The sequence below is a fragment of the Electrona antarctica genome (assembly GCF_951216825.1).
Source record: "Electrona antarctica genome assembly, chromosome: 11".
Taxonomy (NCBI): Eukaryota; Metazoa; Chordata; class Actinopteri; order Myctophiformes; family Myctophidae; genus Electrona; species Electrona antarctica.
The window spans coordinates 47,777,020-47,849,108 of NC_136792.1; the positions used below are offsets into that span (position 1 = coordinate 47,777,020).

The window sequence follows — 72,089 nt, forward strand, 5'->3', positions numbered from 1 at the left end:
TGACGTAAATTCTCCATTTATTGTCGATGGGAATTTAATCTTCGCGTAGGACGAAAATAGCCGATTTGCTCGTCTACATCTGATGTAAATTATAATTTCATTGTCAATGGCATTTAATGTTTGTGTTAGGACAAAATAGCCGATTTGCTCAGACACCTATGACGTAAATTCTCCATTCATTGTCAATGGCATTTAATGTCTGTGTTAGGACAAAAAATAAGCTGAATATAGGAGGGGCTAGCGCCCCTCAAAAATGGGGGGAAGAATGGAGAAAAAAAAGAAAGGAAGTGATGTATTTTGCATCACAGTACTTCCAGTTGCGCAATAACATAGTAGTTATGTTGCATAACACTTAGCAATATTTGTGTAAAATGTGGAGTCATTTGAGCTTGCGTGTGCTGCGAGACATGAGAACAAAGCTGTCTCGAACTCCATGGCCATCGTCTTGGATTAGTGTAGCTGGATGAGTCAGGGCAGTGCTCTGTGTGTTGCTAATTTAAAGTGAATTAGTTAGTTAGTTTTTAATTACTTATATGTGAGAATAAGATAACTGTGAACTAGAAAAAGTGCCCTTCTGGGCACAGGTCTCCACCAGGAGGATAGGAGTGTGTGTGATGTTTAGGAGTAAAATGTTGTTGTTGTTGTTGTTGTTGTTGTTGTTGGTGTTGGTGTGTGTGTGTGTGTGTGTGTGTGTGTGGCGACTTGGCCTGTTGTAGCACCACCATGAGGCTGATTTGAAAACTATCAAGTGGCATTTCGTCCTCAACCTGAACCTAGTGGGTATATGCATGCACAGTTTCACCGCAATCGGACGCTGTGTTGAGGAGTTGTGGCGATTTGTACAAAACGGGTACAAAGCGGGCTACTCCTGAAAAGTTTAGAAGCCAATCGTAGCCAATCAGGATGGATTATGAGAAATCTAACAAACCTGTCTTGATCACATGACTATGGAGAGCATGTGTACCGATTTGCGTGAAACTATTTTGTTTTTATTATTTTTTTTAACATATGTTTATTGATTTTTCTTTACAACAACAATAGTAATTTCAAAACAATCTGAAGGAGTAATATTAGAAAATGTGTTTTACATATATCGGCCTCCTGGTGGCGCCATAAAGAACAGATGTGAAAAATTCCAGGCAAAGGTTTTTCCTTGGCCTCTATGTTTGTCTAGTTTTGCACAGATCCGTGCAGTTAGAGGTAAAAACATGGCCAGTTATAGCGCCACCATGAGGCTGAGTTGAAAATGTTGAAGTGGCAATTCTTCCTCTGCCTAGTGTACATTCACAGAAATCACACAATGTGTTCATGATTTGCGGCATTTTGTTTGAAACTGAGCACTCCTGTGAACTTTGGAAGCCAATCTTAGCCAATCAGGATGGAGTCTGAAAAATATGAAAGACATGTTTCGTTGAATGGCTCTAGAGAGACTTTGTACCAAAATCTGTAGGTGTACTGTCCAAAGCCGGAGATTAGCTGTCCAAAGACGGACGGATGGACACACGGACGGACACACACACACACACACACACACACGCACACACACGGACGGACGGACAGAGTGCAAAACATACTCTCTCCCCATGCCTTCGGCCTGGTGGAGACAATAATGTTGTTATCAAATTAAGATGTTATGAAGTGAAATCCAAAGCTGAAAATAAACCGTGAAGGCCATTCGGCGTTCCACCCAAAGAAACAAAACATATTTCAAAAGGACACATTTCTTCCTCTAGTCTAGAATGTTCCCAGGTTGAATAAGGAGTTAAAGCAGTGTGTGGCAGCCACATAAAACCCTTCACTGTCCTAATAAGGGCAGGTTTGTCCATTCTGTGGCCTGACACTAATAAGGGCAGGTTTGTCCATTCTGTGGCCTGTCCTAATAAGGGCAGGTTTGTCCATTCTGTGGCCTGACACTAATAAGGGCAGGTTTGTCCATTCTGTGGCCTGTCCTAATAAGGGCAGGTTTGTCCATTCTGTGGCCTGACACTAATAAGGGCAGGTTTGTCCATTCTGTGGCCTGACACTAATAAGGGCAGGTTTGTCCATTCTGTGGCCTGACACTAATAAGGGCAGGTTTGTCCATTCTGTGGCCTGACACTAATAAGGGCAGGTTTGTCCATTCTGTGGCCTGACACAAGCCTGACTTTGAACGCTTTTATAATGACCAAGCCAAAAAAATAAACAAAATAAAATCCATCTAAAAATCAACTAGCGATGGTCTATTTAAGCAATATATTACACTCGAGGGTGTGGGTTAACGTGAATATTGCCACGACAGTGATGCGGTAAGGAACGAGACAAAGTCGAGTTCCGCAAGCATCACTGAAGTGGCAATAATCAGGTTAAACCACACCCTCGAGTGTAATATTGCAATTATACAACAGTTACCCTTAAAACTAAGAAAATTGCTGAAAAAATATATGTTTTTAATGACAGATGTAGTCACTACGACCACAAATGTCCCAAAAAACTAGCTAGCCTAGCCACCGAGTTTGCTAGCGCTCTGGGAAAACAGAGCAGCTGATTTTTTTCTTTTTTCTTTTTTCGTTTTGATTAGGTGGTGAATGGTGCTGGTTTGATCCACGGCTAGAAGCCGTTTCAACCAATCAGATTGCTTCCTCGAAACGACCTGTTGTATAATTCAGTATCAGTAATGCCTTTTGACTGTGTGTCTGATTGACTTGCCATATAAACACATCACATACACAGACACACAAACTGCCAATGCCAAAATCCAATGTAGTGCCACACTTACAGCTAAAGGCCTATGGGACATGTCATCCCAGATGGAGCACCCAGAAGAGAATGGCATGTCCTCAGAGGCAGCGCACACTGTCAGCGTCATGTCACAATGTTCCATCTACACGGTTAATATTTGAAAGGGAATTTGGAGGAAGGGTGGCATGTTCTCTCACCCCGTCTCGCCCATGTCAAAATTAATTAGCCTCCACCTTATCCGCCTCTCCATTATGCAGGGGGTACTAGCGTTCCATCCCTTAATCACCAGACACTTCTCCCTTCTGGCTCCAAAACTATGGAATGCACTTCCCATTGCATATTATGTAGACATAGCACTCACTCTATAGTGTATACTAGTTTCATTGTACAGATATTCTATTGTTAGCTTATGATGCTTGATGACTATTTCTATGTATTTGATGTATTACCACCATGTGTTGTTTTTGCTTACTGTAAATCGCTCTGGATTAAGAGCATCTGCCAAATGCCTGAATTGTAACATGGTTGAGAGAGAAAGCATTACTCAATGACAGAGAATGATTATAATTAGCAAACATGAAATAAAGGGGTTCGGTTAGAGATATATATACTGTACAATAAGTAAGGAAAGGGAACATACACTACATTATGGTCTATTGAACTATGTGAGGAGGAACATTTTGGAGGGTCTGGATCTGGGATTTACAGATGAATCAATTGGTCAATCTCTTGTTAGCCTCGCGTGGCCAGACTGTTGCCGCTCGCAATTTTCAAACGCTTCCGTCATACAGTCTGGAGCGGAAGCGGAAGCTCTGATCGCGCAAATTGATCCTAATATAAATAGAAATCATCTAAGCATATGTGACCAGATTTGACTGAGAGACTGCCATCACGCAAATTACAGCTTTTCACCAGAGGAGAAAACTTTTTTTCCCTTTTTTTTTAATGAGTTAATAGCACAGGCAGACTCTTCACATACTAGAGCATGTCTGAAATAAGTGTCAGAGCTGAAATCGACATGTAAATATGAAATAAATGCCCAAACATGTAGCTAGGTGTAATGTTAGAGACCACAGAAGTGAACCTTATAAGCCTGTTTTCTCAACTTGCTGTTTTCTGCAAGACATTAATCTATAAGCCATATCTCAAAAACTGGTGGGTCAAACTGAACAACCAATATGTCAAAAAGTCAAATTTAGTCAAGCTGGTTGCTTAGCAGAAATGAAAAAAAAAATAAGTAAATGTTTTCCGGCACGAGAAACTACAGCACGTGTAGTTCCAGACTCTATATAGCATTCAGAGATTGTGGAATAGTTGTGTGGCTACGCGAGACAAACCTCTTGTCTTTTCTCCAGACACCTATACCTCCAGCAGAAGACACACTTGTCCATTCTCCAGACACCTACCTCCAGCAGAAGACACACTTGTTGGCGCAGGCCAGGCTGGGAGTTGTCTCCATGCAGCGGTGAGACTCGATGCCGTAGAACGTGTGCTTGTAGCAGCCTCCTCTGCCTCGTAGCATAGACTATAGCATGAAGGGAAGAAAAAAAACACCTTGTTGGCTTTGTGGATTCCATTTAGGTCACAAAAGTCTATACAACAGTACAGCATGCTGCAAAGCGTTTGATACACTACTGTACGTACCTTGGTCCAGCGGCAAAGTTTCACACCTGAGTGACTTCCAATTAGTTTGTATCCTGCACAGATAAAGAGAAAAAAAGTCATGTAAGAAAAGAAAAACCTGCAGAAGCTACTGCTCAACAACTAAGAATCACATGATTACATTGTTAAATCATTTTGGGCAGGAACCCCTTTTGGTGTTTTAAACATTATGTTATAATTTAGCTATTGAAAAATAGAAGATCTACAAGCTCATAGCGCGCCACCGAGTGGCGCGCTACGAGCTTGTAGGTCTGCTATTTTTGAAAAATCGTGAAAATATTTATTTCAGAAAACTGGAGGATTTATTTTAAATTTCGAGGTCAGGCCTAAATGGGTTAAGTAAATGTGTAAATACACATCACACCTATGTGAACTGGGCAGTGCAGACTGCTCAACAACACCGCAGGCTGGCTGCCAGCCGTATTGCAGCTGTTGTGGCTATACTACAAACAGACATACCATACTCCAAACAGACAGAGACATACAAACGCGGCCAGTCATCGGTGCGGCTAGGCACCGCTCAAAAACCCACAGAACGTAGTGAATCAGGCTGGCTACGAAAAAAGCAGATGTACAAGCTAAGCTCGCAGGCCGGCATGAAGTGACACGCTGTGAGCATGTAGATCTGCTATTTCTTGAATAGCCAATGCTAAAATCTAAAATGACACAGATGCTTTAGCGGTTTAAAGAGTTAATAGAAGTCGCTGGTGCTGAATGGCTTTAAAAGCCATTAAGATCTGAGACCAGATTCTACAAATGTCTTCTGAATCATGACGGTTTTCTGAAAAACCCGTTTCTGTCTGTGGTTCTCCAACTATTTCATGTCAAGGACCCCAAAAATTATATGTAATTGGCCACCGACCCCCCCATCTGAAAATATGTTGTTCCAGGGAAACCCAGAAGCAAAGACATGAGTTAAAAACGTTTGTTGTGAAAGAATATATATTCAAAGATTTGCATTTTTCAACAGCCAAAGTTTAAAATAATGGTTAAAGTGGTTAAAAGCTAAGGAGACACAGATGCGTTCCAGGTCTTAATGGCTTAAGTGTGAGCTGATAGAAGGATGCTTACGGTTACAGAATAATGATTGTTACTGCTGAAAGAGATATCCCTTCATTTTAACACTTTAGGCACTTTCACTGATATGACTTCATTATGTTTCAAGTGTCTGCTCTAGGTTTATTACCCAATCAGGATAAATAAGTAATGAAGGCCAACAGCCAGCAACCATAAACCTTTGTCTGATGAAATATGTATAAGCAATATTATTGGAGTTCAAATTGTCAGAGGGAAATTTGTGTTACATAATACATTTACAACTTAGACATTAATACTCTCTTATCCAGAGCGATTTACAAGTGGAAGATAAGAATAAGCAGAGTAAAGAAGCGGAGAAGGATTTGAAAAGCTTTCCTTGGCACAAAAACCATAGATTATAGAAAATAATGTCCTGTGTGAACTGTGAAATGAGCGGTGCACCTATACGTACTAGCCCCCCTCCCTGGCCTCTGTGTGTGTGTGTGTGTGTGTGTGTGTGTGTGTGTGTGTGTGTGTGTGTGTGTGTGTGTGACGTGTAGGGATGGAGCTCGTTAAGGTTTTATTGATAACGATCACCTTATCAGCAGGCTTATTGAGCCGGGTCCTTATCGAGCCCACTATCGAGCATTTGCTATTATTTTGTAGAAAGAACAGAACCTTATTTTTATTGGCCAGTTGTGAGTTTGTATGCCAATAAACAGTTCTAAGGTGTGCACACACACACACACACACACACACACACACACACACACACACACACACACACACACACACACACACGCACACACACACACACACACACACACACACACACAATATATATATGCTTATTATATTTTAATAATCTTCTCTTTATTTTAACCAACCAAGACATCCCTTTGCACTACATTTTACTATAGGCCTTATACAGTACCTTTCTAACAGACAGAGGGAACTGTTCATTGTGTACCGTCACTTTAAAAGTGAAATGTATACATCATCGTACGGCGGTGTCGCGCACCAAACATAGCCAATCTACAAGCTCACAATGCGTCTGGTTGCACCGCGTTGTGAGCTTGTAGCTCTGCAGCAGGGAGATTTGAGTTTCCCAAACGTATTATTATGAATTGGATTAATAATTTATGGCAACGTCTTACCGTGTTGTTTCGACTCATGCAGACATGCAAAGGTATCGCATTTGGGTTTAATACAATGCATTATGGACAGATGTCTATGCATTGTCGAAATGCTCCCTTTCGTGCATGCAACAACTGTGGTAGGCTACATTATTGCATTTAGCTCCCCTCTTGTCTTTTTTTTTAATGTTACCAAACTTTTCACCCGTTCCACCATACTTCCACCACGGCAAACGATGACGAACCACGCAACCACCCGTCGCGTCCAACCTCCTTTATAGCGAGCGGCCCATGACGTCAGCCGCTGCGGCTATACCCGATAAGAGGCTCGACAAGCCAAATGCTTATTGATAATCGGGTCTCGATAAATGCCGAACCGGGTTTGTAATGGACCCGATTTTCTGGCTCCATCCCTAGTCGTGTTTGTGTGTGTGTGTCGCTGCTCAACAGTGCCATCCAGCGGTATTGGCGAGGTGTTGCAGCTGTCTGTGCTGTGACATACAGACACAGAGACAGACATACATACACACATAGCTGGGTAATGGATTGATAATAGGCACCACTCAAAAAGTAATTAAAATTGTTTGTCTACAAGTCCACATTCTCGCAGAAGTAAGACCCAGCTAATAAGAGGCAATGTATTGCCACGCCCTACAGTTAAGGTGTTTGCACGCATGTTTGAAACTGCGTTTCTCGGGATGAATATCGGAGCACAGAAAAAAAGAATTGATCACGTAACGTCCAGTGTTGTGCAAATTAAGCTACATTTTTGCTGTAACTTGCCGTAGCCGAGCTACATTCATATTTGTGTACCTCGTTAAGTAGCTCAGCTACTTTTTGGGTCTTTTTTGTAGCTTGTAACTAAAAGAAACCAAGCTACAATTAGGCTACAATTCTGGGGGAAATGAATAAGGTTTTTCAGGTTTGGCCATGTGTTTGAAAACAGCAAGTGTCTGTCTCATGGCAACTGCGAGCCACCCCATGTTCAAAAGGGAATACATCCCAAAGGAACGGAAGCAAGACGTGGCGATGCGGCTTGAGAGACGAGGTGGCTGTAAAAACACCATCATCTCCAACAACAGCCGACGAGGATGTAGAGGAACAAAGGTGTGGATGATGATGGCATATCGCTTCATTTTTCCCATCCCGTCATGGTCATACCAATAAAAATATAATTAGTTATTTTCATAGTTTTTTATTTTTTTATTTTTACCCCTCGATTTTGTAACCCATTTTTTTCACCCCTGTGCCAATTATCTAATGTGATCTTGGGCTCTCTAGACACCCTCCGCCAACCTAGTCCCCATATATGTGTCCAAGTTGCTCCCTTTACACGTGACAGGGGCGAGTTTCCCTGGTTGGACGTAGCGCGTGGAAGGAACACGGTATTCCAACCAGTTCCTTTCCCCTCCATCAGGTGCCGCGGCTGGTCAGGGGGAGGCAGTTTGTTTAGAGACCAGGATTACTGCATGTTTTGTGAGTTTTCATAGTTTTGAACAAGATTGTAGATATAGTATTGTTTGTTCCAATAATTAAGGTCAGTGGGATGTACGAGTTACGTGGTTTACAGACGTACACACGTACAGAGACTTGGTGCATTTACAGTTTTGTTATTCAATTAGACGGATGGATGGACAGGCACACATGTCTAGTTCCTGTCCATAGCTACGTAGAACAGACATGCCATGTCCTGTAGGGACAATTGCTCTGCGGTTATTCATTAAAAATGACATTGTTGCTGACGTATTAAAAATACTAGAATTTCGCCGCCCTTCGGGCGGCTCATCCTAGAGTTGCGTAGCAGCGCAATATGGGGAGAAGGAAATTGCACGAGTTGACAGACTCCACTTCATGTTTCAGCTGTGTGTTTATACCCAGTATTGTGTAGAAACGGATGGGTTATTATTTATTATTATGTGTTGTTGCGCGCCCACACACACACACGCACACGCACACGCACACGCACACGCACACACACACACTCACTGTAAATATGACAGTTGCATGGATGCAAAGTAGTGGTTGATGTCTGGACAGGCATGCTGTTGGTGTTGTGCATGGTGAGATGTGTGCAAACGGTGTGGTTTGGTAGGAGAAGGCGGACAAAGGATGGGGTGTTGCGCTGTCTATTAGGGTGGCAGGATATTCAGGAATCTGATCTCACAGCCTATATACAGCCTAGAGGTTAGCTGCAGACAGACAGACAGACATGCATGGCCGAATGCAATATCTCAGCTTGCCAGGCCGAGATAATATATGTGTTATTTCGACAAACTGCTGTTATCATGAATCACACAGCATGGCGTTGCATTCAAATCATTGTCCTGAGTCATCCATCCTCCTACGCAGTGTACGCAGAGCATTATTACAGGCTCCACAGCCCCCAAAGCGTGCATAAGTGCAGATCTTTGATAACCACTCGTCTTCCTGTGACAGCAGAGGAGGCTAAGTGTACCGACAGAACTTCAGCAGTTCAGTGCTGATGATGAGTTGTATAAAGTAAACTTAAGGACTGATATCACACAGTCCAGGCTACAGATAAGGACTTTAGCTTTGCACATTATTGCACGTAGCCCGAAAGGCACTTTCATGTGATAGCAAAATAAATGCATTTAATAGTCGTGTATGGTGTGTGTGGTTCAAGACTGCATTGAAAGTCCATGTATGCAGCAGCGTTGTTTTTCAATTGGCCTCGATCGGCGCATAAACGTGTCAAACACTTTCAAATAGTCAATTTGAATTAGAACTTAATTGTATTGTTTTTCCATTATTGTTGAACCTATTAATTTATTTGTGTATTAGGCAACTTATTCTTTTTTCAATTTACAATTTAGGCATTTAGCAGACGCTCTTAACACCCTTGACGCCAGCCATGGCCATAACCCGCGGCACCGCGGGTTATAATAATTACCCTTTGATGGCCAAACCCGCGGCGCTGCGGGTAATCGCTTTATATCAAAATCCACCATCAGAAGCAAAACACATACCTCTACTGTGCCCAGGTTGCTAGGCAGGTTGCTATGTTCCTCCAAGCACAAGGCAAAATGCGCACACACAAGGCAAAATGCGCGAACGTCCGGCGTTCAGATGAGTAGAGTGATTTTTCATCCCATTGCGGCCGACATACTATACCGTTTCTGGTGAAAGATAAACAACATGGCCAGCTGCTAGACTGCAAAGTGCTTTCGGTTTCGTCACATGTTTCTATGTCAGTCGTTATTCGATTTTTCAAAAATAGCAGACCTACAAGCTCGTAGTGCGCCACTCGGTGGCGCGCTATGAGCTTGTAGATCTGCTATTTTCCAATAGCTAAATCATAACGTAATGCTAACACCAAAAGGGGTTCCCGCCCCAAAATGGGTTAATGCTTCTAAAGAGAGATCGGACTTACTAGCGCGATGCCGTAATGATGAGATTTGGCTTCACGGTTTTGGGGGAAAGGGATTTTCAGAATAAAATCTCCCTCATCTGCTTGGCACTTGCAGCGCCTATATTCTGAAAGAACTTCACAACAATATAGAACTTTGGGGGAATGCCATAGCACGCCATCAGTCTCTCTCTACCAATTGGTGACATGTATAGCCTCTCAGAACCCAAAACGTGGAATGTTTCGTCGTCGTTGGATAAGATTTTGTCCACAATTCCATGCTGTATTGATGTTGGTACCGTTAGTACCAACAACATCAATACACCTGATGACGCCTGATGGAATTATAATTAAGATAAAACCAATTATAAGGCTCGAAGACCAATTTGATACAACTCGAAGTGTTGCCGCCTGAAAATCTAAAGTGAAGAAAAGTAATGTGACTGAGACATGTTCAGGGATTAAGTCCCAGACATGAATGTACGGCAATAAATTATAATAACAGTATAATCTAAGAAGGTTACAGAAAGACAAATTACTTAACTTCAGAAAGGCAAGCTGGGAGAATCACGTAGGCAGAGCGGTCCCAGACAGAGGGCACCGAAGCAGGAGAGGAACCGTCGTTCGGACAGACAACAGGAGGGGGAAGGGGGGGTGGATCTGTGGAGGACCGTTCAAACTTCATGCTTCGTCCGTTCGTCCACAGATCCGCGGCTTGTATGTTCCCAAAAATGGGGAGGATCGGTTCCAGAACTGAACATGCATCGACGAAACCACTGCTCCAAAAATATGACTATGGACTTTGTTCTTCCGGCAGAAAAAAAATAAAAATGAAAATGGGGATGGGGGCTGGTTCCTTTTGTCGGAGGAGCTAATTAAATAAATTAGACTTATACTCGGAAAAAGACGGTTCGAATAGGACCAATTTGATGGAATTATAATTAAGATAAAACCAATTATAAGGCTCGAAGACCAATTTGATACATTAATTGTCAAGATAACAGATAAGGGAAGGCCAATTAGTTGCATATAAAATGCAGAAGGGACAATTAATGATTCACAATTAGCTTTAACAGGATTACTTTAAGCAGGAAATACTCTTTTAGAAAAATACCTTTAAGTACCCAATAAAAAGATGAAACCACCAGGAAGAAGGATTGTCCAGTCAGCAGAATATGATTAATGTCTATTCATTTTCAGATCAGAGAGACAAACTGCACAGGGTTCTCTCGAACAATTCATTTCACAGGCATTAATACTGTAGAATACGTCAATTGTTGATACACATTCATTGGCTGAATAGACAGTTAATTTCCACTATGCCACGCTGGCACTGGTTGTCAAGCGCTCATTGGACCAGCACATGGATGATGAGACTGATATCGGGACAGCTTTCTTGGTTCCGTCATTGAGGGCCTGCATAAACCGGGAAAGCACAGAGGCTGGCGTTGCTATGGCAACCTGAAGATAACATTTCTTCCCGGCTAGCTGTGAACTCTTAACAGAGAGAAATGCTCTCTCTCACTAGGCCCCAAGGCCACACTGATATCGAAGCAGCTGCATGTAAACTAAAATCAAAACAGCACACTACAGTATGGTGACTTTTGTGGCTACAGGCAGACAGTATGGAGACTGACTAAGATATAAAATCTGAAGGTGGCGTCAGGAAATCCATAATATATATGATATAATAATATAAAGGATAATATAGGTCTGAGATGATTAGGCCTGTGGATGGTGACATGACATAAATAGGATAAGGAGAACAACCCAGAGTAAACAGGCAGTAGGCTAGGAGTACTGATGACAAAAGGGCAAGATGACAAAATATGAACACGGTCTGGGCCAAAGGGAAATTGACAATTCCATCCACCCAACTCCAAAATTATCTATCAACGCCCACCAGGAGTGATTGCATCAAGGGTTTGCAGCCGTGGGAGAAAGAAAGGCTCCTGGGACTGGACTGTGAGTAGCAGAGGAGGTAGCGGGGGGGGGGGGGGGGGGGGGGGAGGGGGTTGTAATTGGACTGTGCTGCATCATTAAGCCATTTAGACCTGAGGACGCATCTGTGTCACCTTATATAGCTTTAGTTTTAACAACTTCAACCATTATTTTAAACTTTAGCTGTTGAAAAATAGCAGATCTATACAAGCTCATAGCAGAGCACCGAGTGCTGCGCTATGAGCTTGTAGATCTGCTTTTTTTTAATTTTTTATGTGTGCAAATCTTTGACTATATATTCTTCCCCAGTGAACGTTTTTAACTCAAATCTTTACTTCTGGGAGGTCCCTGGAACAAAATATTTGAGATGGAGGTCAGTGGTCAAAATTAGACGAATAACAGTCTAAGTCCACACTATTGATCCATAATGTATAAATGATAGATAAGGGTTCAGGACAACGAGGCCTTTTCGTGGAGGGGTCAGTCTGAAATTTGGACTTAGATGTTTTTCGTCTGTGGTACTCAAATAGTGACAGAAAACTGTCATGATTTAGAAGACATTATTTTGTAGAATCAACCTCAGGTCATTTTGGGCGGGAACCCCTTTTGGTGTTAGCATTATGTTATGCGTTAGCCATTGAAAAATAGCAGATCTACAAGCTCATAGCGCGCCACCGAGTGGCGCGCTACGAGCTTGTAGGTCTGCTATTTTTGAAAAATCGAAGAACGACTGAAATAGAAACATAGCTTTTTCAGAAAAATGGCTCATTTTAGATCAAGGGCCGGACTGGATAAAATACGACTTAACCCATTTTGACCCGACCTCGACATTTTTTTAAAAATCTTCTAAATCCTCCAGTTTTCTGAAATAAATATTTTCACGATTTTTCAAAAATAGCAGACCTACAAGCTCGTAGCGCGCCACTCGGTGGCGTGCTATGAGCTTGTAGATCTGCTATTTTTCAATAGCTAAATTATAACATAATGTTTAAAACACCAAAAGGACGAGTTGTGCATTATGTGAAGGCATGTGCATGTTGCCTTAATTCTTGTGGTCTTGTGTGTCTCCGTTTCTGCACTTAATTCATTTTGTTTCTTATGAAGAAAATTGCTTAGCAAGTGTAACCCAGGTCATGGAAACTGGTTACTAATGAAGAAATGGAGCAAGTCTACCTAACTTGATTTCCCCCTGTCATGCTGCTGACAAATAGTCAGCCAAGGCCATGGAGACTGACAGGTGAATTTCACCCAATCAGACGACACACCTCAACTGCTTGCCCCGCCCTTCTCTTCTCCCCAGTCTCACACAGAAGCTGCACTGCACTGAAGAAGTCCCCCATGACAGAGAGAGAGAGGCACAGAGCCCAAACAGATCAATAATTAGAACAATAAATAAGCTTAAAGCTAGAAAAGACAGCACACACACCTTGCCCATCAACTGAGGGCTGAGAGTTTGTTCTGCTAAACATTGGTGAGTTGCTACAAACTTTGTTAGCTAAGCTAGTAGCCATGATGTTTAGCTAAGCCTGTAGCCATGATGGTTAGCCATGAGAGTTAGCAGCTAATTGGCTAGAGCCACCATGTTATTCCAATGCTTTTCATGTTTGGCTAGCAGTAACACATTGTTCCAAGCTAACCTACCTGGTTAATTATATGGAATATAGTTTGAACAGAACTACTTTCTGTCATCAATGTAGATGGCCGTGTGTTGCTTTTATTTAAGTTTTGTACATTTTGTTACATTTTAGCCTTTGATAAAATAGGCTGCTAAGTAAAGGATACTTTCCACACCTTTCATTTCCTAGCTGTGTGTGACTGTGTGCTGGGGGTAGCTGCAGCATCACCATTCCTGGTGATTGAGAGCACTTTATTTGCATACCATTGGTGAGAAAAGCACTTTTGTTACAATGCATTTTATTTAAATGAGAATGTATTTTATTTTCATACTGAAAGAAGTTTGTTGTATATTATTTTAATTAATTGAAACACACTGAACGGAAACACTGTAAAGAATTACTGTTAATTATAGTTCTTCATGCTGTCCTGTATGCATGCCATACAGGTCAGGTTTTTTGGATGAGGCCAGAGTTTAGGTCTACCAAGGATGGCGAGCGACTAACCCAGGAGGATTGCATGCGAAGACCATCTTTGATTTTCCTTGGAGACATACTCTGCATCAAGTCTGTGTGTTCTATCAGTGTGGTAGGACAGAACTGAGCACAATCACAGAACTTGAACACTACAAAGTGAACACTGCACAACATCCATTGCACATCACTACTACACCTCACAGTGTGGTTGGACTGTCATAGACTCACTCACATACAGTACACACCTGTGTGGTCCATATTGGGTTTATTGACTGAAGTGTGTGCATTGATGTATACTGTGTTTTGAATTGAAGGTAATTGTAATTTCATTCTGTATTGGGATTAAGAGTTCATGGATCCATAGTTCATATAAATACTTACCATACAGTTAAAAGGATATTTACAATTTAAAAAAGATATCTATAGTTAAAGGATACTAACTAAAAAGATACTTACCAGGGTGCACCCGAGGATAAAAACCAGTAGATCATAAAACTAGATTAAAACCCATAGGTTCAAACCCATAGGACCTGTAGAATAAATTAAAGGGTACTTCACCCAAAATATTTAAGGGTTTAACTTGAAAGATAATAGTGATCTAATCACTGACGTCAAGAGGTGACTACAAGTTACGCACTATCTGAGCTCATTATTGTTGTTTACTGTTGTCTATGTCTGTATGTGTGTTTTTGGTACCATTCAATTTATTTACTATTTTCTATAATACAAGCCGGCCGTTCTTTATTACATGCTACATACTGGTGTGGTCTCATTTCAATCATTTTACTCTTTTATGCTCCCAGAGCCGAACCTAACTGAATACTAGTCCAGATTTAATACTTTATTGTTCTTGGTCATACGTCCATTATACAAAGGTATTACCGGTACACTTGTTACATAAAATTTGGCGAGCTAGCCAGGAGCATTGTGGGTAATTTAAGGCCAAACAAGATAACCGGTATTGATAACAAAAATAAATAACAAAATAACTAGACTTATTTTGAAGCCCGGTCAAAATGGAAATAGTTATGAGTGAAATGGTCAAAATCCCTAACTCAGTCATAGTTAGTGAACTTAGTGGGCCCATCAGTGTAGAATTTGATCAGGAAGTCACTGAACACTTGCAAACTCATGGCAAAATTAACCGTATACTCCCCATTGAAGATAAAGCATCTCCATTTCATGGGCAGTTAATTTATGAGTTTGAGTCTGGCGCATCCATGGAGTCACTTCAGCCCTTGTTGCCCCTTGCTTATATTAGCCCCAGCAGAGAAGATGTCACATACGAAGTGAAGGCCTTAGCTTCTGTGTACACTCCTACAGCAAGCAGTAGTGCCACCAGTACTTACCTTGATGAGCTGCAAGAAATAGCCAAGCTAAGTGGGCAATCATTTGAAGAACTGCTCAGAGGAGAGCTTGCTAAACTTACCACATCTGCTGCTTCACCTAAGAGTAACAACAAGGACGGAGAAAGTGAATCCCCAAGGCCAGACCCAACACAGACCTCGGTTCATTTGACCTCCGCGCCGCTACAGGCTGCCACACTCCAACCCAGCCTTGAGTCTACGAGTTCAGTTGATCTAACTTCCACGACTGGTGCAAGTTCACAACCCAGTGTCACCGATCAGACATCAGTTCCATTCCCCACTATGAAACCTCAGCCACGTGCTGCACCGACTCAACTTCAAAACCTGACCAATGACAACGCATCACCTGTCCAAGCACAGGTTGACTCAAAGACAATTCAACACCTCAGTAAAACTGACATGAACCCTCCTGGCGTACAGAGGGTCATCGTTGAACACATAGTGAGAAGCCAAGAAGCTGCATCGCATCATCTTGCTCCTTCACGTCTCAGAGTTTTTTCAGGCAGATCTCCCCGTCCAACCAACGAGGTTGACTATGACACATGGCGTACCAACGTTGAACTGATGATGAATGACCCAGCTATTTCAGACCTGCATCGGTCTAGGAGAATACTCGACAGTCTGCTGCCGCCAGCTACTGAAGTCACCAAGCACTTGGGTCCACAAGCATCCCCCGCAGCTTATCTCGAGTTGCTAGATTCTGCTTATGGAACAGTAGAAGATGGAGATGAGCTCTTTGCCAAGTTCCTGACTACGTTCCAAGACCCAAATGAAAAGCCCTCAAGCTACTTACACAGGTTGCAGGTAGTCTTGAGTACAGCAGTGAGAAGAGGTGGCGTATCTGCCAGCGAAGTCAACAGACTTCTCCTTAACCAGTTCTGCAGAAATTGCTGGGATAATGCACTTCTAGCTGACCTCCAGCTGAAGCACAGAAAGAACAACCCCCCTTCCTTTGCAGAGTTGCTGTTGCTCCTTCGCACAGAAGAGGATAAGCATGCTGCAAAGGAAACTCGCATGAAGAAACACCTTGGTGCCTCCAAGCAACGTATCACGTCACATCTACAGAGTGCATGTGCCTATACGGATTCCAATGAGACTGAACAGTTGAAGAAGCAAGTTGCTGCTCTTCAAAGTCAACTCACAAACTTGAAGAAAGCAAAGACTGAAAAGAAGGACAAATCAGCTAATTCCAAAGTAGCTGCAGACAAAGAACGAACTACGAAAGGCAAGAGTCAAAGGCCTGAGAAGCAGCCAACCTTGAGCCGTAAGTCAATCAAGCCCCGGCCATGGTACTGCTTCCAGTGCGGTGAAGATGGGCACATTAAACCATCATGTGACAATGAGCCAAACCCTTCACTTGTCGCAACCAAGAGGAAGCTACTTCAAGACAGGCAACTTCAGTGGGAAGCTCAACCCGCTTCATCGGATGAGGATCAGTTAAACGACTAGCAGCCCCTGTTGAGGGACAAATAGGAGCTGCAGGTGATGAGACCCGTCCCACCGTAACCAAACAGAAAGCCTCACTGAAAAGTGCCCATACTAAATACAAACCCATGAAACTTCCCAGAGGTTTAGTTGGAACAAAGTATACTGCCCAAGTCACCATTGCAGACCAAGAAGTGAACTGTCTCTTAGACACAGGGTCTCAAGTTACAACAGTCCCCCTGTCGTTCTATGAGCAACACTTGTCGAGTCAAGCCATTAAGTCCCTGTACAACCTCCTCGGAGTTGAAGGAGCTAATGGACAAGATGTCCCTTACCTGGGATACGTTGAACTGAGCATAACCTTTCCTAAGGAGTTTGTAGGGGTTGATACAGAAGTGCCAACCTTAGCATTGGTTGTACCCAAACTCCGTGCTGAAGATCAAGTTCTAATTGGCACCAACACCCTTGATGTCCTCTACACTGATTATGCTCAGAAGACACCCGCCCCACCCCAGCCTACCTCATTTGGCTATCGTGCAGTTTTAAAACTTCTCCAGCTCAGACAACAACAAGCTGAAGATGGAAATTTGGGATTGGTGAGACTACAAGGAAAAATGCCAGAAGTTGTTCCAGCCGGCCAGCAAGTGGTTCTCAACGGATGTATCAGTGTTCGTGGCTCCCAGGCTGACAAATGGGCCATCCTTGAATCCCCCTCAATGTCCTCCTTGCCAGGCGGCCTACTTGTGTCCAGCTGCCTGTTCACCCTCCCAACTGCCAGACACCACACCCAGCTGCCTGTGGTGATAAAAAATGAGTCGGGGCATGACATTACCATTCCCCCAAAAACGGTGCTGGCTGAAGTGAATACTGTTCAGCAAGTAATTCAGAAAGGACCTGCAGCAGCTGACCCCAGCCCTGCAGATAAGCCAGACAGACCTGAATTGAAATTCGACTTTGAAGATTCTCCCATATCCACTGAGTGGAAAGAGCGAGTGACCAGCAAACTGAACTCAATGCCTGAAGTGTTTGCACACCATGACCTCGACTTCGGTCACACCGACAAGGTCAAACACCGCATAAAGCTCAGTGACGAGACTCCTTTCAAGCAGCGAGCAAGACCTATACACCCCCAAGACCTTGAGGCCGTTCGAAAACACCTTCAGGAGCTGTTGAGTTCTGGTGTCATTCAAGAGTCGGAGTCTCCCTTCTCATCGCCAATCGTCGTAGTGAGGAAGAAGAATGGTGACGTAAGACTCTGCATTGACTACCGCAAGCTCAACCTACAAACTATCAAGGATGCATATGCTCTGCCCCACCTAGAAGACGCCTTCTCCACCCTAAGTGGGTCGAAGTGGTTCACCGTGCTTGATCTCAAATCTGGTTACTACCAGATTGAGATGGAGGAAGAAGACAAGCAGAAAACCGCATTCGTCTGTCCCCTAGGCTTCTGGGAGTTTTGTAGGATGCCTCAAGGAATCACCAATGCGCCATCTACGTTTCAACGCTTGATGGAGCGTTGTATGGGTGACATCAATCTGAAAGAGGTCTTGGTCTTTATAGACGACCTAATTGTCTTTTCAGAGACATTGGAAGAGCATGAGAGCAGACTGCTTCGAGTACTGTCACGTCTGAAGGAATATGGCCTTAAGTTGTCACCAGAAAAATGCAAGTTTTTCCAGACTTCTGTTCGATATCTGGGCCACATCGTCTCCCGAGATGGAGTAGAGACGGACCCAGAGAAGATAAAAGCCCTTTCAACCTGGCCAGTTCCCTGTACCCTTAAGGAATTGAGGTCCTTTCTAGGCTTCTCCGGGTACTACAGGAGATATGTCCAGGATTACTCGAAAATAGTCAAACCTCTAAATGACTTGACCTCCGGTTATCCACCACTCCGGAAAGGTTCCAAACCAACAAAGGAGCAGACTGCCAAGTACCACAATCCTAAAGAGCCCTTCGGCAGTCGTTGGACAATCACCTGCCAGCAAGCTTTTCAAACCGTCATTGACAAGCTCACATCCGCTCCTGTACTGGGTTTTGCTGACCCCAAGCTGCATTACATCCTTCACACCGATGCAAGTACCACTGGGCTAGGAGCAGCCTTATACCAGGAACAAGAGGGGAGGATGCGAGTCATTGCGTTTGCCAGCAGAGGGTTGTCACGGAGCGAGTCCAGGTATCCAGCTCACAAGCTTGAATTCTTGGCGCTCAAATGGTCTGTTACCGAGAAATTAAAGGACTATCTGTATGGCTGTCCGTTCACTGTGGTCACTGACAGTAACCCTCTGACGTACCTTCTCACAACTGCGAAGCTTGATGCCACAAGTTACAGGTGGTTGGCAGCCCTGTCAACTTTCTCTTTCAAACTTCAGTATCGTGCTGGAAAGCAAAACCAAGATGCTGACGGTCTCTCAAGACGTCCCCATGGTGGGCTGTCAGACGACTTAACATCACAGAAGGAGCGAGAGCGCATACAGCAGTTCACACGACACCATCTAGCAGACCCCGAGATTGTACAAGCCATCTGCGAAAGGCATCTCATCTGCCAAAGAACAGACGATGATTCTGACGATATTGACCCCGGTATCACTCTGGTTGAGTCTCTTGCCATCTCTGCAGATGCCATACCAAGCAGCTTTGAACAAGAAAGTTCCTCTGTCATCCCTCATTTCTCAAGCGAGGAAATAAAGGAGAAGCAGAGAGCAGATCCCAGCATCAGAGAGATCATCTATCAGCTCGAGACTGGAGAGAAGCCCCCTCCTACTGCTAGAGCTGAGCTCCCCGAACTTCCACTCTTGTTGCGGGAGTGGAATCGTCTGGAGTTGAGGAGCGGAGTCTTGTATAGACGGAAGCAAGACGGAGCTCATCAATCTTACCAACTTGTCTTACCAGAGGAGCTGCGGCCCCTTGTGTTGACAAGTCTCCACAACGACATGAGCCACATGGGAATTGATCGTACTCTCGACCTTGTGAGATCCCGTTTCTATTGGCCCAAGATGGCATCCGCTGTGGAAACCAAGATCAAGACTTGCAACCGCTGTGTTCGACGTAAAACCCAGCCAGAGAGAGCCGCTCCCTTGGTCAACATCAAGACCAGCAGACCATTGGAGTTGGTCTGTATGGACTACCTTTCTCTGGAACCGGATAGGAGTAACACGAAAGACATACTCGTGATTACCGACCACTTTACGAAGTACGCAGTGGCAATACCAACTCCGAACCAGAAGGCAAGGACTGTTGCCAAGACCCTCTGGGACCATTTTATCATCCATTATGGTTTCCCAGAACGGCTCCACAGTGATCAAGGTCCGGACTTTGAGTCCAAAACCATCAAGGAACTGTGCGAGCTCGGAGGAATCAGAAAGGTCAGAACAACTCCCTATCATCCGAGAGGTAATCCTGTTGAGCGGTTCAACCGGACCCTCCTGCAGATGTTAGGAACTTTAGAGAGTGAAGACAAAACCCACTGGCGGGATTTCGTAAAGCCTCTGGTTCATGCGTATAATTGTACCAGGAACGATACTACTGGCTTTACCCCGTATGAGCTGATGTTTGGCAGACAGCCCAGACTACCAGTCGACCTAGCCTTTGGTCTGCCTGTCCACAAACAAAAGAAGTCACACTCACAGTATGTGAGAGATCTTAAAAGTAATCTGGAGGAGAGTTACAGAGTTGCCACTCGTAATGCCCTCAAGACAGCGGAGAGAAACAAGAAACGGTTCGACAAACGAGTTACCGAATCCACTCTTGAAGTTGGCGACCGAGTCCTGGTCCGAAGTGTTCGCCTACGTGGTAAACATAAGCTAGCGGACAAGTGGGAATCCGATGTCTACAAAGTTGTAAAGCGTGCCGGTGATCTGCCTGTATATACAGTCAAGCCTGAGACCAAAGACCGCCCACTGCGCACCTTACATCGTGACCTGCTACTGCCTTGTGGGTTCCTACCAGCAAGTGAACCTGAAAAACCTGTCGCACCGAAGCCTGTCCGTAAACCTCGTACACGGCAGACTCCTGGTTCTGATGATGCAGAAACGAGTAGTGTTGCAGATATGGAAACACCCTGTGTTATTGACGAGGATGAAGATATCCCTGTTCCTGTCCACCGGTTTACAGATCTGCGGATCCCAGAGCCAGTTACATTCACTAAGGTGTATGAAACTCGTGGATGGAAGTCAAAGCAAGCTCCTTGTGCTGATGCTGAAGAAGAGCAGCCAGGATCAGATCTAGACCCTACTACTTCATGTCCTTCTGTTGAACTGACTCCTGTGGATGAAGAGGCCCTTGATAATGTTCCAGTCGATGATGAAGTACACAACTTACCTGACGAAGACAACCTACCTGAATTAGACAACTTACCTGAAGAAGACATCTTGTCTGAGAGAGACTACTTACCAGAGGATCCACCTGGAGAAGAAACAACTGAAAATGACACACCACCTGATCTAGACTTGCCTGATTGTAACTCACCTGATACTGTTCCACAATCCATGGAGGAAGTCCCTACCATCATGGATGAAGTGTTACCTGTATTGTCTGACATGTCAGAGTTGAGTGAAGAGGAGACACCCGAAGAGGAGAAACCTGAAAAGGAAAGACCTGAAGAGGAGAACCCTGAAGAGGAAAATTCTGAAAGTGAAGAAGTGAGAACGAATGTACCTGACACAGTTACTGTTGAGTCCACTCCAGTTGATGCTGAAACTGCTGAAGCAGATGCAGTTACAGACACAGTGGAGAAAGCTGAATGTCCTGTCCGTCGTTCTGCTAGGATACAGCGAAGGCAAGAGAGAAATCAGATTAATAATTTCTCAGTGATTCAATCACTTTTTCAAGGCCTCAGTAATGCCTTTACAAGATTGTTGGATGGAGATGACCACATGTCCCTGACATCCCCCAACGTGTTGATCAGTCAGCCATTAAGATGTAACGGATGCAACGGGACGTGCACTAATTCAAGAGGGGAGGATGTAACCCAGGTCATGGAAACTGGTTACTAATGAAGAAATGGAGCAAGTCTACCTAACTTGATTTCCCCCTGTCATGCTGCTGACAAATAGTCAGCCAAGGCCATGGAGACTGACAGGTGAATTTCACCCAATCAGACGACACACCTCAACTGCTTGCCCCGCCCTTCTCTTCTCCCCAGTCTCACACAGAAGCTGCACTGCACTGAAGAAGTCCCCCATGACAGAGAGAGAGAGGCACAGAGCCCAAACAGATCAATAATTAGAACAATAAATAAGCTTAAAGCTAGAAAAGACAGCACACACACCTTGCCCATCAACTGAGGGCTGAGAGTTTGTTCTGCTAAACATTGGTGAGTTGCTACAAACTTTGTTAGCTAAGCTAGTAGCCATGATGTTTAGCTAAGCCTGTAGCCATGATGGTTAGCCGTGAGAGTTAGCAGCTAATTGGCTAGAGCCACCATGTTATTCCAATGCTTTTCATGTTTGGCTAGCAGTAACACATTGTTCCAAGCTAACCTACCTGGTTAATTATATGGAATATAGTTTGAACAGAACTACTTTCTGTCATCAATGTAGATGGCCGTGTGTTGCTTTTATTTAAGTTTTGTACATTTTGTTACATTTTAGCCTTTGATAAAATAGGCTGCTAAGTAAAGGATACTTTCCACACCTTTCATTTCCTAGCTGTGTGTGACTGTGTGCTGGGGGTAGCTGCAGCATCACCATTCCTGGTGATTGAGAGCACTTTATTTGCATACCATTGGTGAGAAAAGCACTTTTGTTACAATGCATTTTATTTAAATGAGAATGTATTTTATTTTCATACTGAAAGAAGTTTGTTGTATATTATTTTAATTAATTGAAACACACTGAACGGAAACACTGTAAAGAATTACTGTTAATTATAGTTCTTCATGCTGTCCTGTATGCATGCCATACAGGTCAGGTTTTTTGGATGAGGCCAGAGTTTAGGTCTACCAAGGATGGCGAGCGACTAACCCAGGAGGATTGCATGCGAAGACCATCTTTGATTTTCCTTGGAGACATACTCTGCATCAAGTCTGTGTGTTCTATCAGTGTGGTAGGACAGAACTGAGCACAATCACAGAACTTGAACACTACAAAGTGAACACTGCACAACATCCATTGCACATCACTACTACACCTCACAGTGTGGTTGGACTGTCATAGACTCACTCACATACAGTACACACCTGTGTGGTCCATATTGGGTTTATTGACTGAAGTGTGTGCATTGATGTATACTGTGTTTTGAATTGAAGGTAATTGTAATTTCATTCTGTATTGGGATTAAGAGTTCATGGATCCATAGTTCATATAAATACTTACCATACAGTTAAAAGGATATTTACAATTTAAAAAAGATATCTATAGTTAAAGGATACTAACTAAAAAGATACTTACCAGGGTGCACCCGAGGATAAAAACCAGTAGATCATAAAACTAGATTAAAACCCATAGGTTCAAACCCATAGGACCTGTAGAATAAATTAAAGGGTACTTCACCCAAAATATTTAAGGGTTTAACTTGAAAGATAATAGTGATCTAATCACTGACGTCAAGAGGTGACTACAAGTTACGCACTATCTGAGCTCATTATTGTTGTTTACTGTTGTCTATGTCTGTATGTGTGTTTTTGGTACCATTCAATTTATTTACTATTTTCTATAATACAAGCCGGCCGTTCTTTATTACATGCTACATACTGGTGTGGTCTCATTTCAATCATTTTACTCTTTTATGCTCCCAGAGCCGAACCTAACTGAATACTAGTCCAGATTTAATACTTTATTGTTCTTGGTCATACGTCCATTATACAAAGGTATTACCGGTACACTTGTTACACAAGCATACCTTTTATGATTGGTATTACTTGTAATTGGTATTACAGTGATAGACATGAAAGTTGTGATGGCACACAAAACATTAAACAATGCCCTATAGTTGTTTATGTTCGTAGCGCCAACCTTTCCATGAATAAATCATTTGAAATGGAACATTAGCAGACACTGATGTGGAAATAACAAATCAGTGTTCACTATATCAACGGGTTTCTGAAACTCTTCCCAGCAAAACGACTCCGAGCCTCATCTCCAAGCTCCTCTTGGATTCTGAATATCTGGTTGTACTTGGTCAAAAGCTCAATGGCTGTATTTATAGTAAGTAAGTTCTAAGTTCACAGTAGAGACAGACAGGAAACAGAGAGAGAGAGAGATAGATGGGGAGAGTTAAGCCCTAACCACACCAAAGGGTCACCACCATGCAACTCCTTGGTTCCAAACGGTTGCAAGGAGTTAACGCTAAAACTGTCTTGACCCTTTGGTGTGGTTTGGGCCATTGAATTCCATGCGTTGAATCACTAGGGTCTACGTGGGTCAACGTGCAACAAGACATATCACACCGCAGGGACAACGCTAAAACCGTATTGAACCTTTGGTGTGGTTAGGGCTTTACATGCAGCATTTGTACACTCTCAGAGATACAGACCCATAAGGGTAAATGGTAAAATGGTGTATTTATATAGCGCCTTTATCCAAGGCGCTTTACATAGATTGTGCATTACATTCACCCATTCACACACACATTCATACACCGATGGGGCGGAAGCCATGCAAGGTATCAACCAGCACATCGGGAGCAATTTGGGGTTCAGTGTCTTGCCCAAGGACACTTTGACATGAGGAGCCGGGATTCGAACCACCGCCCCATGGATCATTGGACGACCTGCTCTACCTCTTGAGCCACAGTCGCCCCGCAAGGGCCCATTAGGTTCCAAACTATCATTTAGCTGGGGACCCCCTGGAACTGACTCAAGGACCCCACTTTGGGAACCACTGCCATACAGGGTGTCAACAAATGCTACAAATATCGCCGTTTGTTATAACATCCATGTGTCATGAAAGCAACGTCCAATCATACACAAACTGGCATTGCATGTTCTGGGGCCTCTATACGGAGCACAGCTGCAAGACATCCCCTATGATTTATAGCTGCGCTCTGCAGTTCTATTCACACCACAAGGGTGAATAGTTGCAACATATGTCATACAAGCTTTACAATATTTCCCCTGCAGCTTCCTCATGTCCTAATGTCTACAACCCACGACCGACACACAGCCGTGTGGGTAGGCAAACCAGCCTAGTGGTGGAGATCCGCCAAACGTTTCTAGGTGTTGGATGCAGACATTCTCTCCCCTGCCACAAACTACATGATGTTTGAAACCCCATCTCTACAGGGATTAAGGTCAAGGTCAAGTTTATTTGCATGTCCCAAAACTATTCATGTTACAGAAGGTGAAACAAAAAACAAAGCTCTAAAAACACAGTAAACATAGAAAAAACAAGAACAGACACAATGGTCACAAGATCCAGAGAACACATTCAAAAAAGTGCAAACTACAACCATCCTCGCGCCAACCTCACCCCTGAAACAAAAACAGCGACCTCATCCTGCTTCCCCGATTAATGGCACGAATGGAAGTGGGAATGAATGAAAGTTTGTTTTTCGTTGCAGGGGTCAATAGGTACAAAATGTAATTAACCTATTTGGACCTGAGGACGCATCTGTGTCGTCTTATAGCTTTTAACCACTTTAACCATTATTTTAAACTTTAGCTGTTGAGAAATAGGAGATCTACAAGCTCGTAGCGCTGCACTCTGCTATTTTTGAAAAGTCGTGAAAATGCGTGCAATTCTTGCAATATATATTCTTTCACAGCACACGTTTTAAACTCATGACCTTGCTTCTGGGGTCGGCGGCCAATTACGTATAATTCTGGGGATCCTCGACATGAAGTATAGTTTGAGAACCACTGACATAGAAAGATAGGTTTTTCAGAAAACTGTCAGAATTTAGAAGACATTTGTAGAATCTAGTCTCAGGTCTACATGGGTTAAGCCCAAGCTGTTTTTTCAGGTTGGCCATGTCAGAGAAGTGTTGTCCACAATGATCACACCCATAGGGTTTCTCTCCAGTGTGAATTCTCTGGTGGGTTTTAAGGTTGCCCAATTGAGAGAAGTGTTGTCCACACTGATCACACCCATAGGGTTTCTCTCCAGTGTGAATTCTCTGGTGGCTTTTAAGGGTAGACATTTGAGAGAAGTGTTGTCCACACTGATCACACCCATAGGGTTTCTCTCCCTTGTGAATTATCTGGTGTCTTTTCAGGTTGGCCATGTCAGAGAAGTGTTGTCCACACTGATCACACCCATAGGGTTTCTCTCCAGTGTGAATTCTCTGGTGGCTTTTAAGGGTAGACATTTGAGAGAAGTGTTGTCCACACTGATCACACCCATAGGGTTTCTCTCCCTTGTGAATTCTCTGGTGTCTTTTCAGGTTGGCCATGTCAGAGAAGTGTTGTCCACACTGATCACACTCATAGGGTTTCTCTCCAGTGTGAATTCTCTGGTGGATTTTAAGGGTAGACATGTTAGAGAAGCGTTTTCCACACTGATCACAGCAGCAGTGTTTTTTCTCTGCCAAGCTTCTTTGTTCATTCACCTCTGGTAGGTCAGGGCAGCCAGACTGATGATGAGATACTGGATTGGAAACAAATACGAAGATTGTTGATAGGTAGAAAGACAGCACTTTGTGGACTTAAAAGTAGATGTTGCAAAACAAATCCCTGTCATGTAGCCAACTAATAATTGGTCTTAAAAACACACATTACATTGAAACACAATGTAATATTCAGAATTAATAAAATGACTATTGATAATATTGAGGAAAAATAAAACAGAACGTAGGGGTTGAAAGGGGAGGTAGAGTAACATACCAAGCTCTTTGGGTTCCTCCTGTTCAGCAGAAATGTCCTTGGTGGGGTCGAGAGAGTTCATCTTCAGCTGAAGTCTGGGCGGGGTCCAGTCCGATGCGATCAGAAATGATTGATATCCTGGAGAAGTTGCAGAGAATTAGAAATGACACAGACCAACCCTTCTTATACCAGAGTCTGGATGGTGGAGCCACTAACTGCTTTGATATGATTGGCCAAAGAGAACAATAGAACTACCTCTCCACCAATCACAGTCTAACATACTGTCCTCCACCCTCCCTCCTTCCCCAGATATGCTCAATTGATCCAAAGTGATAACATTTTATATATACACACAAAGGCAAACTACAATGTTGTCTTGTCCATACTGTGCTACAACAATGACAATTATATAAATTCAATTAAAAATAAAAATAAAGCATTTAAGTAGTGTCAACTTCAGTACAGCAAAATTAGGGCAAGGACATAAAGGTATCTACTAAAGGGCATGTCATGTTACTGACTGAAATTGCCATGAACAAAGGCATAGATAAAAAACAACTCTTGCCTTTGAATATTTATTAAAAATAAAGAAAAAACACAATGAATTTATAAAGTCATGCCATTTTTTTCAAGACACAAACTGCCACCCATCCCCTGAAAATTCTCCATAAACACTTCATAAATAGTACACCAACACCAGCTTTTGACATTTAATAGAATTTTGTAATTGTATTTGTATGTTTTATTTGGACCCCAGGAAGACTACTGCCATGGCACCAGCTAATGTGGATCCTAAAATTAAATCTAGACTTTGTACATAGCCTATTCCCTACTGTATGTATTACTTTTCCCTACTGTATGTATTACTTAACAGTGCAATTACAAAATAAAAAATAAAGTTGCAATGTACGTCCAATCGTTTATTCATTCATTTATTTCGCTTTTTGTACCTAGAAAACACTGGTCTGGTTCTGTAGTGTAGAGGACTGGTGTTGTTTTGTAGAGAACAGCCATCCGTCTTCATAGATCTGTCCAGACTTTGCATTTCAATACATCCTAGGTGTCGATGGGCCGGTTCACTATTTGCATCCTGGGTGATCAAAAGTGCCATATCATAATACAGGTGTAAATGTCCTCTAAGAGGACAATCATCTCCACCTCTAATAGGGGAAAGAAAGGATGTCCAATCTACTTAAACCTTTTGTTCTGTAAGCATGTCATTACTAAAACGTATAGACTAAAGTAGCTTCTGAAACACAGACTCCATCAACAAAGTGACACATTTATTTTGCAAACAGGAATTTCACTTTATGGACTTTGAAGTCTCATAAAGTAATGGGAAATCAATCTGACTTTGAAGTAAAACATGAACCACTATATATCATTGCTGTTCTGCAGGTCCTGCAGTTATTTACATGTAGAATGAAGCTTAAAGAGAAGTCCACGTAACAATGTTTAACACATGCAATACTGTTCAGATCACAGTACATCGCAGTACAGTATCTCACTGTGCCCCCATGTTGAAGATAGTGCTTTTGATTTTTTTAAATATACAACAATAAAGTTGCAATGTACGTCCAATCGTTACATTTATTTCACTTTTTGTACCTAGAAAACAGTGGTCTGGTTCTGTAGTGTAGAATGAATTCTCTGGTGGATTTTAAGGCTAGACATTTGAGAGAAGTGTTGTCCACAATGACCACACCCATAGGGTTTCTCTCCAGTATGAATTCTCTGGTGGATTTTAAGGCTAGACATTTGAGAGAAGTGTTGTCCACAATGACCACACCCATAGGGTTTCTCTCCAGTATGAATTCTCTGGTGGATTTTAAGGCTAGACATTTGAGAGAAGTGTTGTCCACACTGATCACACCCATAGGGTTTCTCTCTTACAGTGGAACAAGAATACGATTGAGAATAAGATTTGATATTGAGACTTGTTTATTTCTACAGCATAATGTTGATGTGGCATGTTCCACAAAGACAATACAGTAACAGAATCATAATAATAATGTAATGAAGCAGAAATAAATAATGTAAATAAAAGAAAAAAGTGTCTCTAACAGACACTTTTTTTCTGCTCTGAAAACTCTTGACCCAGTTAATAAGAAATACAACAAAAAGCAGACCATTTAAACAGAATGTTAAGTTTACTTGCAATTAATCAACACATTAATCAAAAATGGATAATCATACAACAATTTACGTGGATGTCCTGATGTCGTGGATGTCCTGCCTCTAAGTTTTTGTCATACTGTTCACACTAAACAGATCATGTGCACTCGTGACATTTTCTGTGGCTTATGGTATTTAAATCCAGTGTGTACAACCTTGTGAAATTCTACATAATTTGAGCGACTGAAAGCTTTTCCACACACATCACAATGACATGGTTTCTCTCAAGTGTGAATTCTCTGGTGGATTTGAAGGTTGCCCAATTGAGAGAAGTGTTGTCCACACTGATCACATCCATAGGGTTTCTCTCCAGTGTGAATTCTCTGGTGGCTTTTAAGGGTGACCAAATGAGAGAAGTGTTGTCCACAATGATCACACCCATAGGGTTTCTCTCCAGTGTGAATTCTCTGGTGGGTTTTAAGGTTGCCCAATTGAGAGAAGTGTTGTCCACACTGATCACACCCATAGGGTTTCTCTCCAGTGTGAATTCTCTGGTGGCTTTTAAGGGTAGACATTTGAGAGAAGTGTTGTCCACACTGATCACACCCATAGGGTTTCTCTCCCTTGTGAATTATCTGGTGTCTTTTCAGGTTGGCCATGTCAGAGAAGTGTTGTCCACACTGATCACACCCATAGGGTTTCTCTCCAGTGTGAATTCTCTGGTGGCTTTTAAGGGTAGACATTTGAGAGAAGTGTTGTCCACACTGATCACACCCATAGGGTTTCTCTCCCTTGTGAATTCTCTGGTGTCTTTTCAGGTTGGCCATGTCAGAGAAGTGTTGTCCACAATGATCACACCCATAGGGTTTCTCTCCAGTGTGAATTCTCTGGTGGGTTTTAAGGTTGCCCAATTGAGAGAAGTGTTGTCCACACTGATCACACCCATAGGGTTTCTCTCCAGTGTGAATTCTCTGGTGGCTTTTAAGGGTAGACATTTGAGAGAAGTGTTGTCCACACTGATCACACCCATAGGGTTTCTCTCCCTTGTGAATTAGCTGGTGTCTTTTCAGGTTGGCCATGTCAGAGAAGTGTTGTCCACACTGATCACACCCATAGGGTTTCTCTCCCTTGTGAATTCTCTGGTGTCTTTTCAGTTTGGCCATGTCAGAGAAGTGTTGTCCACACTGATCACACCCATAAGGTTTCTCTCCAGTATGAATTATCTGGTGGATTTTAAGGTTGGCCAAATGAGAGAATTGTTGTTCACACTGATCACATCCATAGGGGTTCTCTCCAGTGTGAATTCTCTGGTGGGTTTTAAGGGTAGACATTCTAGAGAAGTGTTGTCCACACTGATGACACCCATAGGGCTTCTCGCCAGTATGAATTCTCTGGTGGATTTTAAGGGTAGACATTTGAGAGAAGTGTTGTCCACACTGATCACATCCATAGGGTTTCTCTCCAGTGTGAATTCTCTGGTGGCTTTTAAGGCTAGACATTTCAGAGAAGTGTTGTCCACACTGATCACACCCATAGGGTTTCTCTCCAGTGTGAATTCTCTGGTGGCTTTTAAGGGTAGACATTTGAGAGAAGTGTTGTCCACACTGATCACACCCATAGGGTTTCTCTCCCTTGTGAATTCTCTGGTGTCTTTTCAGGTTGGCCATGTCAGAGAAGCGTTTTCCACACTGATCACAGCAGCAGTGTTTTTTCTCTGCCAAGCTTCTTTGTTCATTCACCTCTGGTAGGTCAGGGCAGCCAGACTGATGAGATACTGGATTGGAAACAAATACAAAGATTGTTGATAGGTAGAAAGACAGCACTTTGTGGACTTAAAACAAATCCCTGTCATGTAGCCAACTAATAATTGGTCTTAAAAACACACATTACATTGAAACACAATGTAATATTCAGAATTAATAAAATTACTATTGACAATATTGAGGGAAAAGAAAACAGAACGTAGGGGTTGAAAGGGGAGGTAGAGTAACATACCAAGCTCTTTGGGTTCCTCCTGTTCAGCAGAAATGTCCTTGGTGGGGTCGAGAGAGTTCATCTTCAGCTGAAGTCTGGGCGGGGTCAAGTCCGATGCGATCAGAAATGATTGATATCCTGGAGAAGTTGCAGAGAATTAGAAATGACACAGACCAACCCTTCTTATACCAGAGTCTGGATGGTGGAGCCACTAACTGCTTTGATATGATTGGCCAAAGAGAACAATAGAACTACCTCTCCACTAATCACAGTCTAACATACTGTCCTCCACCCTCCCTCCTTCCCCAGATATGCTCAATTGATCCAAAGTGATAACATTTTATATATACATACACACAAAGGCAAACTACAATGTTGTCTTGTCCATACTGTGCTACAACAACAATGACAATTATATAAATTAAATTAAAAACAAAAACAAAGCATTTAAGTAGTGTCAACTTCAGTACAGCAAAATTAGGGCAAGGACATAAGGTATCTACTAAAGGGCATGTCATGTTACTGACTGAAATTGCCATGAACAAAGGCATAGATAAAAAACAACTCTTGCCTTTGAATATATTCTCCATAAACACTTCATAAATAGTACACCAACAACCAGCTTTTGACATTTAATACAATTTTGTAATTGTATTTGTATGTTTTATTTGGACCCCAGGAAGACTACTGCCATGGCACCAGCTAATGTGGATCCTAAAATCAAATCAAATCTAGACTTTGTACATAGCCTATTCCCTACTGTATGTATTACTTAACAGTGCAATTACAAAATAAAAAATAAAGTTGCAATGTACGTCCAATCGTTTATTCATTCATTTATTTCACTTTTTGTACCTAGAAAACAGTGGTCTGGTTCTGTAGTGTAGAGCAGGGGTTCTCAACCCGTGGGTCGCGACCCCTCGGGGGGGTCGCCGAATTATAAAAAAAAAAAAAAAAGATTTAAAAATAAATAAAAATAAATCACGATTTTTAAAAAATAGCAGACCTACAAGCTCGTAGCGCGCCACTCGGTGGCGCGCTATGAGCTTGTAGATCTGCTATTTTTAAATAGCTAAATTATAACAATGCTTAAAACACCAAAAGGGGTTCCCGCCCAAAATGGTTTAAGGTTATTGTAGCAGTCCATTTATATTGGGGGTCGGGAGGGGGCGGGGCGGGGGTCCCGAGACGTTGCCAAAGCATTTTCGGGGGTCCCCGGCCAAAAACGTTGAGAACCCCTGGTGTAGAGGACTGGTGTTGTTTTGTACAGAACAGCCATCCGTCTTCATAGATCTGGCCAGACTTTGCATTTCAATACATCCTAGGTGTCGATGGGCCGGTTCACTATTTGCATCCTGGGTGATCAAAAGTGCCATATCATAATACAGGTGTAAATGTCCTCTAAGAGTAGGACAATCATCTCCACCTCTAATAGGGGAAAGAAAGGATGTCCAATCTACTTAAACCTTTTGTTCTGTAAGCATGTCATTACTAAAACGTATGTGACCAGATGGACACTGATGGTACTTTTGGAATAAGAACCAAGTTCATAGACTAAGACTACGCCACTCTCAATGGGTGAGAGACCCGTATTCAGTATTTACTCTTGTAACCAAAATCCCTGTGCAAGGTACTTTATAGACGGACAGAGGCTTTTCTGTGTACAATCACTAGATCAACTTTTATTCACAATTTCACATAATACAGATAGCAAAACCTTCATAAGTGTTGTATTTCAATTACTTGACCGGAGGGACAATATAGCACTTCTCATAATATAACACTGCAAACTGTTAAGATAAGATATAAATCACTGCAAACTGTTACGAGAATAAGATATAAATCACTGCAACTGTTATGAGAATAAGATATAAATCACTGCAACTATCATGGCACTGCGACTTATGTTGCGCACACAAAACACTTGCTGACTTTTAGTCAAAAAGGTAAAATCACACTAGAAGTGGGGAAGGGGGGTAACAACGGTCGTTCAGTAAAAGATACAGTAAAAGGGGGTTTCTTTCAATAATGTTATAAAATACTGGAGGCACTGTAGAGCATGGAAACAATTAAAAACAAAATAAAACTGAGGAAAAGAGCAATGGCTGTCTGCTGACCACTCTGTGTCACCAGTTCAGCCTGCAATATACAACAGAGCAACTAGACACTGAGCACCCATCATAAGAACCAATTATAATATAACCATTGATGTATCTGGAAATCACAATTCACATTAATATAGATAAAGAACCATGTTTTAAACTAAAGTGGATCTTTGTCTCTCAGGGCCTGAGAGAGTGACATGACGTGTTTAGACAGGATGTATGGGCAGCTGCAGGAGGGACCCTAAAGATCTGGCTTGCTGATAGTAAACGGCCAGGCCTGCAGGACACCTACTGTTCTGTGCTTGCTTCCTGGTGACCAACACCTTATTTAGACATGTTTGACCATTTGGTACAGGGGGGTTGGGACCACCTTTGCATTTCCTTTGTGTATAAGGTCTACTGAAAATGTTTGTTACAGTTAGTTCAGTGGCTCACACGCCGTGAGGCGGGTGGGCCAGGCCCATGGCTGTGAATGATGTCTTGTACTCTCTGAAAATAAATGGAACTCCGGAGCAACTTTCATTCTGCCTTTGTCTCTGCTGTTGGCTTCATTCTCCGTCCAGAGTGTTTTTTAGTCTAAGTATTTAACGTCTGTTTATGCTATATGGGGAGAGGAAAAGCACTCTCTCTCCTTTGTAGAACAGATTCTTCAAAGTGGTGCCGAGCTCGGTCGTGTTGATGCATTTTTGCGTCAGGCGAGAGAACCAGTGGACAATTGACAATTCAGTCTAATAGATGTTTCGGTCGGCAATTTTTTGGACGGAGGGGAACGGCGACGACGACGGCGCTATGCGCACTGCAGTCGAACCAGCGAGACGATGGCGACGGCCTGCCCGGCGCGGTGGGGGGGGTTTCATTCATCACCACCACGACGGAGGCGGCCTGCACCGAGGAGCGGCGATGGGCAACGGCTTGATGCTCTCGGCGATCGTGACCGGAGGGCGATGGACAGCGGCTGGACGGCGGGGAGAGGGGTGCTACGGAGCACAGCGTGCCCCGGCCCGAGGGCGTTCGTCGGCGGTCAGCGGTCCAAGGGAGGCGATCGCCGCGATGGCCGCTTCATTGACTCTTCACGGCGCGTCTCGACTCGACAGGCGCCGGCGGCGAGGCGTCGTGGCTTCGTTCCATTCAGCGGCTCGACAGAGCTGATCTACAAGCTCGCAACGCGGCACATCGCAAGTTTCCGCCTCGCGGAGGCCTACGGGCTCCTGTGATGACACTGATTCACTTTCTCGTTTTTTAGTCATGTTGTATTATCATGACTGAAAGGGAGGAGGTGATGAAAGTGAATTCGGATCAGAATGAAAGTTTCCGGACGGGACAAAGGGCAACTCGACAACAGAGCGGCCTACGCCATGCGGTGCATAAGTGTACTGCATCACAAACCTCGTTTGGCCCGTGTGCGCTGACTGATGACGAAGGTGAGACAAAAGGAGAAGAAACGTTACAGAAGATTCTATTATATCAGATGGATATCGTTCCATTCTGATTACAAATTGTGTGTCGCGTTTGTTTTCAACATGAATTAATAGGCATTATGTTGGTGTATGTTTTTGTCGTATAATTAGATAAGTTGAGTCATGAGTAGCCTACTTATGCAACAATGAGGTGATTTCCTCGACGTGTAGAGAATATTAGTTGAATATTGCTTAAACTCTGGCCTGTTAATGTATTTTTATCTTTTCTTATTACTGTTTAGCTGGTTAACAAGGGCCCAGCGTCATTTATTATGTACTACCCTAGTAGAGCAGAGTTTTATTTAAAGCATTATAAACGTATATGTTATTGCACGTCCTAAATTTCCTGAAAGCGGCAACGTCTGTTAAATGTCAGATATATGTTTACGGGTTATCATTTATGTCAATGATCATGTTTTGAGTTATGTAAAGGTTTAAAGTGAAGTTAATTACAGTACAGAGAAGTTAGGGTGTAAGAGAGAACACAGAAGGGAGTTCTATAAGCACACCGATGATAATACTGTAATGGAATGAGAACACTGGTAACGAGTTATGTGATTTGAATGCCTGGAAGTTTGTAAGCCATTTTTAATTCTACTGTAATTGTTTGATTTCTTTGTGTCATCTTGATGTTCCAGTCAGTGCCAAAGGGAGGACGAGGGTCAATAATTGTGTTTCCATATTCGTTTTTATGAGGCATGGTTGCCTCAAAGGGAGGTCTGATGTATCTGGAAATCACAATTCACATTAATATAGATAAAGAACCATGTTTTAAACTAAAGTGGATCTTTGTCTCTCAGGGCCTGAGAGAGTGACATGACGTGTTTAGACAGGATGTATGGGCAGCTGCAGGAGGGACCCTAAAGATCTGGCTTGCTGATAGTAAACGGCCAGGCCTGCAGGACACCTACTGTTCTGTGCTTGCTTCCTGGTGACCAACACCTTATTTAGACATGTTTGACCATTTGGTACAGGGGGGTTGGGACCACCTTTGCATTTCCTTTGTGTATAAGGTCTACTGAAAATGTTTGTTACAGTTAGTTCAGTGGCTCACACGCCGTGAGGCGGGTGGGCCAGGCCCATGGCTGTGAATGATGTCTTGTACTCTCTGAAAATAAATGGAACTCCGGAGCAACTTTCATTCTGCCTTTGTCTCTGCTGTTGGCTTCATTCTCCGTCCAGAGTGTTTTTTAGTCTAAGTATTTAACGTCTGTTTATGCTATATGGGGAGAGGAAAAGCACTCTCTCTCCTTTGTAGAACAGATTCTTCAAAGTGGTGCCGAGCTCGGTCGTGTTGATGCATTTTTGCGTCAGGCGAGAGAACCAGTGGACAATTGACAATTCAGTCTAATAGATGTTTCGGTCGGCAATTTTTTGGACGGAGGGGAACGGCGACGACGACGGCGCTATGCGCACTGCAGTCGAACCAGCGAGACGATGGCGACGGCCTGCCCGGCGCGGTGGGGGGGGTTTCATTCATCACCACCACGACGGAGGCGGCCTGCACCGAGGAGCGGCGATGGGCAACGGCTTGATGCTCTCGGCGATCGTGACCGGAGGGCGATGGACAGCGGCTGGACGGCGGGGAGAGGGGTGCTACGGAGCACAGCGTGCCCCGGCCCGAGGGCGTTCGTCGGCGGTCAGCGGTCCAAGGGAGGCGATCGCCGCGATGGCCGCTTCATTGACTCTTCACGGCGCGTCTCGACTCGACAGGCGCCGGCGGCGAGGCGTCGTGGCTTCGTTCCATTCAGCGGCTCGACAGAGCTGATCTACAAGCTCGCAACGCGGCACATCGCAAGTTTCCGCCTCGCGGAGGCCTACGGGCTCCTGTGATGACACTGATTCACTTTCTCGTTTTTTAGTCATGTTGTATTATCATGACTGAAAGGGAGGAGGTGATGAAAGTGAATTCGGATCAGAATGAAAGTTTCCGGACGGGACAAAGGGCAACTCGACAACAGAGCGGCCTACGCCATGCGGTGCATAAGTGTACTGCATCACAAACCTCGTTTGGCCCGTGTGCGCTGACTGATGACGAAGGTGAGACAAAAGGAGAAGAAACGTTACAGAAGATTCTATTATATCAGATGGATATCGTTCCATTCTGATTACAAATTGTGTGTCGCGTTTGTTTTCAACATGAATTAATAGGCATTATGTTGGTGTATGTTTTTGTCGTATAATTAGATAAGTTGAGTCATGAGTAGCCTACTTATGCAACAATGAGGTGATTTCCTCGACGTGTAGAGAATATTAGTTGAATATTGCTTAAACTCTGGCCTGTTAATGTATTTTTATCTTTTCTTATTACTGTTTAGCTGGTTAACAAGGGCCCAGCGTCATTTATTATGTACTACCCTAGTAGAGCAGAGTTTTATTTAAAGCATTATAAACGTATATGTTATTGCACGTCCTAAATTTCCTGAAAGCGGCAACGTCTGTTAAATGTCAGATATATGTTTACGGGTTATCATTTATGTCAATGATCATGTTTTGAGTTATGTAAAGGTTTAAAGTGAAGTTAATTACAGTACAGAGAAGTTAGGGTGTAAGAGAGAACACAGAAGGGAGTTCTATAAGCACACCGATGATAATACTGTAATGGAATGAGAACACTGGTAACGAGTTATGTGATTTGAATGCCTGGAAGTTTGTAAGCCATTTTTAATTCTACTGTAATTGTTTGATTTCTTTGTGTCATCTTGATGTTCCAGTCAGTGCCAAAGGGAGGACGAGGGTCAATAATTGTGTTTCCATATTCGTTTTTATGAGGCATGGTTGCCTCAAAGGGAGGTCTGATGTATCTGGAAATCACAATTCACATTAATATAGATAAAGAACCATGTTTTAAACTAAAGTGGATCTTTGTCTCTCAGGGCCTGAGAGAGTGACATGACGTGTTTAGACAGGATGTATGGGCAGCTGCAGGAGGGACCCTAAAGATCTGGCTTGCTGATAGTAAACGGCCAGGCCTGCAGGACACCTACTGTTCTGTGCTTGCTTCCTGGTGACCAACACCTTATTTAGACATGTTTGACCATTTGGTACAGGGGGGTTGGGACCACCTTTGCATTTCCTTTGTGTATAAGGTCTACTGAAAATGTTTGTTACAGTTAGTTCAGTGGCTCACACGCCGTGAGGCGGGTGGGCCAGGCCCATGGCTGTGAATGATGTCTTGTACTCTCTGAAAATAAATGGAACTCCGGAGCAACTTTCATTCTGCCTTTGTCTCTGCTGTTGGCTTCATTCTCCGTCCAGAGTGTTTTTTAGTCTAAGTATTTAACGTCTGTTTATGCTATATGGGGAGAGGAAAAGCACTCTCTCTCCTTTGTAGAACAGATTCTTCACCATATACTGGCAAGCCTAACTTCCTACCTCCTAGGCCCAAGGCACTTATACCCAGTAGGCAGGATTCAGGCTAGCCAGGTCTCGATCCGGTCTGACATTGTTCTACCATGAAATACAGAAACAATATTAATTCCCCCATCACAATACATATGTGAATTAAAAAGCATGACATAGGGTGGTTGCATGCCAAAGGGCTACCTTTGGCATGCCACCATAATCCATATTTGAGTGTGAGACTCATACCTGTGTTCTGTTAATGTGTGTGGACACTGGGTCCAAGTGGAGTCTGCTCTGCACAGCCTAGCCGCACAACAGCACCAACAGTTTCTAGAAGCACAACAACAATAAGTATCTACACCTCTAAATAACACTAAATGCAACAGACCACAATATGTAAGCCTTTGTTGTAACATACCTTGGTAAATTGATTGACACGGACACGACGGGTGCTGCTGGGCACTGACGCTACATGCACACGACAGAACGAGAACAAACGTGAGCTTCATTGATCTCACGGGAGTTTTAACAGAGGCTCTGTCAAGCTACCGCTCTGCTCTGCTCTGGGCAGGCGGCTCCCAGGTCCTAATGTCCCACCTGTCACACGTATATAGACTAAAGTAGTTTAGTTTCTGAAACACATAGACTCCATCAACAAAGTGACAAATGTATTTAGCAAACAGGGATTTCACTTTATGGTCTTTGAATTACTATCTTTTATTTACTAATTTACTTCATTTACATACAGTTATAAAATGCAACCTATAATTAAATAAATACATTTCCTAACTAAACAACCCCAACCCTTCTCCGACCCTTCCTAGTACAAGAAACTTTTGACCATGATCATCTGTGCTACAAACATAAATAATAAACATGAATGACACTTTGTGGACTTTGAAGTCTCATAAAGGAATGGGAGACCACTCTGACTTTGACAAGTAAAACATGAACCACCATATATCATTGCTGTTCTGAAGGTCCTGCAGTTATTTACATGTAGAATGAAGCTTAAAGAGAAGTCCACGTAACAATGTTTAACGCATGCAGCAGAAGATATCCTTCCCCTGCTGAACAGTTTGGGTTGTATCAAGCATGCTCTACTATAAAATTCAACGATGCATCAACCATCAATCCTCCAGCATGCTGCAATGGAGGCCACTTGGAGGAGAGAGACAAGGAGAATGTGGTCCAAAGGGGAGAAGTCAGAGAAGTAAAAGTCGATCCGTCAATAATATGGAGGTGGAGAGTCCACCATGAGGAATAAAGGGGCGGTCCGTAGAGAGAAATGGGTCAGGAGAATCCGAAAATAGATGAATATAGAGGGAGAGAATGGAAGAGATAGTGTGAGGCTCAATTCACTGTAAAACGTTTCATTTTGAGAAATGAGAACTTGACACACGGCAATCCACAATACATGCAATTGTTAAGCTGTATAAAGGATGGGCATTAAATACGATAACACTGTAATGACAGCATTTTCTACACACAAAATCACACACATTATGCTGGAATTGCCTTTGGTATCACTCTGGTTTGGGGTATGAGTTACGCTTCCCTGGATGCTTGGCTGGCACAATGAGCCTGATGGCCTCCATCCAAACCAAGCACGTTCAGGTCTTTCATGCAATAGGCTGCCATGTGATGTTCAGAAAGTTCTATTTTTAACGACAAACATTTCATAACCATTCATCCTCACTACTAATTGTTTTTTGTCACATTATCCAATTACTTCAACTGGTGTAATTAATTGCAACAGTGATGTTTTATTTTATATTGCTGTAATTATTTTTAAAAAAAAGTTTCTATATCAGTGGAGCTCAAATCCTTTCATGTCAAGGACCCCCAGAATGATCTGTATTTGGCCACATGTGAAAATATTTTGTTCCAGTGACCCCCCCTCCCCCCCTTAGAAGCAAATATTTTAGTTAAAAATAGCAGATCTACAAGCTTGTATAAAATGGTAAATGGTGCATTTAACCAAGGCGCTTTACATAGATTGTGCATTACATTCACCCATTCACACACACATTCATACACTGATTGCAGCAGAAGCCATGCAAGGTACCAACCAGCACATCAGGGACAATTTGGGGTTCAGTGTCTTGCCCAAGGACATGTAGCCAGGAGGAGCCGGGATTCGAACCGCCGACCCATGGATCATTGGACGACCTGCTCTACCTCTTGAGCCACAGTCGCCCTCATCTATATATATCTGCTATAATATAACAGTATAAAATAATTGTTAATCTTGTTAAACGCTAAGGTGACACAGATGCGTTCCAGGTCTTAATGGCTTAACTGTGATTTACCTTGAGATGCCAAGTCAAAACAACTCTTGTTGAGTGCTAATGAATTTGTCCATTGTTTTACCAACGCATTAGACAGGAGGTAACAAGCTCATTACATACATATGGCAATGAAATAAGCTACCTCTGAAAGGTTTTCACAGCCCACTCCTTTTTTTCAAGGTTGTTAAGCCCAGATGTGCCTGTGTGAGGTTTTTCACTCCCTTTGGCTTAGCTTTCGAGGAAATAGGATAACGTGGAGAATCGATTTACACGCGTTGCCTGTTGGGCAGAAAGCAGGCGGTGTTAATGCTCATACCTTCTGCCAACACATGGGATATATAATACCTTGGAGGTAAATGGCTGCAAAAAATAAAGTAGGATGAATTGAGGACACAGGTCACAGAATTAGATCCACTAACCAAATGGATTACTTGGTCTGAAGGAAAACGTCAAAATGATTACAGCTTGACGGACGAATGGACGGACAGACGAACGAACGTACATATTTATAACATTTGTGTCCTACAGACACTAACGAACGGACATATGTATCTTTATTATGTTAATGGCTCTGAGCTATGCGCCACAACAGTGTTGATTTTGTCAAACTATGACGAAAGATGTTTGTTGACTACCTTTTTTCACTGACTAAATGGAAAAACTATGGTGACTAAAACTAAGACTAAATATACTGACAATTTCGTCAACAAATAAAACTAGACTAAATGTTTAGGCTAGTGGACTAGTGGACAAGAGATCCAGTAGTAAGTAAAAGACACAAGTCATACATGCTGAAAATAGCAGATCTACAAGCTACGAGCATGTAGATCTGCTATTTTCAGAAAGTGTAAAATCAGTTATTACGACAGCATCAAGGCCCTACGTTTTAGTCGACTAAATAAACCGTATAATTAGTCGACTGTTATGATATTTAGTCGACTAAAACTAGACTAACACTAAAACATTCCAGGTGACTAAAATGTGACAAAAACTATTCAAGAGACTATGACTAAAAATAAAATCTAAAATGACTGCCCAAATCATCACTGCGCCACCAATAAGACAGATAAGACGGACACACCCAAGAGTGCACATATTGGGCACAATACATTTGGTACTAACAAAACAATACAATACATTTGGTACTAACAAAACAATACAATACATTTGGTTACTAACAAAACATGCAGTGCTGCTGGGCAAGACAATGACAACTGTGTTGTCACATGCAGCCCTCACCTTCACTTATTGTGGTCGGCAAATCAGTTACATTTCGAAACATGACTTTAATTACTTCAGGTAGCTGAATGACTGGTATTATAATTTTATTGTCCTCTTTAATGTCCAATGTATTTGCATTTAAGTTCATAAAGTTAACATAAGTATAACTAAATGCATTTGAAATAAAAGCAAAATAGCTCAAAACGTGCCGCAGTGTGATGCATTTTGAGCTTGTAGATATGCTATTTTTTGCTACGACAGAAATATGCATGTGGCCCTCTGGAGTGAGCGTGGAAATATAGTGGCCCTCTCCATCTTCAAAGTTGCCCACCCCTGTTCTAAATCATGACCGTTTAAAAAAAAATCTGTGGTTCTCAACTATTTCATGTGAAGGACCCCAGAAATGATATGTAATTGGCCGTCGACCCCCATGTGAAAATATGTTATTCCAGGCAGGGACCCCCAGAAGCAAAGATTAGTTAAAAAACGTTTGCTGTGAAATAATAGTCAAAGATTTTTCCAAATATAGCAGATCTGCAAGATTATATCACAGCACTCGGTACCGTGCTATGAGCTTGTAGATCTGCTATTTTTCAACAGCTAAAGTGCTAGCCCGCACTTTTGCAATGCATCGCATCAAATCACCTCAAAATAGTAACAAAGTTGAAAGTTCTGATATGGTAATTTCAGTCAATCACGTTAAACACCCTTTGGGAGGCAACGCCCAACATTGTAATGTTTGACACTAACTCTAAATGCTAGGTGTTGATGGGCAGGTTCACCATTTTCTGGTGTAAATGTCCTCAAAGAGGACATTTCATCTACCCTCTATTAGGGGAAAGAAAAGTCTAGTAATTATTTATGCTGACACAAATCTTATGTTCTCTAGTGGTCGAAGTAGTCAAACAACCTCTGAGACAAAGCTTATCTAATATACAGCAGGTCTACAGGTCAAATTACAGTGAAACAAAGAATATGATTGAGAATATTTTTTTATATTGAGACTTGTTTATTTCTACAGCATAATGTTGTGGCATGTTCCACAAAGTCAATACAGTATATAACAACAGAATCATAATAATAAAACATGTAGGGTCAGATGTAATGAAGCAGAAAGAAATAATGTAGATATATTCTTGCAATAGGGGAAAATCAAAATGGCAGAAGACAAAGGGGACTCTAACAGACTCAAACACAAGTCACCACCACTCGCAAAAAGCTGATCAACAGTATGTTAAGTTTACTTGCAATTAATCAACACATTCATCAAAAATTGATCATCATACAATAATTTCCATGGATGTGCTGATCTTTCTCTGCCTATATTATTAAGCTTTTGTCATAGGCCTACTGTTCACACTAAACAGATTTATTTTTCTTATGTGTACACTCATGACATTTTACGAAAAACATTTTCCACACTGACCTCAAGGAAACAGTTTAAATCCAGCGTTTACTTGTGAACTAATACATCCTTTGAGCGAATGAAAGCTTTTCCACATACATCACAATGAAAGGGTTTCACTCAAGTGTGAATTATTTTGTGTCTTTTTAGGTTGGCCAATATAGAGAAGTGTTGACCACACTGATCACATCCATAGGGTTTCTCTCCAGTGTGAATTCTCTGGTGTCTTTTAAGGCTGGCCAAATGAGAGAAGTGTTGTCCACAATGATCGCACCCATAGGGTTTCTCTCCCATGTGGATTCTCTGGTGGCTTTTAAGGTAGGCCAAATGAGAGAAGTGTTGTTCACACTGTTCACATCCATAGGGTTTCTCTCCAGTATGAATTCTCTGGTGGATTTTAAGGCTAGACATTTGAGAGAAGTGTTTTTCACACTGATCACACCCAAAAGGTTTCTCTCCAGTATGAATTCTCTGGTGGATTTTAAGGTTGCCCAATTGAGAGAAGTGTTGTCCACACTGATCACAACCATAGGGCTTCTCTCCAGTATGAATTCTCTGGTGGATTTTAAGGGTAGACATTTGAGAGAAGTGTTGTCCACACTGATCACACCCATAGGGTTTCTCTCCCATGTGAATTCTCTGGTGGCTTTTAAGGTTGGCCAAATGAGAGAAGTGTTGTCCACACTGATCACACCCATAGGGCTTCTCTCCAGTATGAATTCTCTGGTGGATTTTAAGGGTAGACATTTGAGAGAAGTGTTGTCCACACTGATCACACCCATAAGGTTTCTCTCCAGTATGCATTTTCTGGTGTTTTTTCAGGTTGTCCATTATAGAGAAGTGTTGTCCACACTGATCACACCCATAAGGTTTCTCTCCAGTATGCATTTTCTGGTGTGTTTTCAGGTTGTCCATTCTAGAGAAGTGTTGTCCACACTGATCACATCCATAGGGTTTCTCTCCAGTGTGAATTCTCTGGTGGATTTTAAGTTTAGACCTTTGAGAGAAGTGTTGTCCACACTGATCACATCCATAGGGTTTCTCTCCAGTGTGGAGTCTCTGGTGAATTTTAAGTGTGGAGATGTTAGAGAAGCGTTTTCCACACTGATCACAGCAGTGGTGTTTTTTCTCTGCCAAGCTTCTTTGTTCATTCACCTCTGATAGGTCAGGGCAGCCAGAGTGATGAGGAGATACTGGATTGGAAACAAATACAAAGATTGTTGATAGGCAGAAAGACAGCACTTTGTGGACTTAAAAGTAGATGTTGCAAAAATCCCTGTCATGTAGCCAACTAATAATAATCACACATTACACATTACATTACACACATTACATTGAAACACAATTAGTGCAGGAAAAAACCCTCTAAAAGAGGCTTAGTTTTTGAGGTACCCCTCCCCGAGGTATAACAAAACGGGACAACGTTTTTTCATATCTTTAGGATGTCCCCTTCATGAAATGGATTGTCCCGAGATTTACTTTTACTGCAAAAGTCATGAAATTAATCCATGAAGTGACTCATCACAAAACGCCTATCCTAAAAGAGGGAGTTCCAAGTAAATCCTCTGTCATTTTCTACCTGCTGATTGTTTTTACATCATACTTGCACAGATGGACTACAGGTAGTGTGCCTACATCCCAGCACAATCAGAATGCCAATATCTGGTTCTATTGTGAATCAGCAGCCTTTTATATAAGGTATTAAATAGGCGGAAATAGCAAAAAGTTAACTTTTCTGAGCAACATTCACTTGTCCTACTCTTTATCAGGGGTATAACTAAATGGGACATAGTTTTTTCATATCTTTAGGATGTCCCCTTCATGAAATGGATTGTCTTAAGTTTTACTTTTACTGCAAAAGTCATGAAATTCATCCATGAAGTGACTCACCACATAATGAAAAAACGCCTCAATCATGAAAGAGGGAGATCCAAGTCATTTTCTACCTGCTGCATGGTTGGTTTTATGTCATGCTTGCACAGATGGTCTAGTCAGGTACATCCTAAAGCAACCTAAATGCCAATATTATAGTGAATCAGCAGGCTTTAATATAAGGCCTTATTAGAGGCAGAAATAGCCAAAAGCATAGAAACTGCAGTATCAACCATCAATCTATTTACTTTGAATGAAAAAGTCATGCAATTCTTCAATTAACTTTTTGCACCAAAAAAAGTGCATACAGTGACCCCAGTGTCTACAGGTGTCTGTAGACAGTAGTGTCTACCCTACATGAGCAGGGTTTTATTAGCCTGGCTAATAAGCCAGAACGAATCAGTCGTTGTCAAAAACAATTGCCTCTGGCAATTTGAGTCTGGCTTATTAGCCAGGCTAGGGTTTTATAGGCACTCTGGGTTAGAATCATAGGTGTTACACTTAAGAGTACAGGTCTCCGCCAGACCAATTACAGGTTATTGTGGGCTGGAAGTCAATCTTAGCCAGTCAGGATGGAATATGAAAAATCTGAAAGAACTGTTTCTTTATTGAACAGATGACGAACACACGCGGACGGACAGACAGGGTGAAAAACATAGAGATGCCATGCCTTTCGGCCTGGTGGAGACAATATGTTTTTACCCAGCCACTTAATTCATATTCATATAGAATCTATTATTCTCAGATGGACCTAATATCTCTACACCTGAAAGCATCAAGAATGACACATTATTAATGTTGCATTCTATAGGTCCATATAGCCTAAATGCAGTATGGTTTAATGCTGTAGAATTCACAGCTTTGTGTCTTTTTTTCTTTTTAATAATTTTTATCCCACGATTTTGTAACCCATTTTTCACCCCTGTGTCAATTATCTAATGTGATCCTGGGCTCTACACACCCTCCGCCAACCTAGTCCCCATATATGGGGGACATGTGGAGAGCAACGGACTTGAACTCATGCTTCCTTCATGCCTGAGTGTCCAAGTTGCTCCTTTACACCTGACAGTGGGAGTTTCCCTGGTTGGACGTAGCGTGTGGAAGTAACATGTTATTCCAAACAGTTCCTTTCCCCTCCATCAGGCACCCCGGCTGGCCAGGGAGAGGCAGTTTAGAGACCAGGATTACTGCATGTTTTTTGTGAGGGTACCTACCCTAGGGGACACGGGGAGAACATGCAAACTCCACACAGAAAGTACCCTAGGGGACACGGGGAGAACATGCAAACTCCACACAGAAAGCCCCTTTCGCCAACCCCGCCTCGGGTATGGGCACTGATGACGCGGAGGAGGAAACACGCCGCCAGCACCCACAGCGCCCCGAGCGGGAATCGAACCCAGGACCTTCTAGCTGTGAGGCGACAGCACTACCAACTGTGCCACCGTGCCCCCGTGTGTGCCATTATTAATGAATAATCAACAATCAGCAGTTTATGGAAACCAATTTGGCCCCAGTCAGTCAGTTCCCCCCACAATGCTCAAGATGACATTGAGAATAAGCTGCTGATTTATATGTAGTACCATAGAAGACGTTAGGCCTCACTCACACCTATACATCTAGCATACAACAATGTTGCCTTATATAACAATATTTTGTCATTCCAGCTGTTTTGAGGCATAGGCTCAAGACAGAAACATCCTTAGATTCCACATGAATGTGAGTAAACTAAAAACATGGCATCAAAATATATTTCCTGTTATTAAGTTTGTATAGGCATTTTACAGTATTAGATCAGGATTAGAACATTTAGAAGTAACTCTTGAAAAGAAAACTGTTAGATAGATAGATAGATAGATAGATAGATAGATAGATAGATAGATAGATAGATCCACTTATAACCAGTAAGACGTCTGAGGGTGAGAAGCGACCACGTCATAAAGGGCGAGGTGACGTGCACGCATCCACCTGGGTGACTGCTGAGCGAGCGCTGGCGCTTTGGCATGGGGGGTAAGATCAACATATGGAATGAATTCTGTACTGGCCATATATGGAGCATGTCTTGAGTGTACAGGGTTTGATGAGGTCAGATCAACATATGGAATGTCAGAACAGGTCAGCTCCATATAGATCTAAGGGTGGCAGCGGGGGCAGTGTCTTGAGTGTAAAGGGTTTGATGAGGGCCCATGAGCTGGGCCTTAATTTTCAGGCCTGTTGAGAACTCTAGTTTTCGCCGACTGCCGGGCGCGGTTTGAGGTCAGATGTAGAGTTGCTGGCCAATATTGATACATCAGGGATCTCCATATACTGTATGGGCTTAATTGGGACATCAGGTTGTATTTGCTATGACATCAGGGATCTCCGATGCCACGTGATGTTATGAGACCTGGGCACCATATATTGGGGCTTTCCCATGTATGGGGATTTAGAGTGTTACACTGACTGACGGACAAAAATGTACGATTTCATAGTAAACGCGACCTGCGGTCACAATAAGGCCTTATATAAACAGTTGCTTATTCACAATAGAACCAAATATTGGCATCCTGGGGGCAGAGAGCACTGAGGGGGAAGGTGCCCAACCCCCAGAAAAGGGCACCATTTTGGGGTGGACTTTTTGTGGGGGTCCCTTGTGCCATTTCACATCAGAAATATCCAACTAGGATGTTCCACAATAACTTGGCCTGTGTCATTGGACAGTAAAATAATACATTCGAATTTCCATGTAAACATAAAAATATATAATATTTGTGTGTCTGTCTGTCTGTCTGTGTGTGTGTGTGTGTGTGTGTGTGTGTGTGTGTGTGTGTGTGTGTGTGTGTGTGTGTGTGTGTGTGGTGGGGGGTAGGCGTTTCTTTCAGTGGGGATCACTTCATGGATGGATTTAATTACTTTTGCAGTAAAAGTAAAACTTCTGACCATCCATTTCATGAAGAGGACATCTTAAAGATATGAAAAAACAATGTCACATTTTGTTGATAAATAGTAGGACCAAAATTACCAAAATTATTAAGTGAATGTCAGAAAAGTAAACTTTTTGCTATTTCCGCCTATTTAAGGCCTTATATAAAAGGCTGCTGATTCACATTAGAACCAAATATTGGCATTCTGATTGTTCTGGGATGTAGGCACACTACCTGTAGACAATTTGTGCAAGTATGATGTAAAAACAAACAGCAGGTAAAAAATGACAGGATTTACTTGGAACTCTCTCTTTCAGATAGGCGTTTTTTATTGCCTATGTGGTGAGTCACTTCATGGATCAATTTTAAGACTTTTGCAGTAAAAGTAAATCTCGGGACAATCCATTTCATGAACGGGACATCCTAAAGATATGAAAAAACTATGTCCCGTTTTGTTATACCTCGGGGAGGTGTATAGTCAACTTTTGGGGCTTTTGTTCCTGCACTAAATGTAAGATTCAGACTTAATAAAATGACTATTGACAATATTGAGGGAAAAGAAAACAGAACATAAGGGTTGAAAGGGGAGGTAGAGTAACATACCAAGCTCTTTGGGTTCCTCCTGTTCTACAGAAATGTCCTTGGTGGGGTCGAGAGAGTTCATCTTCAGCTGAAGTCTGGGGTCCAGTCCGATGCGATCAGAAATGATTGATATCCTGGAGCAGTTGCAGAGAATTAGAAATGACACAGACCAACCCTTCTTATACCAGAGTCTGGATGGTGGAGCCACTAACTGCTTTGATATGATTGGCCAAAGAGAACAATAGAACTACCTCTCCACTAATCACAGTCTAACATACTGTCCTCCACCCTCCCTCCTTCCCCAGATATGCTCAATTGATCCAAAGTGATAACATTTTATATATACATACACACAAAGGCAAACTACAATGTTGTCTTGTCCATACTGTGCTACAACAACAATGACAATTATATAAATTCAATTAAAAATAAAAACAAAGCATTTAAGTAGTGTCAACTTCAGCACAGCAAAATTAGGGCAAGGACATAAAGGTATCTACTAAAGGGCATGTCATGTTACTGACTGAAATTGCCATGAACAAATTGGACTCCTATAAAGCATAGATAAAAAACAACTCTTGCCTTTGAATATTTATTAAAAATAAAGACAAAAACACAATGAATTTATAAAGTCATGCCATTATTTTTCAAGACACAAACTGCCCCCCATCCCCTGAAAATTCTCCATAAACACTTCATAAATAGTACACCAATACCAGCTTTTGACATTTAATACAATTTTGTAATTGTATTTGTATGTTTTATGTGGACCCGAGGAAGACTACTGCCATGGCACCAGCTAATGTGGATCCTAAAATCAAATCAAATCTAGACTTTGTACATAGCCTATTCCCTGCTGTATGTATTACTTAACAGTGCAATTAAAAAATAAAAAATAAAGTTGCAATGTACGTCCAATCGTTTATTCATTCATTTATTTCGCTTTTTGTACCTAGAAAACACTGGTCTGGTTCTGTAGTGTAGGGGACTGTTGTTTTGTAGAGAACAGCCATCCGTCTTCATAGATCTGGCCAGACTTTGCATTTCAATACATCCTAGGTGTCGATGGGCCGGTTCACTATTTGCATCCTGGGTGAATAAAGGTGTAAATGTCCTCTAAGAGTAGGACAATCATCTCCACCTCTAATAGGTGAAAGAAAGGATGTCCAATCTACTTAAACCTTTTGTTCTGTAAGCATGTCATCAGAGACGTGCTGGCCATTGGGAAATTCAGGACAACTCCCGAACGGCCGGTCCAGTCCAGGCCGGTCTGGGCCAGCCGTTTTTTGTTTTTTTTTAATACACAATTATCTTTTAACAAGGTAACAGCCTATATAATCATGTTGCTTTGTAACATAATATTGTTGTGCACAGCAGCCGCTCTCAGCCATCCTGGCTGCAGCGCAGCCTGTTAGGTCACTGTAGGACCTAAAGTGACCTAAAATGCGCTCGCACGCCCTTGATTCGTCAGTGTTTCGATTCGTCGGCACGCGGCCTCTGGCCTGCAAACAGGAATTTCACTTTATGTATTTTGATGTCTCATAAAGGAATGGGAGATCAATCTGACTTTGACAAGTAAAACATGAACCACTATATATCTTGCTTCATATATATCTTCACTTCATAAATAGTACACTAACACCAGCTTATATATTGCTTCATATATATCTTCACTTCATAAATAGTACACTAACACCAGCTTTCACATTATGACATTTAACAATAATGAATTGTATTTGTATGTTTTATGTGGACCCCAGGAAGACTTTAAAAAAATGTAACCAGTAAAAAACACATTGAGACTGCGTCTCTTTTACAAGTGGGAGCTGGCCAAGTGGCAGAAATAAAATTACACTTTAATACTACTATCATAAATGTTACATTTTGGAACAGCAAATAAAACATCCATAATACACCTCAAAGTACCTATGAATAAATACAACACATCACCAAAGTCCTAATCTTTTAGTAGTACGGCAAAATACACAATATACAAAATCTAAACCGACATAATATATAGGCATGAACATAGGCTAGTACATATCCAAACAGATGCAGATGTTGGACTGTACATCTAAGATGATCCGTTTGAAACTTCTCAAGGGAACTTTCAAAGCCAATTTTAGTCTGGACTGGTCGTTCCACGACCAAGGGCCAAAGAAGGCCAGACATGTTTTACCCCCCTCGGATTTGAATGCTGGTACTACACACCGTAGCATACTAGCCAAGCATTTGACCTGAGGTTGAGACCATTTTGGACCAATTCAAATTTGGACGAAGACGGCAGGTCACCAAGAATGGCTTTGTAAATGAAAATATGCCAATGTTGCAGCCTGCGAGAGAACCAACCGACTGCAGCATACAACGTGCAGTGATGTCTTCTGAAAGGTGATTTAGTTGTGAATCTCAATGCAGCATGGTACAATGGTACAATTTGGCCAAGGTGGAGGAGCAGGCAAACCTATAAAAGGTTTTCTTACGAGCTGAACAAGCAACACAAGCCTTCAATCTGTAGAAGAAACCCAGGAATCAATATGAAATTTGAAATGAAGGTGTTTGTAGCCAAGGTATTTGTAGCGCTCCACCGACTCGATGGGAGTTCCATCGAGAGTGGAGATGGTCACTGGAGCTGAAATAGCTTGTGGAGTGAAGATCATAGCTTTAGTTTTACTTAGTTTAGACAGTTTTTGGTTTAGACTAGTCATTGGTTAGACCAGTCATTAGTCCTACAACTACAACCTATCTCAAACCCTCACCCTAAACCTAACCTCCCACGGGGCAGCACACCTAAACCTAACATTAACCCATATCTAACCAATGACTAGTCTAAACTAAGTATGCACCCCCTTTATTAACTCTTTAGAAGATTTGGGTCCAGTCACTTTGGTTGCTAGTTTCTGCTATGGCAGATTTTTGAATGATTGAAAATTCTCTGTTGTGAATCCAAGACTGCCACACACCCCCTGAAATTGTATGTTTAATGTGGATCCTTAATAAAATAAAATCTAGACTAGGACTTTGTACATAGCCTACTCCCTACTATATGTATTATTTAACCGTGCAATTAAAATATACAACAATAAAGTTGCAATGTACGTTTTGCCCAATCGTTACATTTATTTCACTTTTTGTACCTAGAAAAGGTCTGGTTCTGTAGTGTAGAGGACTGGTGTTGCTTTGTAGAGAACAGCCATCCGTCTTCATAGATCTGGCCAGACTTTGCATTTCAATACATCCTAGGTGTCGATGGGCCGGTTCACTATTTGCATCCTGGGTGATCAAAAGTGGCATAGGTGAAAGAAAGGATGTCCAATCTACTTAAACCTTTTGTTCTGTAAGCATGTCATCAGAGACGTGCTGGCCATTGGGAAATTTGGGACAACTCCCGAACGGCCGGTCCAGTCCAGGCCGGTCTGGGCCTGGACTTTTTAAATAAAAAAAAATCATATATTTAATTTCGAAGATACACAATTATCTTTTAACAAGGTAACAGGCTATATAATCATGTTGCTTTGTGACATAATAATGTTGTGCACAGCAGCCGCTCTCAACCATCCTGGCTGCAGCGCAGCCTGTTAGGTCACTGTAGGACCTAAAGTGACCTAAAATGCGCTCGCACTCCCTTGATTCGTCGGTGTTTCGATTCGTCGGCTCTGGCCGCGTGCCGAGGGCAACTCCACTTCCCGGGCTGAATTATGGGCCCACCACGTCCCTGCATGTCATTACTAAAATGTATAGACTAAAGTAGCTTCTGAAACACAGAGACTCCATCAACAAAGTGACACATTTATTTTGCAAACAGGAATTTCACTTTATGTATTTTGATGTCTCATAAAAGGAATGGGAGATCACTCTGACTTTGACAAGTAAAACATGAACCACTATATATCATTGCTGTTCTGCAGGTACTACTGTGCTTTTATTAAGGGACCATGTCCATGACTTCTTGGTATTGTATTAGTCTGTTTTTTTCTTCTTCTCCTCCTTCCACCAAAAATAGCAGTTCTGGCTTAACCGTGCAGTCAGTGAGGACGCGAAGCCCATAACCACGAATGGCACGGATAATCTATCAAAGTCATATTTGCTTTAGATGGTCTACGTTTCAAAATGACCTCAACTCTCCCATCTCTCTATCACAAATGAGGGAGAGAGAGAGGGGAGAGAAACAGAGAGCAGCTGCTAAATCGGTAACTATTCATCAGAACCGTCTATCTGACATAACAGACGATGATAAATATAATGATGAAATCAGTCACATAATAATATATGACATAATATGACAACCACAGACTACAAACTCTACATGGCAGTGCAATCAATCTTGTCTGTAGTAGCCAGTGTCTTAACCCATTGAGACCTGAGACCAGATTCTACAAATGTCTTCTAAATCATGCATGGGCAACTGGCGGCCAGGGGGCCACATGCAGCGCTCACCTTCACTTATTGTGGTCGGCAAATCAGTTACATTTCGAAACATGACCGCTTTAATTACTTCAGGTAGCTGAATGACTGGTATTATAATTTTATTGTCCTTTTTAATGTCCAATGTATTTGCATTTAAGTTCATAAAGTTAACATAAGTATAACTAAATGCATTTGAAATAAAAGCAAAATAGCTCAAAACGTGCCGCAGTGTGATGCGTTTTGAGCTTGTAGATCTGCTATTTTTTGCTATGACAGAAATATGCATGTGGCCCTCTGGAGTGAGCGTGGAAATATAGTGGCCCTCTCCATCTTCAAAGTTGCCCACCCCTGTTCTAAATCATGACCGTTTTAAAAAAGAATCTGTGGTTCTCAACTATTTCATGTGAAGGACCCCAGAAATGATATGTAATTGGCCGTCGACCCCCATGTGAAAATACTGTATGTTGTTCCAGGCAGGGACCCCCAGAAGCAAAGATATTAGTTAAAAAACGTTTGATGTGAAAGAATAATAGTCAAAGATTTCACGATTTTTCAAAAATAGCAGATCTCCAAAGGGGAGAAGTCAGAGAAGTAAAAGTCGATCCGTCAATAATATGGAGGTGGAGAGTCCACCATGAGGAATAAAGGGGCGGTCCGTAGAGAAATGGGTCAGGAGAATCCGAAAATAGATGAATATAGAGGGAGAGAATGGAAGAGATAGTGTGAGGCTCAATTCACTGTAAAACGTTTCATTTTGAGAAATGAGAACTTGGCACACGGCAATCCACAATACATGCCATTGTTAAGCTGTATAAAGGATGGGCATTTTTATACGATAACACTGACAGCATTTTCTACACACAAAATCACACAAAAATTACACATAATATATTATGCTGGAATTGCCTGTGTTATCAGTCTGGTTTGGGGTATGAGTTACGCTTCCCTGGATGCTTGGCTGGCATAATGAGCCTGATGGCCTCCATCCAAACCAAGCAGGTTCAGGTCTTTTATCCAGAAACATTGAACTAAAAATACAGTCGTGCAATAGGCTGCCATGTGATGTTCAGAAAGTTCTATTTTTAACGACAAACATTTCATAACCATTCATCCTCACTACTAATTTTGTCACATTATCCAATTACTTCAACTGGTGTAATTAATTGCAACAGTGATGTTTTCTTTTATATTGCTGTAAAAAAATTTTTTTAAGATTCTATATCAGTGGAGCTCAAACCCTTTCAAGGACCCACAGAAAGATCTGTATTTGGCCAATTGTGAAAATATTTTGTTCCAGTGACCCCCCCCCCCCCTTAGAAGCAAATATTTGAGTTAAAAATAGCAGATCTACAAGCTTGTATAAGATGGTAAATGGTGCATTTATATAGCGCCTTTATCCAAGGCGCTTTACATAGATTGTGCATTACATTCACCCATTCACACTCACATTCATACACCGATTGCGGCGGAAGCCATGCAAGGTACCAACCAGCACATCCGGGGCAATTTGGGGTTCAGTGTCTTGCCCAAGGACACTTCGACATGTAGCCAGGAGGAGCCGGGATTCGAACCGCCGACCCATGGATCATTGGACGACCTGCTCTACCTCTTGAGCCACAGTCGCCCTCATCTATATATATATATCTGCTATAATATAATAGTATAAGTATAAAATAATTGTTAATCTTGTTAAACGCTAAGGTGACACAGATGCGTTCCAGGTCTTAATCGCTTAACTGTGGTTTACCTTGAGATGCCAAGTCAAAACAACTCTTGTTGAGTGCTAATGAATTTGTCCATTGTTTTATGGATATAATACCTTGGAGGTAAATGGCTGCAAAAAATAAAGTAGGATGAATTGAGGACACAGGTCACAGAATTAGATCCACTAACCAAATAGATTACTTGGTCTGAAGGAAAACGTCAAAATGATTACAGCTTGACGGACGAATGGACGGACGGACGAACGAACGTACATATTTATAACATCTGTGTCCTACAGACACAGATGTATGTATCGGACGTATGTATCTTTATTATGTTAATGGCTCTGAGCTATGCGCCACAACAGTGTTGATTTTGTCAAACTATGACGAAAAATGTTTGTTGACTACCTTGTTTCACTGACTAAATGGAAACTAAATTGAAACTAAGCTATGGTGACTAAAACTAAGACTAAATATACTGACAATTTTGTCAACAAATAAAACTAGACTAAAATGTTAGGAAGGGACTAGTGGACAAGAGATCCAGTAGTAAGTAAAAGACACAAGTCATACATTACACTTGGTTGCATGCTGAAAATAGCAGATCTACAAGCTATGAGCATGTAGATCTGCTATTTTCAACAAGTGTAAAATAAAATCAGTCATTACGACGGCATCAAGGCCCTACGTTTTAGTCGACTAAATCAACCGTAGATTTAGTCGACTGTTATGATATTTAGTCGACTAAAACTAGACTAACACTAAAACATTCCAGGTGACTAAAATGTGACAAAAACTATTCAAGAGACTATGACTAAAACTAAAATCTGAAATTACTGCCCAAATCATCACTGCGCCACCAATAAGACAGATAAGACACACCCAAGAGTGCACATATTGGGCGCAATACATTTGGTACTAACAAAACAATACAATACATTTGGTTACTAACAAAACAATACAATACATTTGGTTACTAACAAAACATGGGTGCTGCTGGGCAAGACAATGACAACTCGCGCTGTGCTTTGCACCATTTGGTGCTGGGCATATGATAGGTCCCTCAAGTCTTGTTTACTTCAAAATACCTTAGAATTAATTCTACTGCTGCACAATTAATATTACAACAACAAACTGAATACATTATGAAACAACATAGTATGTTGTTTCATAATGTATTCAGTTTGTTCAGTTTCGGTCATAATCTTCTGTAGAGAATTCCAAGGTTTTGGATAAGGCATCGTTATAATCATTCGATGTTGCCATATTTATGGGTTCAGTGGAGTCTTGGTAGGAGTGCCGTATTGTGCAAAAATCATACAGAAACTATAGTAAAATACGCACATCACTTCATGGAGGTGTTGGGTTCAAAAAGTAACATAGGAAAAGAGAGGAAGCCGCACACTCATATGCTCCGAAGGATACGTTTATTGACGACGTTTCGAGCCAAGGCTCTTCATCTGGTCAAACTCAAGATGTCAGTGATCCACCCACTTAAGTAGACACCCACGGGTCACGTTACTAGTGTGGGTGGAACCAACACAACATGGTCATTAGATCAATTAATGAAATATCATTAAATATAGTGTTACACATTTCTCAAATCCACAACCGTGGAATAAGCAAAAGGACATCATGATTATTACAGAATCTAGGATAGTGATTCACATAATCAGGTATTATTACTTAGGCAACAATTCGAATATATACAGTGTACAATAAAGAAATTATAAAAAATGGCTGATGGGGAAGTCCTCGTTCATTCCCTTTGGGGACATTGTATTCAAAGTGGTCTAGGGTATGTTGGCAAGACCAACAGGGCGTTAAAAACACGCATGAGCGAGCATAGAAGTAGCATTCGCAACCAAGATCCAAAAAGCCCGGTTGCAATGCATTTTTTGTCCGCTAAACATACTGTGGCCACTCTGAGATATCAGGGGATTGAACATGTAAAATGCCCCAGGCGAGGAGGGGATCTAAATAGACTATTGCTACAACGTGAATCCTTTTGGATTTACACTTTGAATACAATGTCCCCAAAGGGAATGAACGAGGACTTCCCCATCAGCCATTTTTTATAATTTCTTTATTGTACACTGTATATATTCGAATTGTTGCCTAAGTAATAATACCTGATTATGTGAATCACTATCCTAGATTCTGTAATAATCATGATGTCCTTTTGCTTATTCCACGGTTGTGGATTTGAGAAATGTGTAACACTATATTTAATGATATTTCATTAATTGATCTAATGACCATGTTGTGTTGGTTCCACCCACACTAGTAACGTGACCCGTGGGTGTCTACTTAAGTGGGTGGATCACTGACATCTTGAGTTTGACCAGATGAAGAGCCTTGGCTCGAAACGTCGTCAATAAACGTATCCTTCGGAGCATATGAGTGTGCGGCTTCCTCTCTTTTCCCATGAAAGAACTATAAAATAATATATTTTACCTGGACCAAAGCAATATATATCCAAAGCATGACCTAATCTGTTGGAATGTATGATCGTTAATTGCCTGTATATATATATCACTGTATGTATATTTATATGTATACCTTTATTGAGAGCACGTGACCTCATACCGGTCACGTGATCATGTGATCTGTATATAGGGAAGTGAAAATAAAGACACTGCTCTCTCAGCCATGGTCTAAGAAGCAAAGCCACGTCTGCTCTCTGAGTCTCTTTATTGCCCCTCCGTCATGCTTCCGGCTAGCTCTGGGTTGTTGTTGGTTTGACGCTATACGCTAGCTTTGTTCAACAGGTCATGGAGCCCAGTGGTAGAGGCAACAACAACCAATGGAACCGAATTCGCTTTGACGGAGATGAAAGGAACTTTGAATTATGGTTGGTAAAATTTCTCGGCTACCTCCGGCTGAAAGGGCTGAAAGACACCATACTATACGAGCCTGATATCGACGACGAGGAAACACTCGATGCGGAGGAAGCCGCAGCAAGAGACGCTGCGGCCGAGGTGAAAGCCATTGAGGACGCCGAGAAAAATGAAAACGCTTACGCTGAACTGGTTCAAGTGCTCGATGATACAAGTTTGTCGTTGGTTATGCGTGAGGCAGCGGATGACGGAAGAAAGGCGTTACAGATTCTGAAAGATCACTATGCGGGCAAGGGGAAACCGAGGGTGATCAGTTTGTACACAGAGCTGACGTTGCTCCGGAAAACTGCAGATGAAACAATGACAGACTATATTATACGAGCAGAAATAGCTATCACGGCACTGAGGAATGCGGAAGAGACTTTGAGTGATGGCTTGCTAACAGCTATGGTTCTGAAGGGGCTGCCAGAATCTTATAAGCCATTTTCCATCCACATCGCACAAAGTGATGACAGGATCACCTTTGCCGACTTTAAGTCCAAACTGAGGAGTTACGAGATCACTGAAAGGTTCAGTAGCAGTTCCGGGGATGACAGCGTGATGAGACTAAGAAGCAAGGACAACGACGTGAGACTGTCCTGTTATAACTGCGGCCAGAGAGGGCACAAATCGTTTGAGTGCGGAGATGCTGCTGGTCAGAAAGAACAGAGACAGTGGTGCAGTCTTTGCAGAAGTCCAACACATAACGACACCAACTGCAGACGAAGAAGACGGAAAGACAACGCCAATGTGACGCAGGATGAAGAGGAGCACACGTTCGCCTTCAAGGTGGGCCAGGTGAACCGCGACTCGGGCGGCGCCGGGAGACCGAAGCAGAGACTTTGTCGGAGTAATACTCTGAGCAGAGGGCTGATGGTCGACACTGGGGCTACGTCACATATTGTGACCGACGTGAAGAAGTTCCGAAACTTCGATGAGAATTTCGAGCCACGGAGGAATGTTCTGGAGATGGCTGATGGAGTGAGGGCCTCTGGCGTAGCGCTGAAGAGAGGTACTGCAGTGTTTTACCTGAGAGATACCAAGGGTCGAGAGGTGGAAACGATGCTGAAGGGGGCGCTGTATGTTCCATCCTTTCCCCAAGACATTTTCTCAGTCAACGCAGCAACATCAAATGGAGCCACATTCATCTTCAAAGAGGGACAGAACAAGTTCATCCAGAGAGACGGCACGACATTTGACATTAAGGTACATGACAGGTTGTTTTATGTAAACACCGTTGATGAGAGTATTGATGTTGATGAATGTCATGGGTGCTATGACATCAAGACGTGGCATGAGATTCTGGGACATTGCAACTACGAAGATGTGTTAAAACTGCAGAATGTAACTGATGGTATGGAAATTAAAGGCAAGGTTGATATTTCCAAGTTGTCATGCGATGTGTGTATAGAAGGTAAATTTGCTCAGAGCCGAAATAGAGAACCAGACCAAAGAGCTAAAGCAGCACTAGAACTTGTACACACTGATTTATCTGGACCAATTGATCCAACGGCTAAAGACGGATTCAAATATGCTTTAGCATTTACTGACGACTATTCAGGAGCTACTTTTGTTTATTTCTTGAAATCTAAGAGTGACACAGTCCAAGCTACAGAGAAGTACATTGCCGATGTTTCACCCTATGGGAAAATTAAGTGTATTCGTTCGGATAATGGTACTGAGTATACTTCTGGTCACTTTCAGGCATTGTTAAGCGGAAAGTCCATTAGACATGAGACCTCAGCTCCATACTCACCCCATCAGAATGGGACAGCTGAAAGAAATTGGCGAACGCTGTTTGAGATGGCCAGATGTATGCTGATTGAGTGCAAATTACCAAGGGAATTGTGGACATATGCGGTAATGACGGCTGCTGTTATCCGAAATAGATGTTTCAATAAGCGTGTAGGACAGACCCCATATTACATGCTGACAGGAAAGAGGCCAAACCTTTCAAGAATGAGAACTTTTGGGTCCCCATGCTATAAATATAAACAAAATAAGAAAAAGTTGGATTCACGATGTGAAAAAGGGATATTTGTAGGATATGATAAAAATAGCCCAGCCTATTTAGTGTTTTATCCCGACACTGGGAAGGTAACTAAGCACAGATTGGTAAAGTTCATTCAAAGCAATGTCATTGAGATTCAGACCCAAACAGATTGGGATGATGATTGCAGTGGGGGAAGGACTGTAAACCACCTCCCTGAAGATAGGGAAACTAACGAGACACAAGAACAAGAGGTTGTGGTTGAAATGAGTGATTTGGCAAATGTTCAGGCAGGTGAAGATGGCCGAACCAGTGAGATACAGGAACAAGAAGCAGGGGAGATGGATGATTTGGTCAGTGCTCAGGCAGGTGACAGTGGCCAGAGTGCAACATATCCCAGAAGAAAAGTGAAACCACCTCAGTATTTAAAGGATTATGAGTGTCAAGTAAAATCTGATGACCTAGATGACATAACCTTTGATTATTGTTATAGAGTCATTTGTGATGTGCCACACACAGTAAAGCAGGCAATGGCATCACCTGACTCTAAGTTATGGGCAAGAGCTATGGATGAGGAAATTGAATCACTAAAGGAAAATGACACGTTTACCCTGACTAAACTGCCAGAAGGCAAAGAAATAGTGGGGGGTAGATGGGTGTATGCTTTAAAAACAAATGCAGATGAATCTAAACAATTCAAAAGACTTAGGCAAATTGAAACATTTCATTGGTATTGATTTTGAACAAGGTGAACATTATGTGACTATGTCACAAAGGAAATATGTTGACAAAATATTGACTAGATTTGACATGCAGGACTGCAAGCCAAGAACAACAGGCAAAACTGAACTACACTGACAGCAGTGAGTCATTGGGGGATGTGAGAAAATACAGGGAAGTTGTGGGTAGTCTAATATACTTGACTACTTGTACCAGGCCAGATCTGAGTTTTGTAGTGGGAAAACTTTCACAATATTTTTCTAAACCAACAGAAGAGCAGTGGATCACAGTGAAACATGTGCTGAGATATCTGAAGGGAACCAGGGAAAAATCCTTATGCTATAGGAAATGTGAGGAACTAGGCTTGATAGCATATAGTGATGCAAACTGGGCAGAGGATGCAAGTGACAGACGTAGCACTAGTGGTTATTGTGTCAGCCTAAACCCAGAGGGCCCTTTGATTTCATGGAGGTCTAAAAAGCAATACACCGTAGCACTTTCAACTTGTGAAGCTGAGTACATGGCTTTAGCGGCAACTCTACAAGAGTGTTTGTATTTGATTCAATTGTTACAATGTATTGATGAATTTCATTACATGCAGCCAAAGATTTACGAGGACAATCAAGGTACAATAGCGTTAGCTAAAAATCCTGTACAGAGACAGAGGTCAAAACATATTGACATAAGATACCACTTTGTAAGATCAACTGTCAATGATGGTAAAGTGATTCTCGGGTATTGTCCAACTGAACAAATGGTTCCCGATGTTATGGCAAAACCAGCCAGGCTGTGTCAATTGAGAAATTTTGAGGGTTTCATGTTTGGAGAATAACATACAGTCCAAGGTTTTTTTTTGTTTGTTTCTCTTTCAAGGGTTCTTTTTTTTGTTGTTGTTTCTGTGTGTACCAATTCGCGATCAAGTGGGGGTGTTGGAATGTATGATCGTTAATTGCCTGTATATATATATCACTGTATGTATATTTATATGTATACCTTTATTGAAAGCACGTGACCTCATACCGGTCACGTGATCTGTATATAGGGAAGTGAAAATAAAGACACTGCTCTCTCAGCCATGGTCTAAGAAGCAAAGCCACGTCTGCTCTCTGAGTCTCTTTATTGCCCCTCCGTCATGCTTCCGGCTAGCTCTGGGTTGTTGTTGGTTTGACGCTATACGCTAGCTTTGTTCAACATAATCCAAGCATCATAAAACAACCCACATACAACCGAAAGTCACTCATTATCCACTAGTGACATATTCTACATCAGTGTTTCCCAACCTGTGTGCCGTTTGATGTGTCCAGGTGTGCGCCTGATTTGACCGAAAGTAACACTAACCCTCCCCCGAAAGCAATAGCTACTGAGCTGCAGGATTCCTATTGTTGCGTCGTTGTTGTTGTCACACGTCTAATTAGACGTGCAACAACGACGGAACAATAGACTCTAACGACCATCGGCCATAGGAATGTTAATGCTAATGTATGTCTTTGTGTACATGGGGCCATCACCTGTACTCGCCTGGCAACTTTACTGTATAAATGGGGCACAGACTAGCTTGTCACTCACTCACATTGTACAGCTATTACAAGATGGAACCAGCAGCCAAAAAGAGATGCATCCAGAAGACGCTACATTTCGCTCCCTCCAGAAAGACACCACCAGAACCCGACAGCAGCACACACAGCGCCACCGGGTCACCTGCATCTGACGACGGCACAGCCAGCGGCCCCTTCGTGAGTTTGAAAGAAAAAAAGGAGAAAGACACAGCGAAGCAGGCAAGTCTCTTGATACGCAGTACCACAAAGACTTCTGAAAAGGGTCTGGAATTAAGCTACCAAATCGCAGAGATGTTGGCAAAGTTAAAAATGCCACATACATTGGCAGAAACAGTAATAGCCAATTCATTCAAATTTGCAGGTGATGTGGGCTTGGTGCCACCAGATGCTGCAAAGGAATTAGCAAATGTGCCACTCTCAAATAACACAATTGGCCGACGCATTGAAGACATGTCTGCAGTAGGCATGCCACGGTATGAGATTTTACAGTACGGTACGGTGCCGGTATTGAAAACCTATACCTCGGTATTCCACGGTATTTATATTAAAAAAAAAAAAAAAAGATTCCCCCCCCCCCACCTATGTCTAGTGACTACCCCCACCTCCTTATAAGCCCTTTTTTGTTCCCCAACCTGTAGGTCTACATATTTTTACCTTTTATGATAATTTGAATTTTGTTATTTGTCATGTGACTTGTCATGATTATGAATTGGTTAACCAGGACCGAATGGAAACAAGACTGCAAGGACTTTTTTCAGTGATCCCTTTGGACATGTGTTTGACTGTACCCTATAGTGATTACATTTCTGCCAATAAAGTATTCAATCAATAAATCAATAGCTATTCCCCACTGTATTTCACTGTACTATGGCTCCCCCTAATGGCCGTTTTGTACCCTGCACGCTGGAGCAATCTGCTCCAGGTAGTGCAATCTGCGCATGGTCACAACTGCGTGTCTCTGTGTTGACAGTTCACACTTTTAGTTTAGTACATGTGGAAATATGGAATATACAATTGGATCTGGGTGTCTTTCAGCAACACTAACTCAAAGGTAGGAAGCAACTTTTCAATCTACTGCAGCTGTGTGGTGAAAATAAATGTTTTGCCTTAGTCTGGGAGTGGAGTTGCACTGCATGCGCGCAGCATGCGCCGCCCACCAACGCTGTATTAAAATACCGTAAGCTCGGAAATCTCACGGTATCAACACCGTGGCTGTTCCTGTCGCGGTATTACCGAAATTCGGTAAACCGCGGCATGCCTAGTCTGCAGACATAGAGAGTGTTGTCATACACAAAATTATGACGAGTGGAAAATTTGCACTGCAAGTGGATGAATCAACAGATATAAGTGGACACGCACAGCTGTTGGCAAACGTGAGATTCATTGATTCTGACGCGGATGGTGACTTCATCAGAGAGAATTACCTGTTTTGCAAACAACTGCCTGGAATTAAAACAGGAGAGGAAGTTTTCCGGGTGACATCGGAATATTTGGAGAAATGGAATTTAAGCTGGGAAGACTGTCAGTGTGTGCACTGATGGAGCGGCAGCTATGACCGGGCGATACAAGGGATTTGTTAGCCGAGTGAAAGAGATTAATCCTGACGTCATGGCTACACACTGTTTTTTACACCGTGAGGCGCTGGTTGCAAAGACTTTACCAAAAGACCTGTCAGTTGTGTTGGATGATGCAGTAAGCGTCGTTAACTTTATTAAAGCGAGACCACTGAAAAGCCGGCTGTTTGCCACACTGTGCGAGGAAATGGAGGCGGAACATCAAACTCTGCTGCACACCGAAGTTCGATGGCTTTCCAGAGGAAAAGTTTTGTCGCGTGTATATGAACTGAGGGAGGAATTAAAGTGCTTTCTGTCGGCTGAGCAATCCAAATATGCCGAACTGTTTGCAAATGAGTACTGGTGTGCAAGACTAGCATACATGGCGGATATTTTTATCCATCTGAATTAACTGAACAGGAAAATGCAAGGGCGAAATGAGAATATTCTTACAAGCACGACAAAACTGAACACATTTCGGAAAAAACTCGCCATCTGGCGGCAGGCTGCAAGCAAGGGAAAGCTAGACATGTTTCCTTGCAGCAACGCTGGATACAAAAACAATCGTGAATTGTGTGGGGTCATTTCTGAGCATCTGGAAACTCTCGAGGACAAATTTGCAATTTATTTGCCCCCAGTTTCCACCGAAGACTTTGACTGGGTCCGTGACCCATTGGACGCGGCAAACGTGAACAGCCCAATGCTGGAGCGAGAGCAGTTATTGGACATACAGGGGGACTATGAATGGAAAAGGAAATTCAAGGAGCTAAGCCTGGACAGGTTTTGGTTGGCTGTTGGCAAAGAATATCCAGCCATCACAGACAGAGCAATGGCAGTGCTGCTCCCCTTTTCCACAACCTACCTGTGTGAGCTTAGCTTTTCAAGCCTGACTTGCATAAAAAACAAACACAGAGAGAGCCTGAGAGCAGTTGATGAGGAGCTCCGTGTCAGTTTGTCCAACGTCTCAGCCAGGATAAAAACTCTTTGTTCAGGAAAACAAGCTCAAGGTTCACACTAAGACAGAACTTGCCAAACATCTTTTCTTTTCTTTTTATCAAATATTTTTTTGCGATTTTTTTTTTTGTACAAAAGTGCTCAAGTTTAAGACCATTGTATTGTGGCAAACGATTTTTGTTCTTGTTTTTACAACTCATTTTTTTATTTAGAAGTATTACTTTGCATTGACAAATTGAACATGTGTGTGCTATATTTTGTATATGAGTTTTCAAAAATAAATTGATGAAACTGAGGCACTGTGGGTTCAAAGAAGTTTTACTCTGTCAAAAGTATAATGTGTTTGGTATCAAATACGTTTAACTATATATATATATATATATATATATATATATACATACGCACATACACCCCCCGTATATCTAGGTGTGCCACGAGATTGTTAGGCTATGAAAAGTGTGCCCTGGGACAAAAAAGGTTGGGAAACACTGTTCTACATCACATCACAGCATTTGGTAATCAAAATAAGATCAAATAAACAATATTACAACCTGTGCCTCATTCCAACCATAATACCACTTTTCAACCTATCTTCATATAATTGGTCCTCACCAATGTTCATGATAAAATACCACCATTTTTCTCTACTCAGTCTGTGTCTCATAGGAGGGCTGTGGGCAGTTCAGAAACACGTCCACCAGTGACATCATCGTTAGGCAATTGTTTTTTTTTCTCTGTAAATTCAGCCACCAGATGGCGATGTTCGCGGCGAATGAGTTAACGCACTCAACTCAAGCGCATAAGACCAGACTGGACTTAATGGACATAATTATGTATTTCAAGCACTACTACTAACACTAGCTCCAGTTTTCTAACAGGAGTGACTGTGATGTGAGGCGGACTAACCTTCTCCCCCAGAGCCTTCAGGCTGCCCAGGAACCGTGGCCAGAAGTCCTTGAAAAGTGGCCGGTCGATCTTTTTCAGGCTGTCCTTGGTGCTGGCATCCACACTCACGTATAGCTGGGTGACCGGCACCAACGTCCTAAAGGGAACAAGGACTTTGCTTTAACATCTCAGTAAGAATTTAGTTAAGACACCGTCATCATCATTTTTCAACCGCGGTTCGAGATCATGGATTTCACAATGCAACGCCGCCAGACAACCCGGGTCCTTCATTGCCATCCCCAGTTCCTGCTTACTGATGCATTTGTCCCTCGCGTAAAACTGTGTTCTTCTGGATCGGACTAGTGAAGAAACACAGGGAAGGTTAGAGAAGTCGATGGGTGGCTCTTCCAAGAGAGATTTTGCACTCTCATTAATTCTAGGCCAAGTACTTATTTGACTTCTTTTTCACAAAGTGCCTCCAGGCCAAAGACGTTTTTAACTTATTTTAAAAGGGGCTTAAATTGATAACATTATAATCATGACTTCATCTTACAACTCTCGTTCTAAAAAATAGAACAAATCTATGGTGGCCTGTGCTGAACTATTGCTACTGCCATTTAGCGGTGGATTAAGACACATCGTAACTACTGTATAAGCAAGGAAATAATCGACATGAACAGGAAAACATTTTGACATGACATGTCAGTGCCTGTAGCACATTTCACGTGTTCAGGACTCTTTTTATTCTCCATTATGCTACAACTTTGTTTCAGATAAGGTTCTCAGAACCTAAATTTGGCCTTGCTCGAGAGGTTATACTGTACTAACGTTCTGGGTGAACTTAACATTGTTGCACCTCAACACGTTAAGGAGAAGACTTCAGTGGTTTAAAGGCTAGCTGCTCTCTCAACACATTGACTATAGGTGACGGATACAACCAGAAATTAACCAGAAGTGAAAACCCTGTCTCCATCCGCCTCAATGTAAACAGATTGACACAAAAATACATTAATCTCGGATTCTTTTCTCAGATTGTGCTTTTGGTCGAAACAAGCTTTATTCAACGGCCCATAACTAAAAAAAATTCTGGGTGAAAGAAAAGATGTAAAAAAATATGATATTTCACCGGCGAATAATCACATATTCGACTACTATTACAAGTCAAATCCCCCAAATCTGCACTTTGTTTCCACACGCACGCACGCGCGCACGCGCACACGCACACGCGCACGCGCACACGCACACGCACACACACACACACACACACACACACACACACACACACACACACACACACACACACACACCTCCTTATCACAAGTGTGAAGACTTGAAGAGTTTCCAATCAAAGTAATGTCTGGGGCGTCAGACTCAATAAATTCAGACAGCTGGTCCCTGACAGTATCAAGATGATGGATCCATGGCTGCTGTTCCATGCCTTTGCCTGTATTCTGGTGGCCCAGGGAGAGTCGGCATAATGACAGCTGAGGCAGCCAAAGACATTGTGACTAGGGATGCACCGAAAGGGAAATTATTGGCCGAAACCGAATACCGAATATAGGAAACAGTTGGCCGAAAACCGAATATACGAATATGATTAATATTATATATCTTTTTTTCCTACCATTGCTGTCATGGCCCTACCTTAAAGCTACCTGATTTATGGCAAAATAAATGGTTATGGCAAAACTTAACTTAAATAATAATCACTATTATGGGTCCATAAAACATTTATTCAGCTCTTTTGAATGCATTAATTGCATACACTATTCAGTGATATTTTTTGCCTATTCGGGCTGAAACCGAATAGGCCGATGCATTTTTATTTTTTAGCCATTTTCTGCTGAATATTTTCTGCGGCCGAATATTCAGTGCATCACTAATTGTGACGCAGCAGGCAGACGTGACCCACCATGAGGTTTCGAAGCATATGCTCAGATTACTATCCTCCTGTTTTTTGAGTGGTGCAAACCACTCCAACAACTGGCGTTGTACCCGTGTTTGTTCGTACCAAAAAAACGAGCATGGTTGCTATGGTTAGCAACCAAAAAAACGAGCATGGTTGCTATGGTTGTTTGTATCCGTGTTTGTGTGTACCTGTACGTGGGGCCTAAAAGAATGAGCATGGTTACTATGGTCACTGACATTACGTCAGACCACAGTTGATCAGGCTATATAAGACCTTGCACCACTCAGTTCACACGGGTGTGATTTTTATTTACTTGATGCCTATTTATTCTATTTGATGCTTTTTTGTGTGCAATGTGTTTTTATTTTGTTTTTTCTCATTCTGTACATCACTTTGGTTGGCTGTTTTTAAATGTGACTTCATTTGTATTAACAAATAACACATTTACAGATATTTAATAATGGAATTTATGATACATTACAGGAAGATTTAATCCAGGGTGGAGGTTAAAAAAAAGATATTAAGTCTAACATAAGTAAAAACATAATTGCGATTTGACTTGGAATTTTCCAATGCCTCTTTTAGTTTTTCCATCTCCTATTTTTCTTTTTAAATGCCTCCTAGATTATGAGGAAGGATTTAAGCTAACTCCAAGCACACTTAAGACGAGACGAGTAACTGAATGCCTGGAAAATGGAAATGAAGAGTTTACATAGTACGTGGTGCATGCATAAACTTCTCTTAATGATTATATCTGGTTTCAGTATTAATTTACGATGTATTTTCTGTATTATAAAGGTTATTTTTGCAGTCAGTTTGTATTGGTGGTGGGGAGGGGGGGCGGGGGTCGCGAGACATGGCCAAAGCATTTCCGGGGGTCCCCAGCCAAAAACGTTGAGAACCCCTGTCTTAGGGCATAATGTAAGCCTTCGATGAGGCCTTTAGGAGGGCCATTCGAGCCGCAAGTGGAGTCTGCAGTACTACCGTTGCCCAGCGGTGGAGCCTGCAGAACCACTGCGGCTCAAGAATCCACCACTCCTGAATGAAGTGTCTGGTGCAACGCACAGGTCCTGGCGGTACTCCTGGTGAGAGCAGGAGTGGACCTGGTGAGACGTAGGAGGGGCCCGGACAGGAGGCAACCCACAGAGCCTAGTCCCTCCACATACCAGAATTGTACCTCTCAGTCCCGGCATATTAGTTCCGGAGTGGTCCCAACGGATTATGCGGCCCTGTCTTTCCCTAGTGGTCTGATCGAGGGTAGCTACTGGGACGTAAATCGGGACTTGATCACCCCGGCTGGGTCACCCGAGTGAGGGGTATGATGTTCGAGAGACCCGAAACCCCGATGACCTTGGGATACATCACTGAGGATACGTCCCAGTTGCATCCAGGCAATGTTATTTTCGTTATAGCAAAATAAAAACTTTCCAAAAAGTCATTCTAAGGACGTTGACCGGTTTCGACTTTCGACCCATGTAGTTCTTATTCAGGGTGTGTGACTAGAAGCCTACTCATTATTCTGCATGTAAAGCACATTGTGCCGTGCTTTCCTTGTCTTGATAAGTTCAGCATAAATTATGTTCAAAGAGCTAGACAAAAGGTGAAAGGACAATAGATTTACAATTTAGGCATGGATTAATTTTAAAGTATATTAAATTAATCCAGAGCGATTTACATTAAGAGAGGACAACACAAGAGTATCATTCCAAAACGGAAATTACTAGCTGCACGCAGTATATGGCTGTTCACAAGCCCCAGTCGAATTGGGCGACACAAATGTGTGCAGGAACATTCGTGGTCAAACAGATGTTTTGTCTTCATAAAGTGTTGTTTGAATGATGCTGTAATTACAGTGACTGTGTGGGGCACAAAAAAAGACATTAGTGACCGCTTCTGACCGAGGCTAAGTCATTGAGGGGAAAATAAAATCGTTTTAAGTGGTGCAAACCACTTCCTTAAGTGACTATGTGTGTGGGTAGCTGGCTGGCTGCCTGGGTATGTATGTCTGAGCATGAAAACAGCATGGTTGTTTTTCACCACCTGTGCGCAACCTAACACACACATAAACACACACGCACATATTAACTGTATATATGGTGATTTCAGGTGTGCCAGTACAGTACAGTACAGTACAGTGACAGTACAGTACAGTAGAGGGTACAGTAGAGGGACCCCCACACGGTAACTGTCATTTCTCAACCGTTTCGGACGTGGGGCGGCTCGCCGGAATCGGATTCACATCAAATTGACATATTGGTTGTTCAGTTTGACCCACCAGTTTTGGAGATATGGCTTATAGAGTAATATGTCTTGCAGAAAACAGCAAGTTGAGAAAACAGGCTTGAAAGGTTCACTTCCGTGGACTCTAACATTACACCTAGCTACATGTTTAAGCATTTATTTCATATTTACATGTCGATTTCAGCTCTGACATTTATTTCAGACATGCTCTGTGAAGAATACATGTGAAGAGTCTGCCTGTGCCATTAACTCATTTTGCATAAAAAAAGGAAATCAGTTTTTCTCCTCTCCTGAACAGTTAGTCTTGCCGCCATGACTGTCTCTGTATCAAAAAGAGTCGCGACTTCCCTCCCACAAAGGACGCAGAACTCTCTTCTCTTCTCATTGTGCAGCACACAAAATAAAAGCACGCGTGCTTCTGTGTCTTTGAAGGTTTCACATCAGTGCACACAAAGCCCTACAAGGCTAGAATGGCTTTTTAGTTATGTATGTATTTTTCATAAGGTGCACAAGAGGATATACTTCAAGGACCCACGTATGCCTGTTCTGAATAGCAGTCAGACACAGAGAGACAGAAGGAGAAATTGGTAACAGGCAGTCAGCCACACAGCTGTGTGATGATTTGCAATGTTATTTGTGAGCCTGTAAGGCTCTGTACAGACCGGCTTTGAAGATTGAGTGCACAATAGTTGGGTGCAACTATACAATATTCAGCAATTCAAATTAAGCAAAGACAACTAATAAAGCTCTACCGTGTATGTATGCCGCTGTAACTAGTGTCCTTTGAAGATATGTTTTCCATTTCTATTTTAATATCTCAAAGAGCTGAAGATGGGTGAGGGTCTTTTTTTCAGCCTGTGTGTGTCTTTGTTTGGGCCTAATGTTGCAAACCGCTGGACCAATCGGCTCTGAATGTTTTTCCATGCTGCCATTATGATCTGTCGATGACAACTTGCTATTCAATTTTGGTGAATGCATTACCACACACCTACAGTCCTTCCAGACTATGATAGGAAGCGTGAATTTACAGAAGGGTTTTAAAGGAAGCCAGTGATTTGTTTGTTTTGAGGGAAGGGGGCAGGGCATTCCACACCTGAGTGGCAGTGCTGTGAAAAGTGAATTTACCCATATTTGTTCTAAATGTGGGTGGCACCAGATCATTATTTATGCTCCCTCTAGTGTTGTGGCTGTGGGAGTTGCTCACCTTTGTGAGGTAATCAGTTAAGTAAATAACTGTAAATAAGTAGCATAACGGTTAACGAAATCCATCATGGGATGATTGCCGACCACCCAAGGCATGAATTATTTTACTGCGACTAGCGACGGGACCGTGATGGGCCGTCAAAAATATGTGTTTTGATTATAATCGTAATCTGTGATTTAGATTCAGAGAAATCGGCGGGAGAAGATTTGGGCTCGCTGTTGTTTTGCCGACCGACCAACGACTTCTGGTTTTGAATGTTGTGCAATAGACGCTCATAGACAGCAGTGTAGCGCTCGCCGATATCAAACAAATATAAAGCATGAAAAGATGGAGATCTCCGTCATGGGCAGTTAAGAGTGTTGTGCGCCCCTACCTGATTTCCTGGGGGAACTGTGAACATGGGCAGTTAAGACTAGAGTGTTGTGCGCCCCTACCTGATTTCCTGGGGGAACTGTGGACATGGGCAGTTAAGACTAGAGTGTTGTGCGCCCCTACCTGATGTCCTGGGGGAACTGTGAACATGGGCAGTGAAGACTAGAGTGTTGTGAGCCCCTACCTGATTTCCTCGGGGAACTGTGAACTGTGAACTGTGAACATGGGCAGTTAAGACTAGAGTGTTGTGCGCCCCTACCTGATTTCCTGGGGGAACTGTGAACATGGACAGCGGTGGCAGTGGTGGCCGAACGGTTTGCGGAGCGGTCTTGATACCGGAAGGTCGCCAGTTCGAATCCCCGGACCAGCACGTTAAAATTACCACCGCTGAAGTGCCCTTGAGCAAGGCATTGAACCCCTACCATGAAATGTTCTATGAGCAGGGTGTGGCTGTAAACAAGCATCTCGAGCTTAGTCCACTTCCCTGGGTAAACAAAGAACTTTGCTTTGCTTTGCTTTGGCAGTTAAGACTAGAGTGTTGTGCGCCCCTACCTGATTTCCTCGGGGAACTGTGCGTTGGTGACGAGGAAGCTGGAGATGCGACGCGTATGAAGGAGGCGGAGGAAAGTGTTGATTTCGGGGTACATGATTGGCTCCCCCACCAGGGACAAGGCACAGTGTTTGACAGCCATGCCTTCCTCATAGCGTTCTGGAAGCACTCCAGGAACACCTGGAGACACAAAGAAAGGTCAAATAAAAGGTTAATTTGACGCATCCATCCATCCATCCATCCATCCATCCATCCATCCTAAGCATTGGTTTTACAATACTGAAAACATCGGACAAACTGGAAAAAGGGGTGGGGGAGGTGGGGGAATCTAAGCAAAGGCTTAGATTTTGCCTACACTAATTGAAAAGTAACAAAGGCTTCAAAACTACCGTCAACGAACTATGATAGGAAGCGTGAATTTACAGACGGGTTTTAAAGGAAGCCAGTGATTTGTTTGTTTCGACAGTGTGGGCTGATCAGTCTTGATCAGACCCCGGCCGGCTGTGGCTCAGGAGGTAGAGCAGGTCGTCCAATGATCCCTGGGTCGGCGGTTAGAATCCCGGCTCCTCCTGTCCACATGTCGAAGTGTCCTTGGGCAAGACACTGAACCCTACATTGCCTCCAATGAGTCGGTCGGTGTGAGCTTGCCACCCTTGGTGTGTGAATGTGGGAAGTGAGGACACTGACGTCGACTGTTCGCCGCTTCACCTCCCAATGTATGAATGAATTAACCATTGTAAAGCGCTTTGAGCACTTGGAAAAGCTCTATACAAATGAAATTCATTATTATTGATTGGGTCGCTTGGAGGAGGGTGTATGTCAGGGGTGCCCACACTTTTTAGACTTGAGAGCTACTTTTAAAATGACCAGCTCAACCAGATCTACCCACCAAAAATATATATTATCCTATTGCTGAAAATAGTTACATATTAGGCAAACGCACTTGGAATGGGAAATAGAAATAACTTTGTAATACTGGCGTTTGTGAGAAACACTCTTGAAAACAAAGTATTGCATTTTGGGTTTGAGCTTCCCTTTTTGTCTATTAATCAAGTGAAGTCACTTTAATCCAAGTGGGACATGCCAAAAATAGTTTTTGTTTTTATTTAAATTATTTATTTTAGGGGCATGTCATGTGGTCTACCAGTGTGATCTACTGGTAGATCACAATCTACCTTTTTGGCACCCCTGGTGTATGTTATAAGACCCAGAAACGGTGAGTTCTGTGTTATCTATCTGTGGTTTTCAACTACAAATGGTTGTCTGTAACACGATACAATTCAGTAACTTTTTGCTCCTCTGAGTATGTGCGCGCGTGCGTGTGTGCATGCATGCATGGGTGCATGGGTGCGTGTGTGCGTGTGTGCATGCATGCATGGGTGCGTGTGTGCAAGTGAGTGAGTGAGTGAGTCAGAGAATGAGTCAGTCAGCCTCGAGAGC

At 42.4% G+C, this 72,089-nt stretch overlaps 1 protein-coding gene and 1 long non-coding RNA gene across 2 annotated transcripts in view; both read right to left on the bottom strand.

Moving 5' to 3' along the window:
• Positions 1-28,897: 28,897 nt before the first annotated feature.
• Positions 28,898-37,943, bottom strand: LOC306933090. The gene is made up of 4 exons (XR_013791188.1): positions 37,874-37,943; positions 37,702-37,785; positions 30,570-30,686; positions 28,898-30,348 (listed from the first exon to the last, which is right to left on the bottom strand). It is a non-coding gene; the product is annotated as an uncharacterized lncRNA (long non-coding RNA).
• A 25,215-nt stretch (positions 37,944-63,158) lies between these two features.
• LOC306932181 (S-adenosyl-L-methionine-dependent tRNA 4-demethylwyosine synthase TYW1-like) overlaps positions 63,159-72,089 on the bottom strand; it is a gene marked incomplete at both ends in the record, with an annotated part of 40,174 nt that continues 31,243 nt past the window's right edge. Inside the window, 3 exons of the mRNA XM_079513879.1 lie at positions 63,159-63,272; positions 64,395-64,530; positions 70,652-70,829. Of these exons, the coding sequence (XP_079370005.1) occupies positions 63,159-63,272; positions 64,395-64,530; positions 70,652-70,829 (428 nt within the window). The remainder of the gene's footprint in view (positions 63,273-64,394; positions 64,531-70,651; positions 70,830-72,089) is intronic.